This window comes from Sciurus vulgaris (assembly GCF_902686455.1).
Source record: "Sciurus vulgaris genome assembly, chromosome: 7".
Lineage (NCBI taxonomy): Eukaryota > Metazoa > Chordata > Mammalia > Rodentia > Sciuridae > Sciurus > Sciurus vulgaris.
Window position 1 is genome coordinate 123,889,269 of NC_136467.1, and position 71,861 is coordinate 123,961,129.

The following is a 71,861-nucleotide window of genomic DNA, read 5'->3' on the forward strand; positions in this document are numbered from 1 at the left end:
CTGAATACCAAGAAGCACATGCATTGGGTAAAATCCAGGCAAAGACTGACCAGGGAGAGGTAAAAAAGAACAATTCCCAAAAGTCACACACAGGCTATGAGGCATTTGAGTACTGATCAGCTAAAGTAAAAGGTTCTCACTGATCATTTAGGACTAAAATATTCCTTAGAATAGAGGTCACTCTAGACTCTTTCTGATAAAGCTTAAAACAAAGCCAAGAGTCCAACACTCTTTAAAGAAAGATAACAAAATCCAGGTATTCAACATACATAATAAGAGAGTATCATTCAGTTATGTTGCAACACAGAATCTTTTTTTATTTCTTTTTTCCCCATAGCTTTATTGAGGTAAAATTGAAGTACAATAAAGTGCACATATTTGAAGTATACATTTTGATCATTTTGACATGTTTGACATGTATGTAACCAATCAATACAACCAATATAAAAAGCATTTTCATATACTTTTTTAAAATTTTGGGATCATGGAGACTGTGTTTCCTGCATGATTTATTGCATTAGAAATCAATCACCTTATGGTATGTAGAACTTCAGTCCCACATGTCAACTACTTCAGAATTAAGTTGCACTTAAAAATCTCACAGATCAAGGAAGAAAGCACAAAAAAGTAAATAAAAAAGCTTTGAACTAAGTGATAATAAAAGCTTAAAATATCAGAATCTCTAGGATGAAATAGTACTCAGATGAACATTTATAATTTAAAGTACTTGTATCAGAAAGAAGCTAGATTAACAATCAAATTATTTTCAAACTAGGTAGTAGGAAGGAAAAAATAATAGTAGGAGTAGAAATATATGAAATAGAGAAAAACTAATACAGCTAAAAGTTAATAAAAGTCAAACAAGTCTAATCAAGAACAAAGCAAGAATACAAAAATTAATATCACTGGAAAGTGAACTAAAAAAAAACCCTGTAAAAAAAAAAAAAAAAAACCCTGTAGATGCTAAAATATATTAAGGTAGTATTAAAATTGCATGCCAACATGCGACAACTTACATAACATGGTCTATTTTAGAGAAGGATCTGTGTGCCACTAAGTAGAAAGTGTATTCAGTCACTGATGGATGAAATATTCTATATATGTCTGTAAAGTCTAAATTATCAATTGCATTTTTTAGTTCTATAGCTTAGTTCTATAGTTTTTGACTGAGGATCTATCCAGTGGTGACAGAGGCATGTTAAAGTTACCCAGTATTATTGTATAACACAGAATCTTAAAAACACCATGTCAGTTGAAAGAAGTCAGTAACAAAATAACACATATTATATTATTAAGTTCATATGAAATATTCAGAATAGGGAATTATATAGAAACAGAAAATAGATTGCTTGGGGTGAGGATGGGAGAATCGGGGGTGATGATGGGGTTTTTTGGGGGTGACAAAAATGTTCTAAAATTGAATGTGGGATGGTTGCATGTATCTGTGAATATACTAAAAATCAGTGAATTTAAATGAATGAATTGTAAGGTATGTAAATTATATCTCAATGAAACTTTTAAAAAGAAATCGTAAAGTTGCCAAGTTATAGAAACTTCAAGATTTTTACACAGGGATTGCTTGAGTTTGCTGTGATATAAATAGAGGCTATTTGATTTATTTTACTCCACTCTCACCCTTTACTAGGCTTTTAAAAAATTTCTGGTCCATACATTCATCTGATCCTTGACAAAGCTGCCAAAAACACCTTGGAGAAAAGACAGCCTTTTTTTTTTTTTTTTTTTTTTTTTTTTTTAAATTGTAAACAAATGGGATACATGTTGTTTCTCTGTTTGTACATGGCATAAAGGCATACCATTTGTGTAATCATAAATTTACATAGAGTAATGTTGTTTGATTCATTCTGTTATTTTTTCCCTTCCCTCACCCCTCCCACCCCTCTTTTCCTTCTATACAGTCCTTCCTTCCTTCATACTTACCCCCCTCCCTAACCCTAACTCTAACCCTAACACTAACCCTTCCCTCCCCCCATTATGTGTCATCATCCACTTATTAGTGATATCATTCGTCCTTTGGCTTTTTGAGATTGGCTTATCTCACTTAGCATGATATTCTCCAATTTCATCCATTTGCCTGCAAATGCCATAATTTTATCATTCTTTATGGCTGAGTAATATTCCATTGTATATATATACCACAGTTTCTTTATTCACTCATCAATTGAAGGGCATCTAGGTTGGTTCCATAGTCTGGCTATTGTGAATTGAGCAGCTATGAACATTGATGTGGCTGTATCTCTGTAGTGTGCTGATTTTAAGTCCTCTGAGTATAGGCCAAGGAGTGGAATAGCTGGGTCAAATGGAGGGTCCATTCCAAGTTTTCTAAGGAATCTCCACACTGCTTTCCAAAGTGGCTGCACTAATTTGCAGTCCCATCAGCAGTGTATGAGTGTACCTTTCTCCCCACATCCTCTCCAACACCTGTTGTTGCTCGTATTCTTGATAATCGCCATTCTAATTGAGATGGAATCTTAGGGTGGTTTTGATTTGCATTTCTCTTATTACTAGAGATGGTGAGCATTTTTCCATATGTTTGTTGATTGCTTGTAGATCTTCTTCTGTGAAGTGTCTATTCATTTCCTTAGCCCATTTGTCAACTGGATTATTTGAATTCTTGGAGTAGAGTTTTTTGAGTTCTTTATAGATTCTGGAGATTAGTGCTCTATCTGAAGTATGATTGGCAAAGATATTCTCCCACTCTGTAGGCTCTTTCTTCGCATTGCTGATAGTTTCCTTTGCTGAGAGAAAGCTTTTTAGTTTGAATCTATCCCAGTTATTGATTCTTGCTTTTATTTCTTGTGCTATGGGAGTCCTGTTGAGGAAGTCTGGTCCTAAGCCGACATGTTGAAGATCTGGACCTACTTTTTCTTCTATAATCTGCAGGGTCTCTGGTCTGATTCCGAGGTCCTTAATCCATTTTGAGTTTAGTTTCGTGCATGGTGAGAGATATGGGTTTAGTTTCATTCTGTTGCATATGGATTTCCAATTCTCCCAGCACCATTTGTTGAAGAGGCTATCTTTTCTCCATTGCATATTTTTGGCCCCTTTGTCTAGTAAAGACAGCCTTTTGAACAAATGGTGCTGGGAAAGCTGGCTATCCTTATGTTGAAGGATAAGATTGGGCCCTTGTCTCTCATCCTGCACAAAAATCTACTCAAAATGGATCAAAGACCTAGGAATTAAATCAGAAACTATGCAACTCCTGGAAGAAAATGCAGCGTCAATACTCTGGCATAGAGGCGCAGGCAACGACTTTCTCAGTAAACCCCTAAGGCTGAGGAAATAATGCCAAGAGTTAATTAATGGGATGGCAACAAATTAAAAGACTTGTGCACAGCAAAGGAGACAATTAAGAATGTGAAGAGAGAACCTACAGAATGGGAGAAAATCTTTGCTGGTCACTCTTCTGACAGAGGATTAATGTCTAGACTGTATAAAGAACTCAAAACCCAATCAACAAATGGGCTAAGGAAATGAACAGACACTTCACAGAAGAAGATGTACAAGCAATCAACAGATATAATGTTCACCATCTCTAGTAATAAGAGAAATGCAAATCAAAACCACCCTAAGATTCCATCTCAATTAGAATGGCAATTATCAAGAATACGAGCAACAACAGGTGTTGGAGAGGATGTGGGGAGAAAGGTATACTCATACATTGCTGATGGGACTGCAAATTAGTGCAGCCACTTTGGAAAGCAGTGTGGAGATTCCTTAGAAAACTTGGAATGGACCTACTATTTGACCCAGCTATCCCACTCCTCGGCCTATACCCAAAGGACTTAAAATCAGCACACTACAGAGATACAGCCACATCAATGTTCATAGCTGCTCAATTCACAATAGCCAGACTATGGAACCAACCTAGATGCCCTTCAATTGATGAGTGGATAAAGAAACTGTGGTATATATATACAATGGAATATTACTCAGCCATAAAGAATGATAAAATTATGGCATTTGCAGGCAAATGGATGAAATTGGAGAATATCATGTTAAGTGAGATAAGCCAATCTCAAAAATCCAAAAGAGGAATGATCTCACTGATAAGCGGATGATGACACTTAATGGGGGGTGGGAGGGGGACAAGAATGGAGGAAGGAGGGACTGTATAGAGGGAAAAGAGAGGTGGGAGGGGTGGGGGGGAAGGAAAAAATAATGGAATGAATCAAACATCATTACCCTATGTAAATGTATGAATATGCAAATGGTATGCTGTTACTCCATGTACAAACAGAAACAACATGTATCCCATTTGTTTACAATAAAAAAAAGAACTCAAAAAATTCAACACCAAAAACCAAATAACCCAATTAATAAATGGGCAAATGAATTAAGCAGATACTTCTCAAAATAAGAAATTCAAATGGCCAACAAATATATGAAAAAATGTTCAACACCATTAAGAACTAGGAGAAAGCAAATCAAAACTATACTGAGATTTCATATTGCACCAGTCAGAGTGGCAGTCATCAAGAATGCAAACAATAATAAATGCTGGAGAAGATATGGAGAAAAAGGAACATTCCACTCTGTCAGTGGGTTTATAAATTAGCACAGTCACTATAGAAAGCAGTATGAAGTTTCTCAAAAAATCAGATATGACCCACTCCTTGGTATTTATCCTAAAGAATTAAAGTCATTATAGTGTAGTGATACTTGTATACCCATGTTTATAGCATGCGTACAGCAGTACAATTCACTGTAGCCAGACTATGGAAGCAGTCTAGGTGCCCATCAATGGATGAACGGATAAGAAAAATGTGATATATATGCACAGTGGAGTTTTATTCAGCCATAAGGAAAAATTAAATTAGGTCATTTGCAGGAAAATGGATGGAACTTGAAAATATTATGTTAAGTGAAATAAGCGAACATTTAGAAGAAGGTCAAGGATCTTATGTTTTCTCTCACGTGTGGAAGCTAGAGAGGTAAAAGGAAAAGACAGATGAGGGAAATTTCATGAAAATTGAAGGGAAATCAATAGAATAGAGGAAAGGGACTTTGGGAGGGAGGAGGGAAGATAAGCAGAAATACTTGGAATGATATTGTTAAATTATATTGTTATATTGTGTGCACGCATGAATATGTAACAACAAATCCCATTATGTACAACTACAGTGCACACACACACACAAAATGTGGGACCTGGTGCGGTGGTGCACACCTACTGTAATCCCAGCAACTCAGGAGGCTGAGGCAGGAGGATCCGGAGTTCAAAGCCAACCTCAGCAACTTAGCGAGGCCCTGTCTCAAAATAAAAAATCAAAAGGGCTGGGAATGTAGGCTCAGTGGTTAAGTGCCTCTGGGTTCAATCCCTGGTACCTCTCCCCAAAAAAAGTGGGAAATGAAAGTTCTGATCCAGTTGCAATTGGGTATGATGGTGCACACCTGTAATTCTAGCTACTCAGTAAGCCAAGGCAGAAGGATTGCAAGCTGAAGGCCACCCTGGACAACTTAGTGAGCCCTGTCCCAAAATAAAAAATAAAAACAGCTGGGGATGTAGTTTAGTGGTAAAGCACCCTGAGATCAATTCCCAGTGTGCAAAATTTTAAAATAATAAAATAATAAAAATCTGAATTCAATGATCTCTTGCTCATCTACTTCTCAACCCAATGCTGCCAACCGGGTTGCATTTGTTGGAGTCAGAGCTCAACCTCTCTGTGATGAGCAATCAAAGCTGGCATTAGGGAAGTGTGGACATTTGTTTCCTTCAACGCAAATACTAGTCCCACGATTGCTTATTTGGCTCCAATTCCCCAAATCCTTTCCTCTGGGTGCCTTTCTTCAAGGTAGGATCATGCAGCCAACACACAGCCCTGTTCCTGGGAAAAGTGGTTGAACAGAAAAGAAAAGGCAGGACTTGGAGTAGGGGGGTTAAAGGAGGAGATGTTGAGCAGAGCCTTGTTTCCCACTTTAGACAGCTTTCTCTTCAGCCAATGGGAAGTGACAAAGCAGCATCACTTGTTTCCAGCAGATAGATATTCTGTACCTAGATGGTCATGGCCCTGGGTTTCAGTAAGCAGAAGAGAGAGGAAGGAGGATGGAAGAGTAAGCCAAACCCCTTTTGTTTTTCATGTTTACTTTTTATTTCCTCTTGCATCCATCCCTATTTATTTTCTGAACCATTTGCATGTAAACTAAAACCCCTGGTTCTTGAAGAAGAGCGATCTATTCCTGAGAGCCTCTTGGATTTGGAGAAGTGGAATCTGCAGTCATGGAGAGCTAGGGTCTTTTTCACGTGTACGTAGAGCTGGGGAAAGCTGCGCACCTGATGAGTGTTCTGGGAAGGTCCCTGAATGGGCCTGATGGGAAGGACGTGGCTTCCACAATTGGGGAAAGTGAGGGTAGAGCCAGGCTCAGAGCCGCCATGTCACACCAGGGAGCAGAGATTCCAGAAACATCACCATACACATCAGCTAAAAACAAAACACAGCAAAGTAAACCCAAAGCCACAGCCCCTGGAGGGGTGTGTGTCAGCACCTAGATTTCAATGGAAACTCAGGGAGTGAGGAGGAGTGGGAAGGAAAGCGAGGAGGGTGCTAGCCTGCGGGGCCACCAGGACAAGCACCACAGGCTGGGTGGCTTGAACAGCAGAAATGTGCTTTCTCATAGTTCTGGAGGCTACCGGTCTAAGATCCAGGTCCAGGCAAGGCGGATTTCATTCTGAGGCCCCTCCCCGGGACCTGCAGAAGGTGGCTTCCTCACTGTCCTCAAGTGGACGCCCCTCTGTGCTCTCCTGCTCTTGGTATAACTTTCTCTTGTAAGGACACCAGTCCCATTGGCTAGGGTCCCTCCTTTATGACCTCATTTAACTTTAATTACCTATTTAAAGGCCCCATCTCCAAATACAGTCATGTTGGGGGTTAAGGCTAAAACACTGTACGAATTTGGGAGGGTGTGGGGGGCACGATTGCGTTCATAGCAGAGAGAGAGCTCCTGGAATAACTGAATTTGCAAATAATAATGACTGCACTTTGCAGAAGCTTGACCTAACACTATGGTTTCCTAACCATGGAACTATTCATATTTGGGACTGAATAATTGCGTGTAGTGGGGGCTGTCCCGTGCGTTGTGGGATGTGTAGCAGTGTCCTGGCTTCTACCCAGTAGATCCCAGTAGTACTCCCTTCCTCCCAGTGTGACAACCAAAAATGTTTGCTGACATTGCCAAACATCCCCTCTCGAGAATAATCACGCCCTTAGAGATTTCGCTTTAAGCACAGGGTTTCTTTAAGCAAAAACAAAACAGAAGGACAGATTTCTCCACGGTAACTCTACAAGTTGAACCCCGTGTGAGCTTTTGGAATTGTTCTGCTTGCCTCTCCCTGGTCACCCTGCCTGGAGTCACATGATTTTATTCCACGCATGGACACCTGGCCTGTTTCTTTCTGGGACCCATTCAGGTTGTTGGTAGCAATGTTTCCTTCTCAGTTGCCAGGACTGGCCTGACCCTTAGGCAAAGAGTTTGAGATTCTCTAGGGACTTCTGAGCCTGAATGGTCTCTTGGGAGCCTGCCTGGTCCACACTGTGCTGCAAATGGTGAGAGGGAAGATATACAGCTCAATGTGATGAAAGAAATTGCTTTGCTTATGAAATCCCCTATACAGGACTCTCCTTTGAGTCTGAAGTCCAGCTCAGGGTCACACTCCTTTTGCAGAGGACTAGCAATGGATTGCCATGGAATTTAACCAGCAATCAAGCCCTCCTGGGCAGCTTTAACCTTTTCTGTGGTCTTTGATTTTTCACAAGCTTATAACTTTCTAGCTCCCCCAAACCCCAACACAGTTAGGTTGTCTTTCAGAATGAAAGCTACATAAATGAAAGAAGTTTAGAAACTCAGAAACAACAACAGAGATAATTTCCACCAAGAAAGGAGGAGAACAGTTTGCTCACAAAACTTTCCAGGGAGCAAGACACAGCCTGCTGAGAAAGTGTGGAAGTGGTTTCAGGGAGGGGCTGCTGCTTTCTGAGGTAGTTTGCATGTGACAGGAAGTCGAAAGCAGAACCTGGGCAACTTCATGAAGGAGGTTTCTAGGGGGACTACTTACTTCTCCACTGACGACTTCCTCTATTCCCTAGCGAACCAATGGGCAGTGTGGATCTGGAAATGTCATTTGTGTCCGGCAGACTGAGTTCCCAGGAAGGGTCTGCAGATGACAGACTGGGGAATCGGCTTGAGTGGAAGGAGATTGGTTTTATTCTTATAAACTGCTTATTATCATCAAGGAAGCACCACATATAGGTAAAAACCAATGTTAAATGAACAAATATTTTGCTTTTGGGAGAGATCAAACATGTAAAACATTTGTGATTCCACAATAAATCTGCACAACTAAGAATATAAATATTTTATAATAGATTAGCTACCACACAAAGCTACTGAAATATTTTTTGATTTTTAATTGTGATCAGGTGGGGAGAGCCAAAGGAGAAAAGCGATTGTATGGAGATGGAAAGAATAGCCAAGATAAATCTTAGAGAAAGAAGAGATACTTAGCAAAATGAAATTTTGGCCCTGAGGAGTGGAAATTGTTTGATTTTACTCCCTATAAATGGTTTGAAGACCAGGTCACTGGATTAAAAGGGTCTGTATTGTATCTTAGTCCATTTTCTGTTGCTGTAACAGAATACCCGAGACCTGGTAATTTATAAAGGAAAAGCTTTTTTGGCTCCTGGTTCTGGAGGCTGGAAAGTTCAAGGGCACAATGTTGGGAAGAGCCTTGTGTTGTTTCAACTCATTGCAGAAAATGGAAGGGCAAGCGTGTACACAAGGAAGAAGCCAGCAGAGGAGCAGCCTTGCTTGGAACAATCTGCTATGTTTAGTAACTAATCCAGACTATGAGAGTAAGAACTCACTCCCACAAGAGTGTCACTAATCTCTCTTAATGATATAATCACCTGTTTTTATTTTAATTTTTCCTTTTTTTCTAGAACTGGGATTGAACCCAGAGCCTCATGCTTGCTACATTCCCAGCCCTTTTTAATTTTATCTTAAGACAGGCTCTTGCTAACTGGCTGTGGCTCACTTTGATCCTCCTGCCTCAGCCCTCCAAGTAGCTGGGACTACAGGTGTGCACCATTGTGCCTGGGTGGCTTTTTTGTGATGGCTGAAATACTCAAAGAGGGGTAGAAGTCCACGTGTTTCTGTGCAGCATACGGACATGTGTTCATGAAAATATTAATTTGCTAAAGGTCTTGCTTTTTCCCTTTCACACATCTTTGAATACTGCCTTACACCTATTCACCCAGAAATAGTCATTGTCTTTAGGGAAATTGGGATTTTTATCACAGAATTCCAAGGAGAAACAGTATTCCAAAACAGAGTACCGACAGCTGTGGCAAAGTTACAGTCCTGGAAGTCAGACATTGGCAAGAGAGGGGGGTTTCTGGAATCCTAGCAGGTTTGCTTCCTCCAGCTCCTTGGTGAGGAGTCATTCGAGACTGAGGCCAGCTCCTTTCTGGGTGGCCATTCATTGGCCGTTCCTGTGTCCTGAGATCTCGAAACCCCAGAGCTTTCCTTTTCACCCCTCTTTACCTCCACATAGCGGTCGGACCCACAGGCTCCTGTGGGATGCTTTAAACCTGGTTGGGCAAAGGTGGGCATTTTCCTTTGCTATCCCAATTGCACTCTCCATTTTTGTGAGACATTTGGGGAGATTAAAAAACTACCACCACTACCAATATTCTCCTTGCAAGTCTAACATCTGACAGACTGACTCTTCCTTTAAAAGCTACCATGAAGACAAAAGGAAAACTAAATTCATTAAAAACTGTCATAAATCTCCAAAAACTATAAAACCAACATAAATATAAAATGACAGAAACTTTAAAGTGTCAAGTTTCTGATAAATTGGTAAATTGGAAAGCCGATCATCTGGTGAATTCATTTCTGATTAGTTGGTCCTTTAGTGGACTGATTTTTAGTGAGTTTATCTTTAGTAAATTAACTTCCAGGGTGACCGTGGAGAGGGGCAGTAGGGTCACTGCCCTGATTGTTGGGCAAGGATCAGGCCACAGTCCCAGCAAGACCTAAGGGCTACACAGCAAAAACCCAGCCACACAGGGGTCTACGGGCAGGGTGAAGTGGCTGGGCTTCCTGCCCTTGCAGGGAGAATTGATCACAAATTGGACCAGCCGCAGAAGCTCTGGTGATTGATCAAGAGACGGCTGAGGCCAGTGACCAGGATGGCACTGGAAAAAGAGAACCATCAGAAAAGGGGAAAAAATGCCAGCCAGAGACAGTGTCCCAGAGCCATCGCATTCTGTAAGTTTACCCTCTGTCCCATCCAGACATCATTCCAAAAGGAGAAAAAGAGAAGAAACCTGAAAGACTCTGCCTTTTCCAAGAAAAAGATAAAAATTTTTAGAAATACTTCTTTAAATGGGAAGAGCTACATCTAGACCTAAATGTATAATTTAATATTTTAAAAAATGACAAAATGATCAGTGTAGCAGTGTAGGGGTTTTCTTATCATCACTGTTGCTCTCTGTGGTGTAATGAGAATATCTATCTATCTATATATATACACACATATATGTATATAAAAATACATATATATGTGTGTATATATATATATATATATATATATATATATATATATAAAATAGGAACTTTTTCACAGATTAAATTTTAGTTTAGTTTAGTTTAGTTTTGTTCTTTTTGGTACTGGAGATTTAACCCAAGGGTGCTTTACCACTGAGTCACATCCCTAACTTTTTGTTTTTTACCTTGAGACAGGATCTTTGCTAAGTTGCTGAGGCTGACTTTGAACATGAGGTCCCCCTGCCTCAGCCTTCTGAGCTGCTGGGATTACAGGTGGGCCACCGCTCCCTGCAGTGCGCAGATGAGTTTTAATGTTCAGATTTAAGATTATCTACAAATGAATAGAAATAGTATTTTTAGCTTAGAATTTTCGGTTTCTTCCTGGGAAGAAGAGATTGGGGGTCTGGAATTTAGAGAAGTGAGAAGATGGGAAGGGAAAGTTCCACGGGAAGTGAGCTTCTCCCAGCAGCACAGCGCAAGTCCGGAGTCTGCAAAGTGATGATGACAAATAACAAAACTGCTGTCGTAAGAACTTCCTCAAAATGACCACAATGGCGGACCCGGCGTAGGAGGCTGGAGCAGGTGAGACGTCAACCACCTAGCACAGGTAAGCAGGCACGCTCTTCTCTGTCCAAAGTTCAGAAATTTTGGGGAGAGTATTGGACCACTTGACTTCCTGCAGTTATGCGGGTTGGACACTTGAGATACTTAGTTACTATGGAAAGGATGACCTTAGGAAATTGAATACATGAGAACATGTATATTTCACATATACATAACGGGCTTTGTTCCTTTCACATCATATTTAGTTCTGTGTACAGATTTCCATGATAGGTTGAAATATCCGTGATGCTAGGAACCATAATGGTTGTCTCAGAGACTAGCAGAGTCCTTACAGCAAAATAAATTAAAATAGATACATATGTGCACATACCAAATAGTTGGGTCTAAGCTGGAGGATTAAAACATTGTGTGGTAAGATCGCCCTCTAGTGGAATATCTAGGTAACAACAGGAAAGTACCCCAAAACCTGGCAAGCTGGCGAGACTTGAAGAAGGAAAAAATAGGAGTGGTCAGTTGGTAGCCAACCAGGAGCAACACTGTTCAATAGAAATACAATGGTAGCCACATAATTCCATTTCAAAATTTCTAGTAGCCCCTTTAAAAAGTAATAAGAAACAGATCAAATTAATTTAATATATATTTCAAACCCCATAGATCCAAGATACTGTCAAACATTAATCAATGTACAAATTATTAATGAGATTTTACACACACACACACACACACACACACACACACACACACACTATCTTCAAATTCCAGTGTGTTATGCTTGTTGAACAACTTGACAACCACACGGCGAGTGTTCAAGAGTCACACATGGCTGGTGGCTACTGTATTGGACAGTTTAGCCCTGGAGGGAAGGGTTCTTCTGTTCCTCTCTGCATCCCCAGTGCAAGACACAGTGACCAAGACATAGTAGGTGTTCAATAAATATTGATTCAATGACTAATACACTTCTAACATTAGCTCAACTTGTCATGCTCCAGAGAACATGATAGATCCAACTTCACCTTGAAGTCAGCATTTGAGACAATTTAGAGTAACTAGTTTGTATATTTTCAGAAAGTAGATGCATTAGTTGGCCATCTGTTGAATCTGTTTGCCCCACAATTGGAAAGTCTCTCCACAGACTCACAGGTGTTCACTTTTTATTTTTAACTGCATTAATCTATTTTGTTTATTTGATAAAAAATTATTAAATATCTTCTTAGCATTTAAGGTGGGGAGGGGGGATTGCGCAGCACATATGTAATAAACCATGGCACCTTCTCACAAGGGCTCTCTCTCGAGAAGGGAACACAGGTCATATACTAATACTCAAGAAAATACTGGAGACCTTTGCTTTCTGTTGGGATAAACTGGCATACGGTTTTTGGTTCCCAGTTCTATAAAGCAATCTCGGAGAAACCACAGAGAGAAAACAGTAGAACACCAAGGGAGACTGAGAGGTGTTTTCCACTGATGGACAGGTGGGCGGCTGTGAGTGGGTAAAGATTCACTAGAGGCCCCTCCCAGTACTGGCCTTGGCAAGCATTGCTTCTTTCAGGCTGCAAAAGCAATGACAAGATCCTGGTTGCTTGTACAGCTTGGAGGGATGGGGAGAAAAGCAGGGCTGAAATCCTTGCTGGAGGAGGGAGAGAAGGGGACAGCCAGTCACAACTGCCTGCTGTAGTCACTCACTTCTACACTGTCCCAGCTACCAGCTCTGGAGCTGTGGGGGCTAAGATCAACAACAACAGCCCCTCCCAGTGCTCCTTATCCTGAAGTACTGACCTGGACCGTCATATGGTGAAATGCCACCAAAAGGGTGGTAATCTTGGTTTTGTGCTGGCCTAGGACTCCAGCCAGGCCTTCCTTCTCTTTAAACACATGACACTGACAGAGATGGGCCCTCAGGGGTCAAAATCACAAGACCTTTAGAGAATACTAACACTGGAAAAGAAAACCACCAAACAGGCCCATGTGTCCTCAAAAGAAGTGTTAGAAAATATAGACCTGCCATTTAAAATGGGCATAAAAAAACAAGAGAAGCTATTGTAAAATGAAAAATCACAGGACAACATAGGAAGAACAACATAGAAGTTCTAGGTGTGAAAAATATAATAGTCAAAATGAAAACCACATCAGTGGAATAAGTAGTGAGAGAGAGAAACTGAAAAACAAATGTGTAAATTGGAGAACTACACCAAAGAATTGTCCCAAATAGAAGAAGGAAGAAAAAAGAAATTGAAAATAAAGAGAGGGCTGGGGTTATGGCTCAGTGGTAGAGCACTTGCCCAGGATGCATAAGGCACTGGGTTCAATTCTCAGCACCACATATAAATAAAATAAAGGTCCACTGACAACTAAAAAAATATTTAAAAAATAAAATAAAGGTCAAGAGAAATGACTGGAGACATATACAAATGTGAGTGAGTTCCAAAAACAAAGAAAAATAAATAAAAACAGAAGAAAAGAGAGAAAAGAGATCAATTTCTTGTGTTAACAGATACAGAGGACTCACCCTACACACAGAGAAGGAAAACCCCACTTTATATACAATGTAGCAAAATTTTAAATTATCAAAGACTATGAGAAAATTCTAAAAGATTGCAGCATGAAATGCAGACTTCCTAACTGCAATACTGGATGTGGAAAAAAAAAAAAAGTTGGACTGACAATACTAAAATAGTAAAGAGAGCCATATGTGGTGTGCAGGCCTGTATCCCAGCTATTCTGGAGGCTGAGGCAGGAGGATTGAAAGTTGAGTTCAGCCTGGGCAATTTAATGAGACCTTGTCTCAAAATAAAAAATTAAAAGGACTGGGGGTATAACTCAGTGGTAGAGCATCCCTGGATTAAATCCCAAGTACTATAAATGAATAAATAAGTTTAAATTTAAACATATATTTTAAATATAAGTTTAAATATAATATTTAATATATGGGGATGTAACTCACTGGTGAAGCATCCTTGAGTTCGATCCCCAGTACTAGGTGGATGGGGAGAATTAAAGGAAAAAAACTTCAAACTTAGAATTTAATATACAATTAAACTTTTAACCTAACTTGATCATTATACATTATGAACATACATTGAATTATCACACACTGTACCCAATAAATATGTACAATTATTATGTGTTAATTAAAAATTCCTTAAAATGAGAGTATAAAAATATTCTCAAGTATACAAGGTTTCATAAGTTTCCTATACAAATGCCCATATTTAAAATATGTTTGGAAGCAATATTACAATCAAAGAAAACTTTCAGGAGTAAAATTGATTAAACACTTTACTGAAGAAGAGAGAAAGTATGGAAATGAATTTGAGAACATACTAAATTTCCTATCTGGTTAGACAGAAGATTGGGAAGGTATGGATAATAGAACAGCAACAAACTAAAAAGAAAACTTAAAATACGGAAGTATCAAAGTATTAGAAACAACTCCAAAAATGTCAATAATCACAATAAATATCATTGATGTGGGCAAAGGCAGTGCCAAGAGTTCACCAGACCATTATACCAACTGATATGCATGCTTCCAGCCCCTGTGAACCTTGGTGGGGTCATCGTTCACTTCTTGCCAGAATATAACAAAATGTGAGCAGAGATAGCTTGTAACTTCTGATCCAAAGCCTCAGGAATAGCTATGCCTTCCCTGGCCCCTCTGTTCTACCTCCAAGGCTAGAAGCAAAGTTCTTACAGATCCTGGAGGTGCAAGCTGGACTAGCCTGGGTGCATGAGGCACTTAGTGGAGGGGAGCTACAGAGCTACAATCTACCCTGAAGTGCACACGGGTTAAAAGTATAAACCTCAGTTTTGTTAAACCACTGAAACTTCAGGGTTTGTTTCAGAAGCAAGTTTACTCACTTTGACTGGTATATGGGTTGATTGAATCCCCAGCACAAGACAGAGATTATCAGTGTGAATTTAATTGTTTAACTATCAGTTTGAAAATGATCTCACTGATAAGCGGATGATGACACATATAGGGGGTGGGAAGGGGGCAAGAATGGAGGAAGGAGGGACTCTATAGAGGGATAAGAGGGGTGGGGGGGTGGGGATGAGAAAAAACATAACAGAATGAATCAAAAACTATTACCCTAGGTAAATGTATGATTACACAAATGGTATGCCTCTGCTTCATGTACAAACAGAGAAACAAGATGTATCCCATTTGTTTACAATAAAAATGAATTAAAAATAAATAAATAAATAAATAAATAATGTTGTTCCCATATTTAAAAAAAATTATCAGTTTGATTACAGGTACTTGCCTGTTATCCCAGCTGCTCCAGAGACTGAGGCAGGAGGATCATGAGTTCAGAGCCAACCTCCAAAAACTTAGCAAGGCCCTAGCTAACTTAGCAAGACCCTGTCCTAAAATAAAAAACAAAAAGGGCTGGGGATGTGGCCCAGTGTTTAAGCACTGCTGGGTTCAATTCCCTGTACCAAATCACAAATAACTAAATAAAAACAAAATTTGCCTTTTTAATATTTACAAGGGCTACATTTAAAGCTTAAGTGTGCAGAAAAAATAAAAACAAAAGGATAGAAAAAGATAAAGCAAACAAAAACTAACCCAAGAAAGCTATGTAGCTATATTATTATCAGACAAGACAGATTTTAAGATAGAATGACTGACAGGACAAATTAGGAAGACTCAGTTCGCCAAGACTATAATAATTCCCCAAAGGAAGCACCTCAACACCTAATCTCATAACCTAATTTTCCTAGAGGGAAAATTTGATTTTAAAAATAGAAACAAATTGAAAAGTTAGAAATTTAAATACAGCACTCTTAGTTACTTATAAGCCTGTCCCAAGAGAAGGAAAGATATGATAGATTTGAAGGACAAAATCAACATTTGCAATAAACATGCACATGTGTAAAATTCTGCATCCTACTAATTAAAGCAGATGTGAAACCTTTAAAAAAAATGATCACATGTTCAGTTGTTGGGGGTTTTCAGCCATGTCCCACGTGGATGAGAAAAGGGTTAACTGCTGGAGGACGATGTTGGCTGTAAATCAATCAATTACCCATAAACTTATCTAATCAATAAACACACAAGAGCCAGTACTCTTATTAAATGAGAAGGAGTGTGACAGGCCTGGCCAAACCAGATCTGGCCTCTAACAAGATGGAGTAGCCCACCACTCCTTTATTTACAGTCACACAGGTAAAGCGGGGCATGACGGGGAGGGCCTCCTCCGTGATGAACAGGATGAGGTGGAGTTAGGGGAGACATTTTCTTGGGAAACTATCATATAACCAGACCCAGACAGTGAACCACTCTCACACAGGGCCACATACCCCCTGGCAATCTGGACAGTCCTCCATGGCTGCCAGTTCCTGGGAGTCAGGTCTCAGTGTCCCATGGCTCAACCAAGTCTGATTCTGTGTAGATAAGGATGGCTTCCCCACACCTAGCCATAAAGCTAGCATCAATAAACATCAAAGAAGATGCATTATAAGGACAAGGTTCTTGGATTATCCTGTGGTTAAGTTTTAAGTTAGTAACAAAAAATTACACTTAAGAAATCTCCATATATTCTGAAATAAGAACACCCAACATCCAATAGTTACTAAACAAAGCAGCCACAGTCATGAGTTTTCCATGACTTACTCATCTATTGTCCCATTGTCCCAGGGCTCCAGCTCCTGCCCTACTGGAGAGGAGACGAAGGTTTGCAGGGATCTAACTAGGATGGAACTGAAGCAGTGAGTAGATTCATTCATTCATCCACACACAAATATCTAGAGTGCCCACTGTGTGCTGGGTATTATTCCAGACACTCAGGAATGGAAACAAAAAGAACTAGGTTAGGATCCCCATAAACTGTTCCCCCCACGCCAGTCCATTAGTAGCTGTCCTTTGGTTAATTTGGAGTCAGAATCCGTGGTTTGCTTCCCTCATGAGGAATCCCTTATACCTGGAGGAAAGGGCATTGGGCAATTGGAATCAGAATGTGGGCCACAGGCTGCCTGGGAATCACCAGTGAGCACGCTGAGAACAGAGGCTATTCTCATTCACGATGGAACCCAGGAACCTGTACTTTTTTGAATAGCAGATAAACTGAAGTAAGGTGTGGATTTTAATTTTTAATTAACACTTAATAATTATACATATTTATGAGGCAAGGTCTGATATTTTGATACATGTACGTAATGCATAATGATCAAGTCAGGATGGTTAGCAATCCATCACCTCAAACATTCATCATTTCTTTGTGTTGGAAACATTCAAAATCCTCACTGCTAGCTATTTTGAAATATGTACTTAATCATTGTCAGCCATAGTTATTTATTGTGTTATAGAACATTAAAAGTTATCTCTGGAGACCGAGTGGAGCGGGTGAGCCGAGTGGTTGTGTGATCGCGTCTTGGAAACCACTTGGAAGCACTTGCAGCATGGCTGACCAACTGACTGAAGAGCAGAGTGCAGAATTCAGAGAAGCTTTTTTTTTTTTTTCTTTAATATATTTAGTTGTTAGAGGAACACAATAGCTTTATTTTGTTTATTTAGTTTTTTTTTTTTTTTTTTTTAATGTGGTGCTGGAGATCGAACCCATTGCCTTGAGTGTTCTAGATAAGCACTCTACCACTGAGCCACAATCCCAGCCCCCAGAGAAGCTTTTTCACTATTTGACAAGGACGGTGATGGAGCTATAACAACAAAGGAATTGGGAACTGTAATGAGGTCTCTTGGGCAGAATCCCACAGAACATGGATTACGGGCCATGATCGATGAAGTAGATGTTGATGGTAATGGTACAATTGACTTCCCTGAATTTCTGACAATGATGGCGAAAAACATCAAAGACACAGACAGTGAAGAAGAAATTAGAGAAGCATTCCGTGTGTCTGATAAGGATGGCAATGGCTGTGTTAGGGCAGCAGAGCTTCGCCATGTGATGACAATCCTTGGAGAGAAGTTAACAGATGAAGGGGTTGATGAAATGATCAGGGAAGCAGATACTGATGGTGATGGTTGAGTAAATCGTAAAGTTTGTGCAAGGCAAGGTGAAGACGGCAAGGTGAAAACGTTGTGCAGAATGTGTTAAATTGCTTGTATGAAATCGTTTATTTGTCTTTTCTTTGCAACTTATCTGTAAAAGGTTTCCCCCCTGATGTAAAAAAAAAAAAAAAAATGCGCGTATGGTAATTAGGACTTTATTCCCCTATGTTTTCTTCCTTGTCTTACTGTCATTGTCCTGAATCCTTATTTCAGATAATTGATCAAGTAACACATTGCATGTTGCTACTCTGGATGTATCTAAGCCCTTCTGCACAACCAAACTTTAGGTGGAGTTGGTCAAATGAGGGAACCGCTGGGTTATGCCTTTTTTAAAAGTAGTTTTCTTTAGGAATGTCAGCATGTTGTTGTTGAAGAGTGGAGTTGTAACTCTGCATGGAACGTGTCAACAATATGTACTTAAAAGTTGCACTACTGCAAAACAGGTGTATTACCCAGGTACTCGTACACATTTTCTTGTACTGCTGGTCTTGTACCACAAACATTTTCTTTTATTGTTTCTTGCTTTTTAAACTTTGTTTAACCACTTAAAGAAAATCTGCTTATGGCACAATCTGACTCAAATCCATTCCAAGTTGTATATTTGTTTTCCAATAAAAAATTAAACAATTTTTAAAAGGTTATTTCTGTTATTCAACTGTAGCCCTGAATGATTATTACAATCATCCCTCTCCTTCCCCTCCCCCACCCTTCCCAGCCTCTGGGAACATCCATTCCACTCTCTACTTCTATGAGATTAGCCCTTTTGGCTTCCACATACGAGTGAGTGAATGTGGCATTTGTGGCATTTGTTTTTCTGTGCCTGACTTATTTCACTTAACATAATATCCTCTAGGTTCATCCCTGTTGCCTCAAATGACAGGATTCCATCTTTTTATGATTGAAAAATATTCCATTGTACATATACCACATTTTTTTTTTTATCCATCCATTGTTTTATCCAGTGTTGATGGACCCTGAAGTTCATCAGTTTATTTTTAAACTCCCCAGGTGCATATGTAGCCAGGTTTGGAACTACAGACTCAGGTGATTTCTCTGATCCCTCCAGGTTAAAAATCATTTACTGCAGAATCTTTGACAGAATCTTTGGCCTTTGGAGATTTGGTTAGATTTCTTTACCTGGATAGACAGGTAGTTCTATATTTTTATTATTACACTAAGTCTTTCAAATGCCTCCCACTGGCAGAGCCCAGCTAGGAAGCAAAGGCCAGGTGGATGTGGCCCACATGGCTCAGCATCTGGGCAGTATGGAGGGTGCTAAGGGACCAGGAGAGACAAAGGGAGATCACCAGCACCCTCCGCCCTCCTCACAACAATCTGTAGATGTTTCTGGCTTTGCTTTAGATGAAGCCATTACACATTCTTTCTTGGAGGAGTTAGTGGGTCCAGGCCTCTCATCCTCTCAAGCAGAAACTTCCTCTCAACTCCCCTGTGGACCTAGCCTCTGGCACAGGGACCCTGTAACTTCCTCTACCTTCTCTCCCGGGCTTTTTACTTCTTTACCCAGCAACAGCTACATGACCTCAGATAACTGCTCTGATTGGCTGCATATAGTAAGGTTCTCCCGCTAACTAGATTCTGTTTTATTTGCCTCCATTTCGTTCTTTTATGCCCCACAGATCGAGGCTTACTTGGTTAAAGCCCCAGAGGGCAATGGCCCTCCGTGCTGGGCTGGTCCTGGGACTGCACACCCTGCTAACCCTCCTCTGTCCCCAGAAAGCAGGGGCCATCAAGGGTGAGTGCTGAGGGCCCCGGGGGACAGAGGAGATTTAGGGAGACAACATAGAGGATGAGTGTTCCTGTCATTCTCTGGTTTGTGGGCAACTTCCTCCTCCTAGAAATCCCCAACCCTCCAGCCCAAGTCCCTCTCACCTCTATGGCACCATTGTAGACCTAGAAAATGTGCAGCTCAGTCTGCTGAGCAGGGTCTCCTTTGGGCTTTTTTTCATTCAGATTCTTCCCCATTCCTTCCTCCTTTCTGAGACCCCAACCTCCACCCAACTGCTGTCCAGCACCCTGGCTCTCTACGACTTCCTAGCTTGGAACATGTCCACTCTAGGCCAGCTCTGTTGCAGCACTTAGCACTCACTGTGTCTAGACATGGCTTTCCTTTGTCTTTATTTCCTTGGCCTGGCTTTGTGTTGGGCACACAGTACTCCCTCAGTGTCCAACAAATAACTGTAGAGTTCTAAGGAATCTTACCAATTAAGGCCTGTCCCCTAATTTCCAGGAAACTGCACTTAGTTATGGGACAAGACGGGTCCTCCATGATTCTCTGAGATGGAAAAGTTGGAACCTCAACCTTGAGCTCCTGTCCAGTGCTCCTTGCAATGCCTCGTGCTCTTTATTGATCCCCCTAGTCTCTGTGTCACAGATCTTAATTCTTGCTCCTGCCAGTCAGTGCCCATTTCCCTGACCCTCACCTACACTACACCCATGTAGTGAAGGCCCCACTTCTGCTCTTGTCCTTAACCATTGCCGCCCCAACTCCATCTCACACCCAGGACCTGACAGCATAACCAGAGCAAACGACTGGCTAAGATTTAACTTTAGAAAATCTAAGCATCTCCTCTTCCTAGTCTGTTCTGCTGGAATGTACCCATGGTGTGCTGGGCATGAATATGTTGTCTCTCTTCTTTCCTTCTGCAGCCCTTCCATTCCCCAAGGGCCAGCTCACTGTCAGAATAAGACTCTGTCCCCACATGACCCAGGATGGGGCTCAGGCTGAGACTCCACATATCATGTATCATGGATGAGGCTGATACCTTTTCTCCTTTCTCCTGGCCCTGTCCTCACCCAATACAGCTGACCACATGGGCTCCTATGGACCAGCCTTCTTCCAGTCTTATGGTTCCTCAGGCCAGTTCACCCATGAATTCGATGGGGACCAACTGTTCTCTGTGGACCTGAAGAATGGGGAGGTTGCGTGGCGACTGCCTGAATTTGGCGATTTCGCACACTTTGACCCACAGAATGGACTGGCCAGCATCGCCATGATCAGAGCCCATCTGGATGTCCTGGTGGAACGTTCCAATCACACCAGAGCCACCAGTGGTATCTGCCCTGCCCCCATCCAGCGAAGCAGGAAATAGAGAAGCTTCTCCCCCTTCCCTGGCCTCCCTCACTCTGGCACAAGTTCTCAGCCAGCCCCTTCCTTTCCCTGGAAGCTCTAGGTCTTCCCAGACCCCTCAGCCAGCATTCTCCCCCTCCCCATCCTCCCCTTACCCCGGTTTTCCTCCCCTCTGGCCCAGTGGCTACCATCCCAGGGCACCCCCTGCCTGCAGATGTCTAAGTGGGAAAAAGTGTCCCTTAATCCTAGTTCTAATAAGGCCCAGCTGTAAGGGATGAGCCTTTGAGATTCAGAGCTTCGTTCCTCTTAGTGTCTCCAAGGGTGACTGTGCTCCCCAAGTCTCGAGTGGAGCTGGGCGAGCCCAACATCCTCATCTGCATCGTGGACAACATCTTCCCTCCCGTGATCAACATCACCTGGCTGCGCAATGGTCGAACCATCACTGAGGGAGCAGCCCAGACCAGCTTCTACTCCCAGCCTGACCACTTGTTCCGCAAGTTCTCTTACCTGACCTTTGTGCCTTCAGCAGATGATGTCTACGACTGCAAGGTGGAGCACTGGGGCCTGGAGGGGCCGCTCCTCACACACTGGGGTACGGAGCCTCCCTCCAGCCCCCTGCTCAGGCCTGTTTCCTTCCCTCCAGAATCACTGTGCTGTGCCCCCTGACCCTTCCTTTCTCTCCCAGAGCCCCAGGTGCCAATCCCACCACCAGATACCACAGAGACCCTGATCTGTGCCCTGGGTCTGGCCACTGGCCTGATGGGCTTCCTCATGGGCACCATCCTCATCGTCACAGGGACATGCAAGTCCAGTGCTCCCAGGTGCAGAAACATTGGAGTCTGGGGATGGGGGCAGGACAGTTAGGGGGTGGGGACAGGAAATGAGATCTCTGTTGGGAGGGAACAGAACAGCAGGAGTGGGGTGAGGGAGTTTGGGGGAGGTGGGCACCCAAATATAGGAACCTAGAATGATGAGCTTGAACAGTCTTGGTCACATGGCGTTTGCTACTTTAGGTAACAACCCTTCTGAGAGAGACAGACTGTGGGAGACGCCGTATGGATTCCTCGCAGATTTCTTACAGCTTTTGCATCCTTGGCGCCTCAGTCTACGAAGCACATTCCCCTGTGCTAACTCTGAATGGCATCAACCTCTGTCTTAGAGGTCACCTCCTTTCTGACCTCAGCACTTATGCCTGTGGGGCACAGCCAGCTCCCCTTCCTACCCCAACACAAACACATATTCTTGCTCTGCCCAAAGCCCTGACAGGCAGCACTGAATTCTCCAATGGTGTTTTCTCTGTGTTCTCTTTAGTTCTTGACCAATGCTCCCAGGGTGTGAGGGATGCTGGGATCTGAAGAGGGAGTCTGAGTGACGACATATTGGTGGGAGTCATCCTCAGTCTGGTCCAGCTGTGTCTTGCTCCCTTTGGGCATTTCACAAGGGCATCATGAAATTTGCCTCCTGAATTCAGATTTTCCTGAGAGGGATACAGAGTATCCTATGCATTGCAAGTCCCTTAAAAAGTGACAGTTCTGAAGGGCACTGGGAGAGGAAAGGTTCCTGGGGATTCTGCCTATGTGGGAGTCCTCTGTATGTAGAGGAGCACAACTATGATCTACAATGTCATGTCCTTTTTCTACATTCCCTATAATCCCAGGCATGACAAAGAAGCACATAAGACTTAGATTAGAAGGCCACTTCCCTCCATGGGGTCAGTCATATTTGGTAGTGGGGTAGCAGAGTAGATCTGCAACACATCTGGTAAGAGGGGAGGGGCACTTCCAAACCTGAGCACTTCTAAACATGTGCCTGGGAGAGGTTAGTTAACTGTGAATGAAGTTAGAAACATAAAGAGATAAATAGCCATATAAGGTAGTTTGTGTCAAGGACTAAATAAGTGACACAGATTAGTGGTTTTCAAAATAGAATGCACTTAAGAGTCTTTAAAAAGTACAGGTAGATTAGTACCTACTGGATTAGCATCTCAGGGGTGGAGGAGCAGTGATAATGACTCTTTAATTTTTAACATGCTACAGATGGTTCTCATGCAGCCATCCTGGACTGGGCTGTGGGCCGTACAGGGGACCCCTTGATAGTCCATGCTACTGGAAGTCATTGGAGGGAGATCCTGAGGTCTGAGTTGGGCCCCAGGAAGGCTTTCTGGAGAACCTGGGTCTGTTAGGGTATCATAGCTGATCAAGTGAAAAGGCAAGATAGGGGTTTGTATTGTGAATATTTGGTCCTAGAAAAGAAAGACTCTAAGTGCTGATGGGGATATGACAGAGTTCTTAAAGGAGAAGTTGGGGGAAATCAATGACCAGAAGACTCTAGTGGAAGCATCTTAGTCAAGGATTTTGTTTGCCAGTAACAGAGACCCTCTTAAAGTGACCACATGCAATTAGAGTATACTTACCTTAAGGACACAGGGGTGGCACACAGAACCCAAAGGTGGGTTTAGCCAGGTCTCATGGGAACAGAACTCAGAACCGAAAAGCCAGCAGAACCTGGAGCAGCCCATTTCATGCTCTCACTGATCCATATGTTCTGCATGTGAGTCCCATTCTCTCTGTGGGCTGATGGTCCCTTTCAGCTGACACATTCACACTATAGCTCCTGGGTTTATCAAGTCAGCCCTCACCACCCACAGAGACTGTGTCTCCCTGTCACTTTTGCAAATTCTTGGAAAAGTAAATGACTGGCCAAACTTGGGGTAGATGTACATCCCAGTCCAATGTGTTTAGAGTAGGGGACAAAATCCTGCTGTGCAAATGTGCCCGTTAAGCCCCCACCTCAGAGATGACAGGTGTCCTCAGAGAAAGATTTGGCTGGTTCTCAGAAGACACCAGATTCTCTCCCAGCATTCCCTGATCTCTGCTGATCTTTTGCTTGAAAGTTCGTGCATCGTTGGAGAGTTGTTCTCTCATATGCCCTAATGCTTAATAAAGTCATTAAAATGTCTTTTGATCAAAAGGAGTATGACTTTTTTTTTACTATACACAAATTATCAGAACAATTCAAAATAATTTTGAACAATTTAAAATTTCTAAAAACAATTTAAAGTTTTTTAGGGAGGATGTCCACAGGAGGCGAAGGGAGCCAGGTGAGGCGTGTATGTCTGGAAATCCTGTCAGAAGTCACTGTGGACCCAGCAGGGAAGCAGGGCCATTGGGCCCTTGGCCCCAAAATGTTACCTCAGGCTCTTCCATTGGGGGCCTCAGTTTCTCCAATTATACAGTTAGGCAACGAAGGGAGGCTGAAGACGCCAGGGCGCGGCCTTCCTTAGTCCCTCCCTCTCACGGATGCTGTGGACTTCCGTATATTCAGATTTCAAGAAGCTAATGATATGTTTTTCAGTGCTGATGAGGACCTGAGTGCTGACTGTGGCATTCCCACTGACCACAGACATCTGGGCACAGTGATGAATTGCCTCACTTTCTACATAATTCTTGAGGAGGACATAATGCTGTCCACAAAGCACATGAGCACAAAGAAACCCATGAGGAACAGGATGGATCTGGGGGCCCTCTGTTCTGAGGATGCTTTTATAGACATGCTGGTAACTACCTCTTAAGCCTGCAGAAGAGGTTCACCATATACCCACCCATGAGGGTCCTGAGCCTAATGAGGGAACCATCCTGGAATACCCCTATGATGACAAATAAGTGCCTGAAGAGTTGACGGAGGACTGAAACAGAACAGAACCAGGACAAAAACAGAAGGGTTGAGGTTCCATTGGTGTTCCCGCAATGCAGCTAAGGAGCGAGTACTAATGAGTATATTGGAATCTTAGAAAATGCCAAAGCAACGCAGTTGTGATAGGACAACTTATGTCTGAACTTTGCCAAGCAGGAAGTTCTGGGGATGAGGGGGACCACCCAGAGGACACCCAGTCATCAGGTGACACAAATGAAGAAGCCCCTCATCAGCCTGGACACGTAGAAAGATGAGTTGCCTGTGGTTTCATCCCCGAAACCCTGAGATCTTCAAATGTCTGTAGTTATGAGGACCTTGGTCAGCATCATCACCATGTGGGTCAGAGCCAGGAGACTGATGGGTAGGTCAGTGGGCTGCATCCTGTGCTCCAGGAAGAGCATGGGAACACGGAAGAAAAGGAGGATGTGTTGGCTGAGATCCCAAGGACAATTTCACACAAAGAGGTTCTCTTATGTTCATGGTATTGGAGTTTGTAGGTTTTATTCATCTTATGTGGGAAAGCAGTGAAAAGCAAATGCCTGAGGATAAGGACAGAAAATTCTCTATCATAAATGTTGCCATCTTCAAAATTCTCAACCAGTATCTTTGCCATCATGAAAACTTGTGGCATAACCACAAAGCACCCTGTTCCGGTCCTCCTTCTATACTCGTCTCCCTTTCATGTCCCAGAAGAATCCCCACTCTCTTCCTTCCCACATTACATTCCAATTATGGCTGAATGCTGCATCCCCTGGCAGGGCTCCTGCAGCATCTAGGCTTTCTTGTATAGTAAAAGTTGTCCCACATTGAAGAGAGAAAAAAAGTTTTTTAGGATACAGTGGTGCATGTCTGTAATCCTAGTGACTTGGGAGGCTGGGGCAGAAGGATTGCAAGTTTGAGGCCAGCATTGACAATTTAGCAACACCCTCAGTGAGGCCCTGTCTCAAAATAGAAAATAAGAAGGTCCGGGGATCTAGCTCAGTGGTCAAGCACCCTAGGTTCAATCCTCAGTACCAGAAAAAAAAAGGGTGTATGTTATTTAGTGGGGTGCAGTGATCCAGACCTGTAATTCCAGCTACTTGGAAGTCTGAGGCAGGAGGATCACAAATTCAAGGACAGCAATTTAGTGAGATCCTGTCTCTAAATATATAAAGGGGGAGCTGGGGTATGTAGCTCAGTGGTAGAACTTTCCTGGGGGTCTGGGGAGATAGCTCAGTTGGTAGAGTGCTTGCCTCTCAAGCACAAGGCCCTGGGTTCAATCCCCAGCACCACCTGGGTTCAATTCCAAGTACCACACACACAAAAAATTCCTTTTTTAGATTATATGTCTGCCCTTATGGTCACATTTTTTTCCCTTCCAGTTTCAAGGTAAATAGTTCTTTACTTAAAAAAAAATTGTTCTCATTTATAAGAACAGTCTCTTTGAGAATAGATTTCAACAGTTACCTTCTCTTCCATATAGTCAAGTTCCCCCTCTTCATGGGGGTTCCCTCCTACAAATATTAAACATGTCATCTGTCTTGTACAATGAGAAGTTGACTCCCCTCTCTGTCCTAGAACCCAGCTTCACCCAAGGCCCTCTGAGAGAGTGTTCTGCCTGGGCTTCCCCCAGATCCCCTCCTCCAAGCCTCTTCAATTTTGATTTTTAACAAAGTTATATTCTGGGTATAGTTTGAAGAGTCAAATAGTTCTACAAAATTTGCTACAAAAATCAGCCTTCAGTCCCCTCCTCTTCCTCCTCATTCTCAGAGGCAAAAGCTTTCCACTTTTGGACAGATTTTGTTGGTGCAATGGTTGAATGTGGTTTGTCCCAGGGTTCATGTTGGAATTTCAGTCTTCAGTGTGGTGATGTTGAGGCAGGGGGATCTTTAAGAGGTGGGGCCTAGTGGAAGGTCCACTGGGAACTGTCCTCAGAAGGATTAAAAAAGAGTCTTCCCAGATGCACAACTGTAATCCCAGTGGCTCCAGAGGCTGAGAAATTTCAAAGCCAGCCTCGGCAAAAGCGAGGTACTAAGCAGCTCAGTGAGACCGTCTCTCAATAAAATACAAACTAGGGCTGGGGACATGGCTCAGTGGTCGAGTGCCCCTGAGTTCAATTGCCCTAAATAAATAAATAAATAAATAAGTCCTCCTAGGACCCCTAGTTTGTTCTGTGAGGGGTTGTTATAAAGAGGGACTCCGGAACTACTCTCTGGCTTCCTGTCTGGCACTGTGACCTCTCCTTCTCCCAGGAACCCCTGTCATTGTGGTGGCTTCAGTCCTTCACCAGTGCCCAAATGGTGCTGTGATCTGACTCCATGAGAATGTTATAGGCCAGACTCTAAGGGAAATGACTAAACAGACTCCATTTTGCTCTGAGACTCCATGTTATGTAGGAAATAACCTTCTCCCATGGGAACACCCCACCTTTGTGTCCCTCATCAGTTACTTGGTGTGACATGTTTAATAATATACAATGGCAACTCCTATGTAGTAAAGAATTGCTCTCTTTTGATTCCTATGGCTCCTAAACAATGTACCATGCGAACAGTGATTGTGTGGATGTTAGTAACCATTTTAGTTTGTACCTAGGTAAGGGTCATTTTGACCCACTTCTCCCTCTGTCAATGATCTCATGATGTTAGTTTGTAATTTCCAATCATAGCAACAGACACTTATGATTGATGTGATTTTTGGTATAAGAACCCCTACAACCCTGTGGTTGGGGCGGTTCTCCCAGTAGTCATTTTTTGGGGCATTGTGTGAGACAGTTAACTGGCCAGCTTAATAAAGACTCTCAAATTTGGACTTCTCAGTGGTGATTGGTCTGTTATTAAGTTGTGCCCCATAACAGTGCCAGTGCCATGCCCTCAAACCTCTAGAACTATGAACTAAATAAACTTTTCTTTTAAAGTAGCCAGTCTCAGGTATTTCATTACAGTAATGAGAAATGGATTAATACAATTGGTATTGAGCCCCAACTCTAAATAACATGTTTAGTTGCTAAATCTTGATTTTTCAGCTTTAGTTTTTATTTCTTTGCTTTTCACTATGGAAGGAGAGAATATGGATTTCTTTTTTCATCCTCAAAGACCACCCATGCCCCCTTCTCATATTCCCTTCCTTTAATAGAATTATATTATAATTTTGGCTAGGTCAATGTTCATTATTCATATTATTATGACCATGTAAGGCAAATCACAGAGTAAACTGTGCCAGCTCTTCTTTTTCTAGATGACTTTTTGTTTTCTCTGGAGTGAACAATTGTCCAGTTTTCTCTTTGCTTAGTTTTAGCTGTACCTATCATTAATGAATGACACATTTCCTCACAATACAGGCACATTAGGTATTTTGTTAATTTTATGACAGATAAAATTTTCAGAACCTTCTTTCTGCTCCAGTCTCAATTAATTGCCAGGCACGGTGGCAACTCTCAGTGACTCGGGAGGAGTCCTCAGCAGGAGGATGGCAAGTTTGAGGTCAGCCTCGGAAACTTAGCAAGGCCATAAGCTTAGTGAAATCATGTTTCAAAAAATAAAAAATGGCTGGGGATGTGGCTCAGTGGTTCAATCCCCAGTATCCACCCACCCCCAACCCAAAGAGAATAAAAATCTCAACTAGTGATTGTTATTTACCATTGTCCTGGTTTGTCCTTCACCATTCAGGATCTACCTGTCCTTTGTGCCAGCTTTTCTGTTTCTTGTACTCAGTAATTGCCTTTTTGTGGTTTTATATTAGTGTAACACATCCTTTCTTAGCTTCCAGAGAAAGAGTATACACGAGGCAAGCTTTTATGCTTTGCATGTCAGAAATTTTATTTATTTTACTTTCACACTTGAACTGATAGCTCATATGTATAAAATTCAAGGTTGGAAATCATTTCCATCTGAACTTCCAAGGCATCCCTGTGTGGTTTCTTAGCTTCTAGCATTATTGTTGACAAGTCAACGGATATTCAGAGTCCTGGAACTCTTTATGTATCTGTTGTTTTGTTTGCCTCTCTGAAAACTCCTGGGCTATTTTCTTTCTTTCTTTTCTTCCTTCCGTTTTTTAATTATTAATTATTTTTTAAGCTGATGACTACAGACATTTATTCTCTCACAGTTCCAGAGGCTGAAAGTCCAAGACGAAGGTGTGGACAGGGCCTCTGCAGGCTCTAGGAGAGGGTCCTTCCTCGCTTCTTCCTAGCTTCTGGTGCTGTGGCTGTTCTTGACACTCCTTGTCATGTGACACTCCATTCTCTGCCTCCATCATTCCATGGCCTTCTTCTCTGCCTCTATGTATCTTTTCTCCTCTGGGTAGATACTTGGTCCTGGAAGTATCTGAAGCATCAGGGCACCTGAGCTGAAAGCATTTTCTTCTTTCTGCATTGAGGATCTGGTTTCAGAGTTTCAGTCTATGCTCTGGGCCTCAGGTGAGGCAGAACATCATGGTGGAAGGGCGTGGCAGAGAAAGGATGATTTTTTTATGACAGCCAGGAAGCAGAGAGCCCTCCTGTTTTAAATTCCTAGAAATGTTCCATTACCTATACTGTGAAGATCTTCCTTAAACTGTTCTCAGTGTGCCATTTCAATGTGATTTCTAATAGCTTCCCTGAAAACAGTCAATGATTAAGTCACACAAAACTTTCCATAGATGTCTGTCCCTTCCTGCCTTTGTGCAGACTATTTTCTATGCCGGACCTGCCTTTGTTTACCAACCAATCAAGATTCTACCTATTCTTCCCCAGGCCCAACTAAATGTCACTTCTGTGAAGCTTTCCCAGTCCCAACCCCAATATTTGGCCCATTCTCTTGCTGTGGTATGTAGCACATTCTGCCACATGTCAGAACTAATTTGTATGTGTCTGCCTTTAACACTAACTGCTCCTCAAGGACATGGAAGGCCTGTGTCTTATATTTCCAACACCTGACACTTTCTATTTAGTTCAATTTTATTTGCATCAAGTCCAGCCTGCTCACACTGCCCTGCAGCTGGTTTTAATAACAGTAGCCACCACTTACTGCACACATACAATGTGCCAGGCTTTGCAGTAAATGATTTTCATGTGTAGTGGGTTGGAAGTAAATTTCTTTACATAATTTTAAATCCAGCTCAAAACCTGCTCCCCACCTCTGCTATGAGTCTGGTTTTAAAATCTCAGTTATTTTGGGGGCTTCTCTTTCTCATGGTTCTTCAAAGGGTCTGAGGCCTTGGAGAAGCTCCTTATCTTCCTGCCTCTGTCTAGACTGGTCTTCCAGACAGAGGAGCATGCTGGACCTTAATGCGTATGATTCTTTCTGAGTGGCAGCTTGGCTGTTTCTGCAGCACGGGACTCTGGTGAGGAGTGATTCCCAGTGCCTGCAAAGTTGTACCACACAGATTCCTTTCTTCTCCCTCAGCGTCCTCCCTATCTTCCTTGGTGGCTGTGAGGAAGCAGGGCTCTCTTAGGACCAAGATCACGGTGCCCTCCTCAGTTTCAAGGGACCTCCCCTCTCTTCCTAGCCTTACTGCCTTCCAAGTCATTCCCCTCCTCTCTTCTGTTATAGCGTCTGGGACACCTGACAGATGTCAAGCATGTGTCAGGTTTTGGGAATTTCAAAGCCAGAGGAGGAAGAATTTTAGAGGTGATATCTGCTATTGCCTTATATCCCAAACCTAAATACAATATAAAAGAAAAGCATTGTTCTGACACGTGCATTATTTCCTTTCATCCTTACAATCGATCTGCAAGTTAAGTACAAATATCCCAATTTTATGGAGGAGGACACTGGGATTCAAATGACTCAACTTGCCCAAGGTTAGACAGCTGGAGCTTGACTGGGAAGCTCTGAGCCCATATTCTGACTACGGCCGCCACCGCCACTGCTCAGAAGCAAATGGAGACTAGCTTGTGAACATGGGGCAGACATGAGCATTGCTAGGAAATGTACGAGATTTTGTTCTCTTTCAGAAACTAACTTCCTTTGAAGCTTCTGCAGCAATAGACAGCTGGAAATGGGACAAGGTTGAAAAATGAACAGATTCTGATATCACTGAAAAAATTTTTACTTCTCTCACCTATGTCATTTATGTCGTTTCCCTTGTTCAGAATAAAATCTAAATCCCATACTGCCAAGCATGGTGGAGCACACTTGTAATCCCAGTAATTAGGTTGCCTGAGGCAGGAGGATTGCAAGTTCAAAGCCAGCCTCAGCAATTTATCAAGACCCTGTCTCAAAATGAAAAATAAATAAATAAAAAGGACCAGGATAGACAGAAGGATCCAAGATGGCAGACTAGAGGGAGACTGTGTTCCTTGTTGCTCCATAACTCGGATTTCAAGCAAAGGATATCTGTTTCTTGGTGAGGAAGTTTTTGCTGCTTATCGAGCCCCTGCTGTTTACCCCATTTGTCTACTGTGATCAGTCAGCCAGCATATCAACTACTTTTTGAGTGCAGATTGCTCACTGATTGGCGCCTATCATCTGCCACTTGCCTGCCTCTTCCTGCCCATTGCCTGCCTTTCACCTACCCATCACCCACTGCCCGAGGTCCATCTGCCAATCATCTGCCAATAACCAGCAGACTGACTGCAGACCGCCTACAGACCACCAATGGATTGCCAGCTGCTTGCTGTTGCCTGGAAGTCCACTGTCACAGTACCTGCAGGTTTGGTAACACGTGGCTGCCGCCATTTTGAAATAACAGCCAGGACCTGTAGGACCCCTGACTGAACTGACGGAGCCTGGTCGCCTGGACTCCTCAGCCTGACTGACTGTGCCCCACAGCCAGGACCCCTCAAAGAGACCAACCACACCCTGCCTCCAGGACCACTGGCCCACCACCCCAAGCTGAAGCTCCCCATTTGCCAACACATTTGGAAACCAGAGCAGCCATCTAGGAGTATTCTGAAAGCAGTAGCTCTCATCTTTAGGTGGGGCAAATCCCATCTTGAGATGCCTGCTGGAGACTGGAAGCTCATTGTCAGGTACCTCTCATGCATCAGGTTACCAAAGACTGGGAGGTTTAAATACTACATGACTGTTATAGTATAGATTTTTTTCTGTTTCTTTTTCTTCTTTTTGAAAAATTTTAAGTTTTTATTTCTTTACTTTTCTTGCTCTATTTTCCTTATGTTTACCTGTTTCCTCAGAGTCTGTCTCCCTTTTCTCATGCTAACAACCAACTTCTTTTGATTACACTTTCACTCTTTCTACAATCTAGAACTTCTAATACTCTCTTTTCTTATCCCATTAACAGCTACATCCTACACCCCTCCCCACCCTCTTTGTCCTCCATTAGAAACTGCAGGCCTTATTTCAAATCTATTTGTTATACTGTAGATAATAGTTGAACTCATTCTGTTTATTATGACAATATTGCTAACATACTCATAGGGGCTATTTGGTTTAGGGTTGCATATTTTCTGTACTGGGCATGGCTAATATTGATCTCCCCACTAAAGAAGAGGTTTTGAAACCTATAGGGTCACTATAAGCCTGTAGGGGGGAAACTGCAATACCCCAGATCAGCACTGCTAGAGGGGAAGATATGTGAACAACATGAAAAAACAAGGGAAGAAAATGTTCCAAACCTAGATTCTATATTAATAGAATCCAGTGACAGTATGGTAGAAGAAATATCAGAAAAGGAGTTCAGAATATACATGATTAAAATGGTTTGTGAAGCAAAAGATGAGATAAGAGAGCAAATGCAAGCAATGAATGATCACTCCAATAAGCAGTTGAAATAGCAACTGCAGGAAGCAAAAGATCATTTCAACAAAGAGAGATTCTAAAACAAACAAACAAACAAACAAACAGAAATCCTTGAAATGCAGGAAACAATAAACCAAGTTAAAAACTCAATGGAAAGCATCACCAACAGACTAGATCACTTGGAAGACAGAACCTCAGACAATGAAGACAAAATATTTAATCTTGAAAATAAAGTTGACCAAATAGAGAAGATGGTAAGAAATAATGAACAAAAACTCCAAGAACTATGGGGCATCATGAAAAGACCAGTTAAGAATTATCGGGATTGAGGAAGGCACAGAGATACAAACCAAATGAATGAACAACCAATTCAATGAAATAATATCAGAAAATTTCCCAAACCTGAAGAATGAAATGGAAAATCAAATACAAGGGGCTTACAAAAAGGACCAGGATATAACTCAGTGGTAAAATCTACCTGGGTTCAGTTCCCAGTACCAAAAGTAAAAGATAAAAAATAAAAAATAAATCCCATCCTAGCAAGGCTCTATATGAGCTGGCTCTGCACTCTTCTTCATTGAGCTCCATGTGCATTATTTTTCCCTGGATTCCTCCTGCCCAAGGCCTTAACACAGATGCTTCCAACTCATCTTCCATTCACACTCCTATGGCACCAACTCCAAGAGGCTTTCCTGACCAACTTTCCTAAATAAACCACCAGCTTCCAGTTCCTGTCTCTCAAATACTCTATCTCTGTAACAGATGCCTCTCCTTGCATAGGGTCCCTCTTCTCAGACTTCCCTCTCTCTTTAACCTCCTGGAAAGTCTTCCAGGGAAGTGATCAAGCATATAGAGGAACAGATTCACTTCCTCTTTTCTCATCAGGGCTCAGAAAATTGCTACCAAAAGTTTGTGATTTGGCTCCATCTTGTGGTTTGAATACATTGCTTGTGGAGGCTCTCACTGGAGTAAGCCTAGTCCCAAGGAGAGGGCTCCTTGGCATATCTGCACCCCTAGCCCAATAACTTCCTGCTGCCTCTTCCCTAGAGTCCTGCTCCACTACTCCTGGGACCTGATTAGTTCCTGAATGCCCTTTATTCCTTTATTCTGGCCTTTGGCATATGCATCTACTCCAGAACAAGTTCATGCTTGGAACAGGGAAGCTATTCAGTGTTTAAGGAACTGACTGACTAAAGAAAAACACAGTCACTCTAATCTTAAATGCCTTGATGACCAGTCCAAATAAAGAAAAATAAATTGAAAATTTCTGCTATTATTTACATTATTGCTTTTATTATTCCTGTTATCTTTCATTTATTGAGTGTATCTACTGCATACCTGATGTTTCCTAGATTGCTCCATGAAAACCAAGTGTTCAGAAGAGTGTTAACATTTAATTAAAAACAAATCAATACAAATAACATTTTCCTTCTAAAACATACTTTATTATATATAGTAATCTGCCTTCTGAAAATGATTTACCATTATTTATAATAGCAAAAGATTGGAAATATATCTACACAATAGAATAAGGCAAAGCTGTTAAAAAGAACAAGGAGGATCTCTTCAAACTGATTTGGAGAAGTCTCTAGGATATAGTGGAAAATGCACAATGCAAAAAAAAAAAATTGACTCTACTATGCACTACTTTGGGGGTAAGAAAGAGGGCAGATAATAGATATTTGCACAAAGCTACACTAGAAAAACAAATCAGAAATTAATAAAAATGACTATTTAATGGGAGGAAGAGGGAATAGAGGTGGGAGAATGGGTTTGATGCAATAGGTATAAAAGTGAATATTTTACTTTTGAGACATAACTGTTTTGTGAATTTTATAAAAATTAAGCTAAAATTCCTAAAATTTGAAACAAATGGAAACTATGGAAATACACTGGAAACATAATTATTTCAACTAATTGGAAGACAATACTGTGTATTCTTTTTTTTTTTTTTTTTCAGTCCTGGGGATTGAACCCAGGGCCTTGTTCTTGCATGGTAAGCACTCTACCAACTGAGCTATCTCCCCAACCCTGTATTCTATTCTTAGTGGAAAATATCCTAAGGACAAAAAGAACTGCCAAAATCCCAAACTTAATTTAGTAGTTTTATTGTTAAATTACATTGTATCATTACTTGAAACCATATTGTATATGTTACAGGATAAACCAATCAGTAATTACATTATTCTGACTAGGAACCAAGATTTTTAGTGTGTAAAAAGGAATTTAAAGCAGCTGAATGAAAACACTAATATTAAATTTGAATCAGAAATGTCAATTTTAACTAATGACTCACAAATACTTGTCTTCTAGCTCTAGAAAACAGAAGATCCTAATGACACCTCACCTCAGTACCAATGAACATCTTCAGTCACAGATTGTGGTTTCTAAATACCATTTCTCACTGAAAAGAAATACAGTTTCTTGGAGACTCTAGGTCTGCATCAAGGAAAATACAAAGAAAGTTCATGAAATAAAGCTGTGTTCAGATACTAGTAGAGTCCTGAAAAAAAAAAAACTAGAATAGATTTAAACACATTATTTAAAAATTTGTGAGTCTCTATTAATAATCAAATGAGGATAAAACACACAGGTAATAACGACGCTTTTCTGTCATCACTAGATATGGTATTCTAATTCCTAACACAGAAAATTGGTACATAATGTAAACAAGTATCTATCCTTCCATTTTAGAAGGAACTATAATTCCATTGATGAGAAAAAACTCTTCCTTTCAGACAAGTAGAATTAGAAAACCAGCACTTTGAAAGCCTAATATGATTAGTGATTCTGGAAAGTTATCATAGGTGATAAACCTATTAGGGGAAGAGAAGATGGGGAACTGGAGAGTCACATCATGCAAAAGTATCATGCAAATAGATTGCTGTTGACAAAAAGGAGAAATTACAGAGGAGAGATCTGACTGTCACCACCTCAACTCAGTGATCAAACAGCCTCACCAATTATGGGGTAATAAAATGCTTCCTGATGAAATATGGAGTATACAACATCCCCTATGAAGAATTATTACTAAAAACTTTAATCTATATAAAATTCAGTCTTTAGTTCAAAGTTCTAGCCTACAGAGAACTCACTGGATAGAGGAATAAGTCACATGAAGCCATAAAGTAACAATCACATAAATTCAAAATGTGAGATATTCTATGAGATAACTGGCCTGATTTGTTTGTTTGTTTGTTTAGGTACCAGAGATTGAACCCAGGGGTGCTTTGCTACTGAACCACATCCCCAGCCCTTTTTATTTTTTATATTGAGACAGGGTCTCACTAGGTTGCTGAGGCTGGCTTTGAGACTTGCAATCCTCCTGCCTTAACCTCCTGAGATCCTATTTTCTTTAAAAAGATGATGTAAAAAAATGGTTAAGGGTTAAGTTTGGGGGTTAAGGTTGAGACAATGTAATCAAATTTAATGGATAATTGTTGGCAAAGAAAGCAGTTATAAAACACTTTTGAGACAAATGGGAGAATTTGAATATGAATTGGGTAATCAGTGATATTAGGGAGTTGTTTCAAGTTTTGCTCAAAATGATTATGGTCCTGTGTTACGCAGCAAGACTTCTTGAACAGTTGAATCTAGGTGATGGATATTCATGTATTCTATGTAATTTTTCCCAAGTTTTCTGAGTGTTTGAAAACTTGTAATTAAAAAAAAATGTGGACCTACCCATCATCCACCACCTGAGGTCCACTTGCAGACTGCCCACAGACTGCCAGCAGATCACCAGCGGCCTGCTGTTTCCTGGAAGTCCACTATCACAGTACCCAGAGGTTTGGTTACACATGGCTGCTGCCATTTTGGGAAAACAGCCAGGACCTGCAGGATCCCCAGCCCAACCAACTGTGTCCTGCCTCCAGGATCCCTGGCTTGACCAACCATACCCCACATGGACTTGGCGCCCACACCCCGTGCTGCAGCTCCCCATTTGCCAACACGTTTGGAAGCCAGAGTGGCCGTCTTGGATTATCCTGGAAACAGAAGCTGCCCGTCTTTTTGTGGGGCCAATTCCATCCTGAAACACCTGCTGGAGACTGGAAGCTCATTGTCAGGTACCTTTCATGCATCAGGCTACTGAAGATTGGGAGGTTTGAATACTATATGACTGTTAGAGTTTTAGATTTCTTTCCTCCTCTATGAAAAATTTTAAGTTTTTACAAAATTTTTCTTACTCTCTCTATTTTCCTTTCATTTACCTGTTTCCTCAGAGTCTGTCTCCCTTTTCTCATGCTAACAACCAACTTCTTTTGATTACACTTTCACTCTTTCTACAATCTAGAACTTCTAATACTCTCTTTTCTTATCCCATTAACAGCTACATCCTACACCCCTCCCCATCCTCTTTGTTCTCCATTAGAAACTGCAGGCCTTATTTCAAATCTATTTGTTATACTGTAGATAATAGTTGAACTCATTCTGTTTATTATGACAATATTGCTAACATACTCATAGGGGCTATTTGGTTTAGGGTTGCATATTTTCTGTACTGGGCATGGCTAATATTGATCTCCCCACTAAAGAAGAGGTTTTGAAACCTATAGGGTCACTATAAGCCTGTAGGGGGGAAACTGCAATACCCCAGATCAGCACTGCTAGAGGGGAAGATATGTGAACAACATGAAAAAACAAGGGAAGAAAATGTTCCAAACCTAGATTCTATATTAATAGAATCCAGTGACAGTATGGTAGAAGAAATATCAGAAAAGGAGTTCAGAATATACATGATTAAAATGATTCGTGAAGCAAAGGATGAGATAAGAGAGCAAATGCAAGCAATGAATGACCACTCCAATAAGCAGTTGAAATAGCAACTGCAGGAAGCAAAAGATCATTTCAACAAAGAGATAGAGGTTTTCAAAAAAACAAAAAAAAAAAAAAAAACAAAAACCAAACAGAAATCCTTGAAATGAAGGAAACAATAAACCAAATAAAAAACTCAATGGAAAGCATCACCAACAGACTAGATCACTTGGAAGACAGAACCTCAGACAATGAAGACAAAATATTTAATCTTGAAAATAAAGTTGACCAAATAGAGAAGATGGTAAAGAAATCATCAACAGAATCTCCAAGAACTATGGGGCATCATGAAAAGACCAAATTTAAGAATTATTGAGATTGAGCAAGGCACAGAGATACAAACCAAAGGAATGAACAACCTGTTCAATGACATAATATCAGAAAATTTCCCAAACCTGAAGAATGAAATGGAAAAATCAACTACAAGAGGCTTACAGAACACCAAATGCACAAAATCACAACAGATCCACACCAAGGCCTATTATAATGAAAATGCCTAACATCCAAAATAAAGATAGAATTTTAAAGACTTTGAGAGAAAAGCATCAGATTACATAGAGGGGGAAACCAGATTTCTCAGCCCAGACCCTAAAAGCTAGAAGGGTCTGGAACAACATACTTCAAGCTCTGAAAGAGCATGATTGCCAACCAAGAATCTTATACCCAGCAAAACCAAACTTCAGATTTGAAAATGAAATAAAATCCTTCCATGACAAACAAAAGTTAAAAGAATTTACAAACAGAAAGCCTGTGCTACAGAGCATTCTCAGCAAAATATTCCATGAGGAGGAAATGAAAAATAATAATGTAGGTCAGCAAAGGGAAGAACTACACTAAAGGAAAAGCCAATCAAAGGAGAAACCAAGTCAAGTTAAAAATAAAAAAATAAACCATAATGACTGGGAATACAAATAATATCTCAATAATAACCCTGAATGTTAATGGCCTAAATTCATCAATCAAAATTTTTCTATGTTTTGAAAGGAAGGGTTATGATTTTGTCAATCTACATGTTAGGATGGATAGCTCTTCGTGATATGAGCTGTAAATATCTCCCTTAGTTGTCTTTTTTAAAAAAGTTTGTTTATGATGCTTCTTTCCATTAAAAATTGATTTTTATGTAACAAAAAGTACCAGTGAAATAATTTATGACTTGGGGATTTTAAGTCATGAAAGTTTAGATAGTTCTTGCTAACTCCAGATTTGTGAAGAAAAAAATTTCAAGTTTTCTTATTATTATTTAATGGTTGTATTATTTAAAAAAAATCATTGGTACATATGGACTTTATCATGGTATATGAGGTAAGGCAGGGATATTACTTTACTTATCCCTGTAACATTTATTGACTACATCTCTTTCCCACTGATTTGAGATGATGTCTTCTTTATACATTTGATTTCTGAGTGTACTTACTTTAGGACTTTCTGTTTTGCTAATAGACCAGTATGATACCCTTAAATTATGTAGGCTTTTAAAAATGCCTTAATGTGTTTTAGTGCTGGTCCCACTTCTATGTTTGTTTGTTTGTTTCACTAAATTTAGCATCGGGTGATATAGCTTAAAACTGTTAAGTTTCATTGAGGTTTTGTTAAATTTACAAATTAATTTACACAATAATATGGTCCTTCTATTTGTAGAAGGGCTATTCTTTGGCTTCAGTGGTATTTTAATTTTTATTTTTAATAGGTCTCACTTTTTTTTTTCCTGTGGTGCTGGGAATTGAACCCAGGGCCTTGTGCTTATGAGGCAAGCACTCTACCAACTGAGCTATATCCCCAGCCCTCACATTTTTATTGACATATTAATATATTTTTTGTTACATTATATATGAAATCTTTTCTTCCATTAAATCTTCCAAAAGATTATTTGGAATCAGTAAACTACTGATTTTTATATGTTGATTTTGTACTTGGTAATCTAATGGAGCTATCTTACTATTTGTAGTAGCTGTTAATAAAATATCTTGAATCTTCAAAAGAAAAAAAGAAGTAGTTATAAGTTGCACACAAATCAGCTACCAGAATATTTAGTGCAGCATATTTATATAATAATAAATTGGAAACCCAAATAGACCAATTCTAAAATTTCTAAAATACTACGAAGTCTTTATATTTTAGTGCCTGGTGTGTAATTTGTGACTCTCCTTTTACATTGTCAATACAAGTCTTGATGCTTACCTCCTCCCTCCCCAGGTTTCCTCTACCATCCTCCTCCTACAGCCTGGTCCCCATGGTCCTGGTCTCCAAGCCAAGTCTGAAGTATCTTTAGGAAAGATGGTAGGTAGGAGTAGCTGTCATTCAAGTATTATTTAGTTCAAAGTGAATAATTTCCACTTAGCCCAGTTCCTCTTCACACAGCTAAAGCCATTATTGGGGTTTCCCTCACATGTACTTGTAGAACTAGGTCATTCAATCTCTTTTTTGTGTTTTCACACTTTCTAATAGTTCTTTTTTTTGTTGTTTTTGTTTTTTTGCAGTGCTGGGAATTGAACCCAGGGCAAGCAATCTATGAACTAAGCTATATCCCTAGCCCCTCTAATAGTTCTTTAGCTAAGTTCAATTAATTGGACTTGATGAAAAAAAATTTTTTTTCATAGCATGGAACTATCTTGGACAGAAACTATATTAAAAAGATAAATGAGTGTGTGTGTGTGTGTGTGTGTGTGTGTGTGTGTGTGTGTGTGTGTGTATGTGTGTGTCTAGCCTCATTCTTAAGTTCACATTGGTGGAGTTAACAACTTTTATGCTTATATCCAGGATGCTACCAGAAATTTTGGGTATAGAATAGAAACTTTGAAATCAGACTTATCCTGTCTCACTTGCTCTATGACCTTGATCTATGCATAGTAAATTAGTTTCCTCATCACTAAAGGAGGAATCATAATACATACATGATAAGGATTGTGTGGACTAAGAGATGACTATGAAAAATACCCATCAAAATGCCTGGCAGATAACAAAGATTCAGCGTCAATTTCCTTTTCCCAGCTTTCTCTGTTTCCCAGGCTGAGGAAACAACACCCTTTCCGTTTAGTTTTCTCCCAGACTTTGAAGTTCAGGACAGATGCCTTTGATACTCTCTGCAGCAAAATCATCTGCTCTCTCCCCCACACCCCCACAGAACTGCTCTATGCATCAGCAGCTCAACCCCAAGCTCCTGCCTCAGTTGCTCATCATTCTCTCCTATCCTTAATTTTTCTCTTGGGCACTCCCTGAGCAAATCATGGTAGGTAGGGCTTTGCAGGGTCTATTTGCAAGACAAGTGATACAGAGCAGGATAACACTAGGGGTCAGGTTGAAGGGCAGGAAATGGATTCAACAGCAGCTAATTCGTGGGTGGGGTCAATGTGGATGGAAACAGGTCCAGAAAAAAATGCAGACTTTAAAGGGGAAGTGTAAGAAAGAGTTATGGCCAGTCTCAGCACCAAGTCACTGACCAGACATCAGGGAGTTGGAGGCCAAGTAAAGAGAGTTTTTTGGAAGGCAGAGTGTACAACTAACTGACACAGGAACCAGTGGGTGCAGGGGGACTCTTCAGAGCTGTGCTTGCTCAAGTTCAAGAATGTAAAATAATATATGGTGGTAACTAACCATGGATCTGGAACAACCATCATTCAACTTCCTATCACTCTCATAGAGAAGGACTTTGTGGGTCCTGATTGGTTAGTAAATTTTCAGTTTTCACTTTCCTGGAGTTACTTAGAGTTAAAAGCATATAATCAAATTTAGAAAACATGAAGAAACAGTTTTTTAAAAAACTTTAAAAATTTCATTGAGAGAAAAAGGATGGGTGAAATTAAATTTTCTCCTTTTTTGCAGTGACTCTGGTTAAGAAACAAACACTAGGCAGGAGAGAAGGTAACAATCGTTCTTTGTGGAACTCTGTGTCTCTACAACCATTCTTCATAGGGAAACAAGTTCTAATACATGTATTGCGGGGTCGGAAGAGAAGAAAATATCCAATAAACCAGAGTTACTTCTTATAGTCTCAGCAATCCCAGTCATTGACTCTGAAGTCTGACAGAACAGACTTTTAGGAACATTTTTTTTTTCACCAAAATACCTGACAAAAATGCTTATTTCCCGGGTTTCGGCACAAAAAAAAAAAAAAAAAAAAAAAGCTTATTGCTGAGATCCAAGATGGAGGATTAGAGGGAGGCTGCGTTCCTTGTTGCTCCATAACTCGGGTTTCAAGCAGAGGATATCTGTTTCTTGGTGAGGCAGTTTTTGCTGCTTATCGAGCCCCTGCTGTTTACCCCATTTGTCTACTGCGATCACCTGCAGTCAGCCAGCATATCAACTACTTTTTGAGTGCACACTGCTCACTGTCTGGTGTCTATCATCCACCATTTGCCTGCCTCCTGCTGCCGCCTGCCTTTCACCTATCCACCACCAACTGCCTGAGGTTCACCTGCCAATTATCCGACAGCAGTCAGCAGACTGACCGCAGACTGCCAGTGGAGCACCAGCTGCCTGCTGTTGCCTGGAAGTTCACTGTCACAGTACCAGCAGGTTTGGTTTTATGTGGCTGCTGCCATTTTGAGACAACAGCCAGGACTTATAGGACCCCTGGCCGGATGGACTAAGCTCTGTCTCCAGGACCCCTCAGCCCAACCGACCACTCCAGGCCTCTGGGGCCCTGAGATGGACTGTGCCCCGCCTCTGGACCCCCAGACCAACCACGCCCTGCCTCCAAGACCCCTGCCCGACCAACTGCACCCTGGCTCCAGGACCTCCAGCTGACCACACACACCCCCAGCTGCAGCTCCCCATTTGCCAATACATTTGGAAGCCAGAGTGGCCATCTTGGATAATCCTGGAAGCCTTATCTCCCATCTTTAGGTGGGGCAAATAACATCCTGAGACACCTGCTGGAGACTGGAAGCTCATTGTCAGGTATCTCTCATACATCAGGCTACTGAAGACTGGGAGGTTTGAATACTATATGACTGTTATAGTGTAGGGTTTTTTTCTCCTTATTGAAAATTTTTGTCTGTATTTCTTTACTTTTCTTGCTCTATTTTCCTTATGTTTACCTGTTTCCTCAGAGTCTGTCTCCCTTTTCTCATGCTAACAACCAACTTCTTTTGATTACACTTTCACTCTTTCTACAATCTAGAACTTCTAATACTCTCTTTTCTTATCCCATTAACAGCTACATCCTACACCCCTCCCCACCCTCTTTGTCCTCCATTAGAAACTGCAGGCCTTATTTCAAATCTATTTGTTATACTGTAGATAATAGTTGAACTCATTCTGTTTATTATGACAATATTGCTAACATACTCATAGGGGCTATTTGGTTTAGGGTTGCATATTTTCTGTACTGGGCATGGCTAATATTGATCTCCCCGCTAAAGAAGAGGTTTTGAAACCTATAGGGTCACTATAAGCCTGTAGGGGGGAAACTGCAATACCCCAGATCAGCACTGCTAGAGGGGAAGATATGTGAACAACATGAAAAAACAAGGGAAGAAAATGTTCCAAACCTAGATTCTATATTAATAGAATCCAGTGACAGTATGGTAGAAGAAATATCAGAAAAGGAGTTCAGAATATACATGATTAAAATGGTTTGTGAAGCAAAGGATGAGATAAGAGAGCAAATGCAAGCAATGAATGATCACTCCAATAAGCAGTTGAAATAGCAACTGCAGGAAGCAAAAGATCATTTCAACAAAGAGATAGAGGTTTTCAAAAAAACAAAACAAAAAAAAAAAACAAAAACCAAACAGAAATCCTTGAAATGAAGGAAACAATAAACCAAATAAAAAACTCAATGGAAAGCATCACCAACAGACTAGATCACTTGGAAGACAGAACCTCAGACAATGAAGACAAAATATTTAATCTTGAAAATAAAGTTGACCAAATAGAGAAGATGGTAAGAAATCTTCAACAGAATCTCCAAGAACTATGGGGCATCATGAAAAGACCAAATTTAAGAATTATCGGGATTGAGGAAGGCACAGAGATACAAACCAAAGGAATGAACAACCTGTTCAATGACATAATATCAGAAAATTTCCCAAACCTGAAGAATGAAATGGAGAATCAAATACAAGAGGCTTACAGAACACCAAATGCACAAAATCACAACATATCCACACCAAGGCACATTATAATGAAAATGCCTAACATACAAAATAAAGATAGGATTTTGAAGGCTGCAAGAGAAAAGCATCAGATTACATATAGGGGAAAACCAATATGGATATCAGCAGATTTCTTGGCCCAGACTCTGAAAGCTAGAAAGGGCTGGAACAATATATTTCAAGCTCTGAAAGAACATGTGGCCAACCAAGAATCCTATACCCAGCAAAACAAACCTTCAGATTTGAAAATGAAATAAAATTTTTCCATGATAAATAAAAGTTAAAAGAATTTACAAATAGAAAGCTTACACTACAGAATATTCTCAACAAAATATTCCATGAGGAGGAAATGAAAAACAACAATGTAGGTCAGCAAAGGGAGGAACTACCTTAAAGGAAAAACCACTCAAAGGAGAAACCAAGTCAAGTTAAAAACCAAAAATAAGCCTAAATGACTGGGAATACAAATCATATCTCAATAATAACCCTGAACGTTAATGGCCTAAACTCATCAATCAAAAGACATAGACTGGCAGAATGGATTGAAAAGAAAGATCCAATAATATGCTGCCTGCAAGAGACTCATCTCATAGAAAAAGACATCCACAGAATAAAGGTGAAAGGATGGGAAAAAACCTACCACGCATAGAGACTTAGTAAAAAAAGTGGGGGGTTCCCATCCTTATATCAGATAAAGCGGACTTTAAGCCAAAGTTAGTCAGAAGGAATAAAGAAGGACATTTCATACTACTTAAGGGAAACATAAATCAGGAAGACATAATGATTGTAAATATTTATGCCCCAAACAATGGTGCATCCATGTACATCAAACAAATCCTACTCAATTCCAGGAACCAAATAGACCACAACACAATAATTCTGGGCAATTAACACACTACTGTCACCACTGGATAGATCTTCTTAACAAAAACTAAACAAAGAAACCATAGAACTCAATAACACAATCAATAACTTAGACTTAACAGACATATATAGAATATTCCATCCATCAATGATTGAATTCACTTTCTTCTCAGCAGTACATGGAACCTTCTCTAGAATAGACCATATGTTATGCCACAAAGCAGCCCTTAGGAAATGCAAAAAAATAGAGATACTACCTTGTGTTCTATCAGATCATAATGGAATGAAATTAGAAATCAATGGCAAAATAAAAAACAGAAATTACCTGAACACCTGGAGACTAAATAATATGCATGAATAACAGAAAACATGAGGGAGGAGATAAAAAAAATTCTTAGAGGTACATGAGAACTATAATACAACATATCAAAATCTCTGGGACACTCTGAAAGCAGTACTAAGAGGAAAATACATTGCATGGAGCGCATTCAAGAAAAGAATAAAAAGTCAACAACTAAATGAGCTAACATAGCTCAAAGCCCTAGAAAAAGAACAGAACAACACCAAAAGTAGTAGAAGACAGGAAATAATTAAAATGAAAGCTGAAATCAATGAAATTGAAACAAAAGAAACAATTCAAAAAAATTGACAAACCAAAAAGTTGGTTCTTTGAAAAAGTAAACAAAATAGACAAACCCTTAACCACACTAACAAAGAGGAGAGAAAACTCAAATTACTAAAATTCGTGATGAAAAAGGAAATGTCATGACAGATACCACTGAAATACATAACATAGTAAGAAGTTACTTTGAAAATCTATATTCCATCAAAATAGAAAATACTGAAGACATCAACAAATTTCTAGAGACATACTAACTGAACCAGGAGGGCATACACGATTGAAACAGATCAATATCAAGCAATGAAATAGAAGAAGCCATCAAAAACCTACCAACCAAGAAAAGCCCAGAACCAGACAGATTCTTAGCCAAGTTCTACAAGATCTTCAAAGAAGAACTCATTCCAATGCTTCTCAAAGTATTCCAGGAAATAGAAAAGGAGGGAACCCTACCAAACTCATTCTATGAAGCTAATATCACCCTCATACCCAAACCAGGAAAAGACACATCAAGGAAAGAAAATTTTAAACCAATATCTTTAATGAATATAGACGCAAAAATCCTTAACAAAATCCTGGCAAACCGTATCCAAAAACATATTAAGAAGATAGTGCACCATGATCAAGTGGGGTTCATCCTGGAAATGCAAGGTTGGTTCAACATCCATAAATCAATAAATGTAATCCATAATATCAATAGATAAGAATCATATGATTATTTCAATTGACACAGAAAAAGTGTTTGACAAAATACAACACCCTTTCATGCTCAAAACACTAGAAAAAATAGGGATAGTAGGAACATTGTAAAGGCTATTTATGCTAAGTGCATGGCCAACATCATTCTTATTGGAGAAAAACTGAAAGCATTCCCTTTAAAAACTGGAACAAGACAGGGATGCCCTCTTTCACCACTTCTATTCAACATCATCCTGGAAATACTAGCCAGAGCAATTAGGCGGACTAAAGAAATTAAAGGGATATGAATAGGAAAAGAGAAACTTAAACTGTCACTATTTGCTGATGACATGATTCTCTATTTAGAGGATCCAAAAAACTCCTCCAGAAAACTTCTAGACCTCATAAATGAATTCAGCAAAATAGCAGGCTATAAAATCAACATGCTATGCCCTCAGCACTTTTTAATTTTTATTTTGAGATAAGGTCTTGCTCAGTTGCTGAGGGCCTCACTAAGTTGCCAAGGCTGGCTTTGAACTTGTGATCCTCACAGCTGGGATTACAGGCATGTGCCACTGCATGGAGCTTCCCATACATATTTTGTTCGTTGTATACCTAAGTATTTTATCTTCTTTGGAGTAATTGGATTTGGTATTGTGTGATTTTTGTCTTTTCGATTTTGCCTTTTTTGTTTTGGTGCTGAGGTTCAATCCCAGGACCTTGTACATACTAAGTATGTGCTTGCTCTACTTTATCCCCAGCCCCTGGTATTGTGTTTTAAATTTTGATCATTAATGTATAGAAATACTATTGTGTGTGTGTGTGTTCCAATAAAACTTTATTTACAAAAAAAATCAACATGCATAAATCTAAAGCATTTTTATACATAAGTGATTAAACATCTGAAAGGGAAATGAGGAAAACCACTCCATTCACAATAGCCTTAAAAAAAATAAAATACTTGAGAATCAATCTAACCAAAGAGGTGAAAGATCTCTGTGATGAAAACTACAAAACATTAAAGAAAGAAATTGAGGAAGACCTTAGAAGATGGAAAGATCTCCTGTGTTCTTGGATAGGCAGAATTAATGTTATCAAAATGGCCATACTTCCAAAGGTGCTATACAGATTTAAAGCAATTCCAATTAAAATCACTATGACATTTCTCATAGAAACAGAAAAAGCAATCATAAAATTCATCTGGAAGAACAAAAGATCAAGAATAGCCAAAGCAATCCTGGGCAGGAAGAGTGATGCAGGAGGTATCACAGTACCAGAACTTAAATTCTACTACAGAGCAATACTAACAAAAACAGCATGGCATTGGCACCAAAATAGGTAGACCAATGATATGGGATAGCAGACATGGAGACATACCACATAAGTACAGTTATCTCTTACTAGACAAATGTGTCAAAAACTTACAATGGAGAAAAGATAGTCTCTTCAACAAATGGTGCTGGGAAAACTGGAAATTCATATGCAGTAACATGAAATTAAACCCCTATCTCTCACCCTGTACAAAACTCAACTCAAAATGGATCAAGGATCTGGGAATTAGACCTGAGACCCTTCACCAAATAGAAGAAAAAGTAGGCCCAAATCTCCATCACGTTGGCTTAGGATCAAACTTCTTTAACAAGACCCCCATAGCGCAAGAAATAAAAGCAAGAATCAATAAATGGGATAGATTCAAACTAAAAAGTTTTTTCTCAGCACAGGAAATAATCAATAATGTGAAAAGAGAGCCTACAGAGTGGGAGAAAATCTTTTCCACGCACACTTCAGAGGACTCATCTCCAAAGTTTATAAAGAACTTAAAAAACTTTATACCCAAAATACAAAGAATCCAATCAATAAGTGGGCTAAGGAAATGGGTAGACTCCACAGAAGAAGATATACAGGTGATCAACAAACATATGAAAAAGCACTCATCATTCCTAGTAATTAGAGAAATGCAAATTAAAACCACCCTAAGATTTCATCTAACTCCAATTAGAATGGCTATTATCAAGAACACAAGCAATAAGTGTTGGGGTGGATGTGGGGAAAAAGGCACACTCTTACATTGATGGTGGAGTTGCAAATTGATGCAGCCACTCTGAAAAGCAGTATGGAGATTCTTCAGAAATCTTGGAATGGACCCACCATTTGAACCAGCTATCTCAATCCTCGGTTTATACCCAAAGGACTTAAAATCTGCATACTACAGTGATGCAGCCACTTCAACGTTCTTAGCAGCTCAATTCACAATAACTACATTGTGGAATCAACCTAGATGCCCTTCAATTGACAAATGGATAAAGAAACTGTGGTACATATACAAAATAGAATATTACTCAGCCATAAAGAATAAAATCATGGCATTTGCTGGTAAATAGATGAAGTTTGAAAATATCATGCTAAGTGAAATAGGCCAAGCCCAAAAAAATCAAAGGCTGAATGTTTTCTCTGATAAGTGCATGACAATATATAATGATGTGGGGTGGTAGGGGGAAGAGAATGAAGGAACTTTGGATGGTGTAGAGGAAAATGGGGTGGAACGGGGTGGAGGACAGAAAGATAGTAGAATGAAACAGTATTACCCTATGTATATGTATGATTACATGAATGGTGTGAATCTACATTGTGTACAACTATAGAAATGAAAAGTTGTACCCCATTTGTGTATAATGAATCAAAATGCAGTCTGTAAAAATAAAAGATTTTAATAAAAAAATGCTTATTGCTGAAAAAAACCAATTTTCTCCTCCAAACTCAAATCAAATATTAGCTTATCTGAGATTAGCAATGTCCTTATTGGCAAACATACATGAGAAATACTTTGTGATGCATAGTTACTTGCTATACAAAGACACACATAAGTGAAGTTTGGGGTTTGTTTGAAAGTTTGGCAAGGATGATGAGAGGAAGTGAGGTGAGGTATGACCTGCCTAGAAGTGACAGGCCTGGTACCCCAGAAAGGGAGGTCTTTACTGACATGGTGGGAAGATGTGGGTGATGGGCCCCTGAGATGTGGTATAGCTGGAAGACATGGACTGGTAAGAAAATCTGAGTCAAGCCTGACACCGGGCACAGACAGAGAAGTGATGAAAGCTGCAACAGATCTTAGTGAAAACTTCTTGGAAGTGGGATGCAAGTTGTAAAGAGAGACACAGATTTTATGGGTTGGAGTTGTTTCCAGAGGATTAGGTCAAATTGCTTAGTGTTTAAATAAGAAGAGGACCGAGGAAGACACCACAAGGGACAACATCTTATGGAAGGCTGAGGCAGAGGCTTTAGAACAGACCAAGAGGGACTGCCTGTAAAGCATGTGGTGCCAAAGAATCTAGGGGAAGAAGGTGAGCTGCCTCGAAGATAAAGGAAGACAAGTTCTGAGGGCCTGATTTTCCTCTATGACCCTTTGTATCAGCAAAGTGAAGGCTCACATTTCAAGTTGAAGGACATGAAAACGAGAGAACCTAAAGATGGACAAAAAAGGGCAAGATTCAGAAGTCATAGGCTACTTGGGCCAACAGATGGCACCAAAGACCCTCCGTGGCAGTGTTCAAGTGCCTTAGAATTGCCTTCTGCGAGCCTTGCTGGATTTTATTCTCACCTGCTAGCCAGCCAGAAGGGACTCCTTAGTGGAACTATCCGGCTTCCACTACTAGATAGCTGTACTCGGGACTAATGGGCATCGATATCTCTACATACATGACTGTATATATGTATATAACTCACACACATTCTATGTATGTATGTATGTAGAGACACATACACAAACTGCTCCTCTAGTGATTTTAAAAAACCTTCAGAGAAAAGTCCCATTTACCTCCACATAGTTTTGTAGCTTTCAAACCTATTAATGGCCCTTCTATATGACTGCCTCTCCATTTCCAAAACACTATTCTTACTTGCTGGGACTAATTGCTGCAGTTGCTTTCTAAATAATCCTCATTAATTCTATGTCAAAATGATACTGTAGTTTTTTTGTTTTTTGTTTTAGTTTGGATTCTTGCTGTCTGTCCAAGTTGTTCTCAAACTCCTGGGGGCCCAAGTGATTTTCCCACCTCAACCTCCTGAGTAGCACTACAGGCACCAATTCTAGCTATGTTGTAATTTGGGCAAGTTGCTTTATCTGTTTCATTTCTTCACCTATTGAGATTAAGAATTAGAGTTATGAAGACTGAATAGAAGTTGGTTTTGGCATGGTGCTTTGCACGTAAGTGGTCAATATGAATTTTTGAGAAATTCATTATGAATTGAACTTGATTGAAATGCACTCCTTGGACTCCCTGGCCAATTCTGCTGGCAATATTCACTCTTTCCCCGATTACAAAAACTTCCCAATACTTTGCACACTGCCCTTCTAGAACTACTTATAATTTTTATTAAAAACTGTCTAACATCGTCCCCTTCCATTCTCCCCACATATAAACTGAGGAGCTGACTCATTCAGTGAGTGGGATTTTGCAGAACTTGAACCAGGAATGATAGGAAAAAAAAGGAAATTATCATTGAGATATCACATTGGTTCTAACATTCCCACAGTCTGTCACAGATGCTCATTGCGTAGATAGACCTCCCTTTGGTTATTTTGCACAAGGCCCACAGAATAACTCCCAACTAGTTGTGGTCCTTGTCCTGGGAGTCCTTCATGCTGGCCACTCATGGAAACAAAGCCTTCTAATAAAAGGACTAGGGTCCATAAGATGGGGTGCAGTAAAGCTGCATAGTGTATTAAGACTGAGTCCCACTCTTATCTTGGAGTGAATCTGTAAATCACTGATCTGATGGTTAATTGCATTCCATTGATACTAAGCAAATTCCATGAAGCTAAGGCTGTCTTCGCATCTTCACCTATACCCCTTGTCTGTTGAAAAATTAAGAGGAAATCAAGGGGACTCAATAAAGGTGTTGACTGAATAAATAATCCCTTGACCTCCACACACTTTTCCCCACAAAAAAGGATTCCTACTGAAAATTAAACTTCAAATGGCATGGAGGGCCAGGGAAGAGAAACAGCAGAATCCAGGATTCCAAGAACAGGGAGGGAAGAGCAAAGGAAGAAATGATGCCCAAAGGACTCTACTACTGGTCCTTCTTCTGTGAAGTCTGTACTTGCCACTTTGACAACCAAGATGAAACTCAATTCCTGAAACTTAAAATGCCTAAGGGGGTCACAGCATGGAGTAGAGCTGTGTTGACCAGTTGATTCAACTAAGGAAAAAAGTCAGTCCCAAGAGATTGGCCCCCAGATGGATCTAACAAGTTTTTTCCAATCTCTATCTGGACTGGAGTTCATAGATGAGCCAATTCTCTGCTTCTTAAAGCATTTGGGATTGCCTGGATTCAAATTTTGGAGAACCAGAGCAACTCCAAATATACTTCATAAATCTTTTGGTGGCTAGAAATTATTCTTCCAAATTACAAAAAAAATTTAAAAAATCTTAAGAAGTACATACAAGAACAGAAGAGGAGCTGGGCATGGTGTTATCCCAGTGGTTCCAGGAGGATTTAAAGTTCAAATTCAGCCTCAGCAATTTAGCAAGGCCCTAAGCAGCTCACAGACCCCGTCTCCAAATAAAAAGGGCTGGGCATGTAGCTCAGTGGTAAATAAAATGTCCCTGGGTTCAATACTGGGTACAAAAACAGAGGATGTGTGTGCATACAGCTATTGATACTAGATTCTCCAAATTTATCCAATTCCAACCTTAAATTCTACCTCCTAAAATGAGACAACTCCATTCATATTTAAAAATCAAACTCAATTACCTTTTTTACTTTTGTAGTAAAGTAATTCCTACCATCCATTGTACCTTTTCAAAGGGAGCGTCTATGCTCACTCACAGGTGAACTCCATTAGCCCAAAAACTGAAAAGGTTTCCTCCCATTACTAAATCAGGCCAAGCCAAATAACATTATTTGCAGAACTGATGATTTACATGAGCTGTTGCCCAGAATTCAATTTAACTAGATTTCCCAGATGAGTTGAGAATAATTGCTACTTCCAAAGTCTTCCATCTTTTCTGGTGTCCATTCTGTACCTTGCTTTGGATGGCACCACGTATGGCACAATAAGCCATTTCCTTCATATTCCTGCAGGTTTCTAACTGCAATCCATTATACTAAACTGAAACATCTCCCATATACAACACAAACCCCATGCTGTAAAAACCATACATCCCATCCTGAACTACCTTACCCTTAGCAAGGAAAGAGGGTTTGTTTCAACTCTTTGTTTCTTGAGATACAGGGCTGTGAAATCCAAGACAGCTGGTAGCCATCTCCTACCCATTTCACATTATAGTTAAGTTTAGGAGACAAGTCACACAACTAGTACCAGAAAAAAATCTTCAAACCCCAGCAACTAGGGTTTGAATCTAGGGCCCCATACATGCTAGGCAAGTGCTATCCGGCACTGAACTACCCACAACCTAGCGCTTTTTCATTGTTTCCCAGTCTGATCCTGAACTTGTGATCCTCCTTCTGCAGGACCTCCTCCAACAGCTGGTTTTAGAGAACAAGTGTGCCCCATGCCCAGGTCAAACCTGGTTATGTACATGAATGAGCTACATTAGTTCAGGCTCATTTATAAAGGGCCAGCAGTACCATTATTAATGCAGCCAAACAGTATACTGACATAAACTACTCAAAGCAATCCAATTGCAGTATGGGTATATTCCCCTCAAAAATGACTTTATTAAAAATGTGTGGGCAGCAGGCTGGGAGTGTACTCAATAGTAGAGTACTTGCCTAGTGCTTCAAAGGCTTCAGAGCACCTAGCACTGTAAAGAATGAAACTAATCACAGTTCTTTTGAAACCTACAAAAACAAGTATTACTATGATGACTCACTCAAAACTTGAATAATATTTTCTTTATTTACAAGTTAGAATCAAGAGACAAAGACAGTCCAGGGGACCAAATGGGGAGATGACTGAAACCCCCAAAGCCCCAAATGGAGCGGAAGGAAAAAGGGAAAACAGAGTAGAAAAAAAAAAGTCAACGTAAAAAAAGAGCTCCCCCTTCTTCCCTCCCCATGGAGGCCAAGGGGACCATGGCCATATCCCCCACAGCCTCACCTAGCTTAAAATAAATTAGAACAAACAACCTCAAAACAGGGCCCTTAGAAGTGAACAGGGCAGCTATGGCCTCAGGTAACATTGTGTCCAGCGGCTTTTGCCCACTCCCACTCTGTACCCTTGCCCCATCCCCATCATTCTCAACAGGGGGCTCTATGCCCAAGAGGTTACTCCCAAAGGAGCTGGGAATTCAATCTTATTTTTGTCCGTGTCCCTCCTCAGTGAATGTTCCTGCATTCCTCCCCCTGCAGAGCCAGCTCTCCTACAGAGGGGGGAGGGGAGGTGAGATGAAAAAGTGTCACAGCAAGGGGGAATGGGGTGGGGCAGGGTGGTTCAGGGGTCCGGTCCTGCGGAGCCTTCCTGCCCCATCTGGCCTGGCCCCTTAGCCTGAGTCTGAATCACTGGTGTCTGAAGAAGAGGAAGATGAAGAGGAGGAGCTGGAATCTGAGCTGGAGCTGGAAGCACTGAGGCGTGACACTGCTACTTGCTGTGCAGAGGTTGACTCCGTTTTCTCACTCGCTGAAGAAAAAAGTTGAAAGTTAAAGATATACCTGTTTTTGTTTAAAAAATTATAAATTTGCAGCAGTCTCGTAAGAATTCTCACCTTTCTTGGGGGGCTTCTTGGTGGAATTGAGCTGCCCACTGACATCTTGTAACCTCTTTTCTAGTTCCCGCTTCTTCTCCAAAGCTAGTTCCTCCTTTGTCTTTCCCACAGGTTTCTTAATGGCTGGGGGTGAGGGAGAGATGTAATAGAATTCACTGATTGCCTTAAGCATCCTAGAGTTACTGGCCCTCTAGGCTTCCAAGTTCCATTAAAAAAAAAGTTGTAGATGGGCACAATACCTTTACTTGTTTTTATGTGGTGCTGAGGATTGAACCCAGTGCCTCACACGTGCTAGGCAAGTGCTCTACCACTAAGTCACAACCCCAGCCCTCCAAGTCCCATTCTTGAACATCAAGGAAGCAACACACATGCCATTACCTTGGAAACTATGAGTATATTATATATGCACCATTACCTCTTTCTAAGCTGTCAGAACCAAGGTGGACTTCAGGTGATACTCACTGTAGGGCTTCCGGGGTTTCTTTCGTAGGCAAGAGAGGACATAGCGCTCAAGTTCTCTAAGTGTGGATGGTTTGAGTGTTTCAAAATCAATTTCAATCTCTTCTGGGTTTGAGTCACGTAAAGAGGGCTCCCGGGCTTGGATTATATGTACAACTCGACCCAATTTCTCCCCAGGTAATTTGTTGATATCCAGGCTTAACTGTCGTTTCTCGTCATAACTCATGGGCCTACTTTCTTCTTCCTCCTCTGAATCGTAACCAGTTGGCAGGGCAGGTGGGGCTGTCTTTGTGGTCTTTTTGGGTAGCCTATAGGCAAAAAAAACCCCTATCAACTAGAGAAGAATTCACCTCTCGACAGTCCTACTACTCAACCTAGAAATTTATTTCCTGCTTAGAGGGATTTGTTCTTGTAGTAAAGCAAAAAAGGCAAGTTAAAGGTGGTTACTGGGGCACTGCGTTATGGAAGCTGAGCATTTTATGAAGCTCCTTCATCCCAAGCATTTTACATTTACTTGGGGTTTTAAGGTATGCTGGCACAAGTCCATCTTTTTGCTCCCTTAAGCACTACTAAACTAAAGCCACTATTAAAATACAACAGACCACACCAAGATGTCTAGACTCATTTATTTAGAAGAATGAGAAAGCTATGGCACAGGGGAACAAATCTAGCTAGCCACCGATTATTTTTTGTAAATTGTTTTGTCAGTCATAATTCATTGTTTTCATATAGCCTACAAACTGCTTTTGCATTACATGTCTGAGTCAGGTACCTTGAGACCCCATGTCTCTCAAAGCCTATTTATTTACCCTGATCAGTCATTAAAAAAAAATCTTTATCCAAGGGAGTTAAAGATAACAGAAACCACCAAACTAGTCTGTTTTGACCTTATTAGAACTCACTTGTTGCTGCTTCCTCCAGAAGGTCCAAAGCCAGGAGTGCCTAGCGTGGCAGCATTGCCACTCCCACTGCCACTTGCTTTTTTGGACTTTTTGGGCTGAGGAGGGCGGGGTGCCCGAGGCCCCTTGTCATCATCATCAACACCAGTTCGGCCACGATGTTTCTCTGCTTTCCTTTTCTTCTTTTTCTCCTTTTTCTCTCTCTTTCGCTTAGGCTTAGATATGGGTCCCTGGGACAGTGCGGCCAGTTGTTCATGTACTGCCCGAAGCTAGAAAGAAAAATATCAAGACATGAAGTGGGAAATATTAAGGAAAAAAAAAATTAGGACCAAGACAGGGAATGAACCAACTTTTTACCCAGTTAAAGACTGTAGAGTGACAAAGTACCTGTTCTTGTAGTTCTGCCAAACGATGAGCCCTTTCTTCCTCTGAATCTGAGCTTTCACTTTCTTCCTCTTCCTCCTCATCTTCTTCATCATCTTCCTCCTCTTCCTCAGAGGAGCTCTCACTGCTACTTTCCTCACTAGAGGACTCTGAGGATGACTTGGTGAGCCCAGGGGGCAAAGCAGTGGAAACTGGTAAAGGCCCTGGTTCCAGTGGTTCATCTGGCATCTTGGCATAGCGAAACTCAAACACGTCCTGGGGGTAGGGGGTAAAAAAAACAGACTCCAAATTATGCTGGTAGTGTCCTGGCTACATCCAGCTCTCTAGTCATAGTTTCAATTAACCAAAGAATGGGAAGATTTCACGTTGAGGACACACAACACAAATTGATACGTCTCTCCTATACCCATTTATTCTTTAAACTTCAAACTTTTAACTTACCTGCAGCTTTCGGGCCATGGCCACAACATCGTGGTCTGGGGGGTTGTACTTATAACAGTTGGAGAACATAAGCCGCACATCAGCAGCAAACTCCTGTGCATCCCGGTAATCACGATTCTCCATCTTCCGCTGCAGAAGGAGGCAGCATCAGAAGCTGCACAGGCAGAGAGACTCACCTTTCCCTGCCAACCCCAGACAACACAGGAGAGGCCCTCTCTTGAGAGCACAGTAGGGACGACCTTATGGATCTGTACCCTGGGGTTCAAGTTAGAAGTCAAAGGAATTTTGGGTAGGTAGAAGAAATATCTTTCTAGAAAAAGAAATCATTTTTAAATGATATGGGAGATGACCTGACTTCTCTGACCCAACACTCCCAATTAAGTAGTACTCAACTGTATGAGTAGGGTTGCTCTGAAAACAAAGAATACTCAATCCTTATTGTAGGAAATGCAATTTCAAACTACTTGACTTGCCCCTTTATAATTTTGTAAAACCAAGAATCAAAGACTGTTGTGTACCCGTAAGGAAACATTTTATTGATCCCTAGGTGCCAATCACTGCCTGAGCAACACATCTGCCCCATGCAGTGGGTACCTTGACAGTGCTGAGGTCCATGGGGTGCTTAATGATGTCATGGTAGTCATGCAGGCCAAGAGCAGAAGCGTCCACTGGTTTATAGAAAGGCCACGCATAGGCAGCATGCTTTTTAGAAAGCAACTCCTTTAAAATGCCATTGCAATGTTTTAACTGTTCTGATAATTTTCCTTTTTTAGAGCTCTGGTGTTGCTGCTGAGAGTCAGGCAAGTCTTTGCGTGGGGGCTTGATGGGGCGGCCACTCTCTCTACGCATAGGAGGAAGCCGTGCTGCTTTAGGCTCAAGACTCCCAGGAGGGCTGGCTGGGGAACCAGGAGCCAGGATGGCTGTAGGTGTAGGGGTGGTAGTATCTGCTTTTCGTTTAACCCCTTTCTTCTGCAAAGGAAAAAAAAACAAAAAACAAAAAACAAACAGCAGCAGCCTATTACTCCAGGTCCACTTCATTCAAAACCTTTCCCTCCCCACTGTCCAAAACAGATTCATTTATCTGTACCTTGGCAAGGGGCTGAGCTGGGGGAGCTGCAGATACAGCAAGAAGTGGGGGTCCAGCAGAATGTAGAGACTTGAGGAGGGGAGAAGAAATGACCGATGGATGGGGAATGTTGAGGACAGTGGTAGGTATCTCAGGTGGTGGAGTATACAGGGCTGTGTGTGACACTGAAGAGACAGCAGGCACCTGATGGGCACTGGTAATACTGCCCTGGAGTGCTTAAAAAAGAAAAAAAACAAAAACAAAGGAGGTTTAGTTTGTTTCTCTTTCTTCTCTTTAGGTCTCCATTTATAAAACTCTCACTCTTCCCACCTGCCAATTTGGCCCCTTTCTTATGGCTGTTCTTAGGGATGGTCACCACAAGCTCTTGTTCTTCTTGAGGCATTGATGCCACTTTCTGTAGGAAGATCTTTTCCAGTGTTTGTGCCATTAGGACTATGTCATCAGTGGGCTAAAGAAACAAAAAAAAAATTTTTAAAGATTCAAATACTAGCAAAAAATAGATGACCACATGACAAGGGCATTACCATTTTCCCTCAGGCACCTTTGTCATCAAGTGCTAAAAATTACACTAGGCCAATAATGCCTCCTCTCTTTCCTCTCAAAATACAAACTAATGAAGTACATGGTCCTTTAATGTTCACAAGCTTAAGAGAATGAGAGCTGATGAGTAAAACAGATCCTTGCTCTGCTCAGGTCTCTGGAGCTTTCTGAGAAACAGGGCCACCATCCCCAAGTATGAAATGTGTTCTACTTAAATAACCTTAAACTATAGAACTCTGAAGCCACATTACTGGTAGCATTATTTGGAATTCAGATTTTTTTAGACCATGACTAACTGGATAACATCTTCAGTAGTAAAAGATAACATTTCACAAGACATTTAGTTGTAATAAAGGCCATCTCACCATCTGCTAAATGAACACAGAAAAACTTACCTTGTTGTAAATGTAGCAGTTGGTGAACATGGTATTGAAATCCTGCATACATTCTGAGGCAGCCCAATAATAATTGTTCTCAAGTCTCCTCTTAATAGTACCCATGTCCATAGGCTGTTTTATTATTTTGTGATAATCCTAAGAAAAGAAATGGTACATCAGAGCTACTAAAAATTAAAATACCTACTCTCCCAGGGAAATTACCAACCAACACACACACACACACACACACACCCTATGTATCAAAGGAGTATAGTTCCCTAAACTGCGGCCCCAGTTAAACTAGAGGTCAAAAAAAAAAAAAAAAGGGTGGGGGTGGGGTGGGGTGGGGGTGGGGAATAGGATTCTTAACCCACTTTGGGGGCCCCTACTGCCTTTCCCTAACCACCCACCTCCCACCCATTCTAGAATCTTCCCATCCTGTGACATTACCTCTGGGGTTGGCTATCCATGGGCTGCATGAGGGAAAGGAAGAAGCTAAGAATTTTGGCCACCGTGGTCCTCTCCCAACCCGGGGTGGGAATCTGTAAAATGGAGCCAGGGCACAAAAGTTAAGGAAGGACACATAGAGGGCACAATAAGAGATGCCAAGATAGAGATAGCAAGCGGTTGGAACAATCACAAAGGACCAAGAATTCAGAACTTGGGTGGCTATCTGCCCTACAGAAAAGAATTGGGAACTCCCTAGGGGCCGCAGCACCTATACTAGGCAGCCCACCCCCCACTCACACACATTCTTGCTCATTCCCATACCTCCCCCAACTCTAATGTTCCTACTCACCGGCAGACCCAGTTTGACAGCATCTACAGGCTGCCGGAATGGCCATGCAAACTGATGTTTCCACAGAGCTTTCATCACCACCTTGTGCAGGTATTGCAGCTGGTTGGTTACCCGTCCTGGCTTTTTGGGATTGGATACTTCAGGGGGTGGTGGGTTGGCAGGAGTTAGTTGCAAAGCCGGCACTGACGCCATTGTAGGGCTCTCAAATCCCTCATACAAAAGAGAAGGCTTTCGAATCCTTTTTCCTGGAGCTGCTGCCTCTGGGCCCAGCCCCAGTAACCCTGCATTCCCGTCCCCAGGGAGCCTGCAAAGATGGGAAACAACATTAGATGTGGCGATCTCATGGAAATCAAAGTAATTTGCACTGTGTGCCCAATAAATCCAAGCTCCAGACTTAAGTGAGATGACTAAGCTTATGCAAGTGGCTCCAAATATGAACCAATATCAAAATAATCTGTAGAGCTTTTGTTGATGCCCACATCCCCCTTTTTTATTTTTAGCATAGCTAATCTAGATACCACCTTCTGGAGTCTGGCAACCAATGTTCAATTAGAAATAAGAAAGCAAGCCCCAAGATGGCACATCTGAAAACTACAGCCCTATGGGGATGACTCTTAAATAAATAGGTGGAGCTGAAGACCAAGATCCCTCCTCACTAGGGGTTTGGTGGTTGCCATGGTGGTTGAGCCTGAGGAAAGACAGTGAGAAAAGGAATAAACTAGGGAAAAAAACTTCATAAAATGCTGAGACACCTAAGAATCAATCCATCTGGGTAGAAGAAATGTTATTCTCCTCAAGCTAAGTATTTAATGCCATAATAGAAAATGCACTAGGATTTTCTATTTTAAGTCTAACTTAAAATTCAGACAAGGAAGCATTTTGTCAGACCTCACTAGAATTAACTGCCAGCCCTCCAGAATTATTTGCAAAAATCCACCTCCTCCAAAAACTCAAAACACAGTCGCATAGCCAAGGTCACAAGTCCCTTCCCCTATTGTGACAGCACCCCCCACCCCACACACACACCAGGCTAGAGAAATACGGTCTAACAGTTTCCACTGTAGCATCTACTGGCGATGAAAAGGCCAACAGTGGTTCTGATACTCCTCCGGACCAGGTGTTTCCCACTACCTAAGATTAAAGACACTACTTAGAGACCTCATTGTTTACATCCGCAGCGCTGCAAAGTCTTAGCTCCACCCTCCTGCCCTAAATCAAACACTCAACACCATCGAAAACCAGCCCCCTCCTTCCACTCACTGAGAGACAAGCAGGAATTTAATGACACCTTAGACGTTAGGATCACACAGACTGGGAGTGAGATCCTAACGTCTTCCTCTACCCTGAAGTTGGGAATCCTCGCGGCCAATTCCTGAAGCTCGGTCACCATGGCAACTACTGGCAGAGGTGACCACGAACCCCCCAAACACCATGACAAACCTAAGCTAGACACCAGGCCCAATACCCGCAGGACCTACTTGTCTACTCGCAACTACTATTCCTGTCCTTTCTGCCACCGAATTAGCTCTGCCTAACTCGGTTAAGAGCCGACTATGGCTGTAGGGTATAAATTGACAACCTGTGCTCCCCCCACACGCAACTGGGTCGCCGCCACCGTTCCAAAACCGTCGTTCAACCCCCTCCGCGAGCTCGAGTCAACAGCTGCGCCGAGGAGCAACGCGTAGCAACCGGCGCGAGTGGTTCGGTACTGCCCCCGAACACGGTGCCCTCCACCCGTGCCGCCGCCCCGCAACGTCCCCTTCCCACGCGCGGCTCGGAGACGTACTTGTGGGGAGTCACGTTTTGCAGCATCTTGACCGCGGGGAACCGGCGCTGCCTTCAGCCGCGTAAAGTCCAGGTGGCCTCGGATCCCCTCACCGCCCGGTCCAGCATAACCCGGGAAGTGGGGGGGAGGCCGTTGCCCTTGGCCCTCCAGGCGACAACCTCCCCGCTGGGCCGGCACGAGCAGTCTCCTCCGCGCGGCCTCTAGCAAGACTCCCGGCAGCTTGGCGCGCTCGGCAGGCGGCGGACAGCAAGAAAATGGCGGCGGCCTCAGCAGAGACCGGCGTACGAGGGGGGGGGACAGACTCTCCGAACGCAAAGACAGTCCCCGATCCTAGACACCGTCGTCAATACAGCCCGCTGTTGATCTGCAGGGGTCCCCTCTTCCTGTCGGGACCTTACGGGCCGGACAAGATCTCGTTTCGACCTCGGATGGAGGCGGATGAACACGAAAAGTGGTTTAGGGAGCCGCCGCCTCCATCTTTGAAATCCTCTTGAGGGCGGAGTAGAGGGGGTGGACAGACTCCGAGAATTGGGCGGGGCCCGAAAAAGGGGAGCTTCAGGGGCTTCTATGGGGTCTGTACTGTCCGCCGGGACCGGTCATAGACCGAGACGAAGGCCATTTCCAAGCGGATGGACGTGGATTGTAATGGCGGCCCCCGACGAGTCAAAGGCTCTGTATCGGTAAGCAGAATCCTCCAGGTCGTTCTAGAGGCTGCTCCACTCCAGCGCGAAATGGCGCCGCCGAGCCCCGCGCCAGCCCTTTATATATAGGCGGGGAGGAGGAGCTTCGTCGCTCATGCGCGCCACCCTGCTCCAGAGTTCCCCCACCCCCTCCGCGCGCGCTCGCTCGCTCACGCGCGTGAAGAAGCAAAGTCGAAGGGGGTGGGTCCCATCTCCGCGGGAGCGTTTTCTATTGGTCTGTCGAAGCGATGACGTCACAAACTTCATTTCCTAGTCGTCAGTCACCAGGCAGAAGAGTGCCGCATAGACTCGGAGGGAATAGGGCACCCGCCATATCTGAGCCGCTTGGTTGCGCTGTGGTTCGGCGACTCCAGGGAAGCAGGGAGGTTGGAATAGGTGCAAGGGCCATCTCCCCACGGCCACCAGCACCTTCTCCCCGCCTCCCCTTCGAACAAGTCCTCCCAAGCTCCCAAGCACGATGTAACTCCCGACTGCCAAGCTTGGGCTGCTAGTGCCATTCGTAGTTCCTCCATTAGCCGGACGGGAGGGGTCGCGTGGGCGTAGCCAGGCGCGGCTCGCCAGGGGTGTGGCTGCAGGACGCCGAGCAGGCAGCTGTTCTTGGCAGGGAGGCTGCTGCAGTGAAGAATCTGAAATGAGAAAGAAAGACGCCATCTTAGAAGACGCGGCCTGCTCTTCTGTGGCGAACAGCTAAAGGCTCCTGAATGTAACGGCGAAGGGATTTAACGTTCTATGTTCCACAACCTAAAATACGGTTTGCTAAGTCTTAAAAATCGTCCCTTCCCCTCCCCCAAAACCGATCAATCTAAAGACAAAAGGCAAAACACTCCTCTATTCATCTGCAAACACCCAAATGCTTATGAACAAGGCCACCAAACCCATAGTACGTTCCAAACGTGCATGCCCAAGCACTTCTCCCATCCCAACCCACTCGTCCCTGAGCAACACAACACCTGCCTACAAAAACCTCGACAGCCCTGAAGGGGGAACAAAATCGCAAACCCATCCAGCCTGTAACTCCCTTCTCCTCCCCGAACTTCATTCCGGCGTCTGGCTCAGAGCAGAAAAAACAAGTCCTACAAGGGGCGAACCGGGGGGAAAACCCTCCCCCTCCAGGCGAGCTCAGACCTTTCCCCATGCTTCCCGCCCCACGCCGGGGCAGACCCGCACCGCCCTCTTGGGGTCCCCTCAAACGCGGGGGCGAAAGAACGCCCCCATCCCCCCACCAGTGTCCGGAGTCCTCCCCACGGAGCTGCTCGTCCATCGGTCAGCGCCAGGGAGGAGGGCGAGCAGAGGAGGCGGCGGCTGTAGCTCAGACTAGCCCTCCCCCTCCTTCTCTCCCCTCCTCCCCTCCCCCCGGGCCGTCCGCCTCCGAGGAGGGGCAGGAGCCATTTTGGGAGCTCAGTTTCGCCCCCTCCCCCTAACTCCAAGTCCTCCTCATAATTTGATTTTCTGAATAAGCTCACAGACCATGTATGAATCAAGAGCCGGAGCCCAGGGTCAGGATCTCTAAAGCACCTCTAGAGGAGGTGCCCCTTACCGTAGAATAAAAGGGCTTCCCCCACCAGGGAATACCTGCGCTGATACCCCCCATCAACTTCCCTTCCCTCGTCACGGAGGAAGAAAATAGGTTTGTGTGTGCGTCCGGGGAAGGAAGTCAATGGGGGGTAACGAATACAGGGAACACGTCCCCTGCCCTGGAAGGGCTTGTCAGGGCCTCCTGGGCCCTGGAGCTGCCATCACGCCACCCTCCCTCCGCAGTAGCCCTTGTGCTCGAACCTCGGATACTGCACCTAACATGGCCGCCAACCTCCCGTCTTCTGGGCCACCCGAGTAGGACAGACCCCGCGGGGCAAAGTGCGCCTCGGGAAAGCAGAGTCCCCGCGCCCCACCCCCAGCCCACCTGGGATCCGGCCCTGGCCCCCCAAAGTACAGCGGCCCCGCCCGGGTGACTGCAGCAGGGAGGGCAATGACACAGCAACTTTGCAAAGACCTCCTCCCCTCCCCCTAGTGGCCCAGCCTCCCAAATCTGCTTTTCTCCGCCCGGGGCTCGGCAGGTCAGGACAGAGGCCCATCAGGGGGCCGGCCAGGGCAGAAAAAGTTGGGCGGTCGAGAGAATGCTGGGCTTTAGAAAGGGAAAGGGTGGCCAGACTTTTAACTCTCATTTCCCGGCCTTCCGGAGAATCACTGCTCCCAATCCTTCCTAATCCTCCCTTCCCCCACATGAGTCACTGGAGAGGCCACTGCTACTCAGTAATTTGGAAAAGTAACTCTTCCCCCCCTTTCCGTTCCCTCCCCCGCGGTACACAAGGAGAGAACTGTTCAGGCCTGGGGGAGGGGATGGAAGAGCCACCCTGGAGGAACCCGAGACCTTGGAAGCTGTGAAATCTTTCCAGGTCCCGAGCTTTCCAGCTGTCCAAGGCCACACTTTGTACTAGGACCCACCTTGGGCCTGGGCTGTTCCCAAGTCTGTAACCTTCCCCCGACCCCGGCCTGGAGTAGACGAAGTGCCCAATTAAGACTTAGAGGGGCAACGAAGGTGTGGGCACAGGCCCCACAGGCCGCGTCCACGTGAATGCACACAAGTTCGGCAAGTGACTAGGGGCTAAGCTCCAGCATGCCATGTGGAGCATGTCACCGCGAGCTTCCACCCTTGACACAAAGGGAGCACAGAAATGCTCCTTCCAGAGTCTCTAGGGAGAAAGGGAGCTGGCGCCTGCGAAAACCTCAGCTCGCAGCCTCAACTGACAACACTAAGCATTTACATCCACGGTTAGGAATTAAAGCCAGCACTCCCACTCGTGAGCCTACAGGGACACCCTCCCTCAGCCGCCAAGAAGGATCTCTTCTCACCTGGCTGCAGACTCCTGTACCCCCAGGGGACGAATGGAAGGGGCGCCACGCCGCCCCCTCTTCCCCTTTGCCCTCCAATTGGTATGGAGGCAGGAGGTTGGCCATTCCCTCCCCCATCACAGTGGCCTCTCCTGCTGGTCCCCCTCCACATTCCCATTGGCTGTGAAGTGTTTGGAGCACAAATCCCACTCGGGATTCTTTTTGAACCCCAAGAATTCCACACACACCCCGGCCTCTTCACCATATAGATTTAAGTCACTGGCATCTAAATGACTAACATCATCCCCGCCCAAGGGCCCCTTCTCACCTGGATCGTGGAGCCTTCCGGGGGGGCTCCAATGTTGCCCTCGGCTTGGTGCGGGGGGAGGATGTAATCCGGGGTGTCAACCCCCCCGGAAACTGAAGCAGTGTTGGGGGAGGGGGCGTAGCCCCCAGCCCCTCCCTTCCCGAGCGGGTTGGGGGTGGGGAGAGCATCGGGGCCGCGCGGCCACGTCAGCAGCACCCAGATTGGCTGATCGGTGTCACGTGCCCGCCGCTCCCCACCCCCCCCCGCCACGAGGCCCAGTTTTCCGAACGTTCCTGGGGGCCGTTTTTTGGGAGGCCATGGGGCCGCATGGCCTAGGCCTGTCTCCCGACACCCAGAACGCGCTAACTGCTGCTTCTTCGTATCCCCCGCTTCCTATCCGGCTGTCGTCGACCCTGTCCCCCCCACTCGCCTCTCTGTACGGGTTCAGCATGGCTGCCGCAGCCCCGAAACGTGCACAGCGCAGGCGCATGGGCGCGACCAGAAAGTGGAGGGGTGGGGTCAGGGAGTGCCCGAGGCTGCGAGGAGGGCAGCAGTGCGCAAGCGTCCCAGGCCAACCGCAGCTCCCGCCGCGGGCCTTGGAGCGCGCGCAGTGGGTGGGGCGGAATTCCGTGCGCGCCGACCTCTTGCCTTGTCAGCCCTTCCCCCTCTGCCAGGGCTCTACGGAAAGGCTGGGGACGGCCGGAGTCGGTTCCTTCTGGCCCAGGGTAAGGTGTAGCTTGGCACGACCTGGCCAGAGTTCATCGGAAGCACCCGGCGCCCACCTGTTGTCAGTGAAGGAGAATGGAGCCCGGCTGGAGATGTGAGGGTTTGCAGGGTGGGGCCCCTCCCTTGGCGTAGCGTGGTTGCGCCTACCGAGAGGAAGTTATCTCCTGGGTGGTGCGAGCCGCGGGGATGTGAGGTGTGCACTTTAAGTGTGGGCGTTTTATTTAACTAATTAGTTTTAAACTGTTTTACAACTTCTCATGTCCCCAGAATATACCGTAGACTTCTTTGCTTCGATGAGACCTGCAAGTTCGTGGACTCCCCTGCCTTCTATCAAGTTTGCCAGCTGATCACTCTTCCTTCCCTACCGGTCTTGTGGTCGACCATATAAGTTAAAACTCCCTATTCCTGAGCCTGGCGCGATGCCGCTTGCCTGTAATCCCAGCGGCCTGGGAGGCTGAAGCAGGAGGATCACAAGTTCAAAACCGTCTCCGTAATTTAGCGAGACCCTGTCTCAAAAGAAAATATAAAAGGAGCTGGGATGTGGCTCAGTGGTTAAGTGTCCCTGCTTCAATCACTGGTACCAACACACACAACTCATTCCGGAATCCTTGCTCTCTACTCTCAATCTTGGATCAATCTCAAAATTTTAGGGATTAGTAACAAAATAAGATGATTACGTTGCTACCAAAGCAGTGCTTTAATTTGTTTCCAGCCTTTTATGACTCTTCCAGCCTCAGACTGAAGTCTAAATTTTCACTCTACAGCCTCTTAATTTCCACAGACAGGTATCACCTCTTATAAGGCCAACTTGTAGAAGTCTGTATCCCTTTTCCATTTCATTAGTAGACCTTTTCTGTTTAAGGAAATACCTTTATATTTGACCTGTTCAACTTTCTACTACCCTGAGGCCATCCATTCTCCACCCTTCTTTAATTTATCTTTAATTTTTAATTTATCTTTCCTGGGTTACCATGCAAAAAAAAGTGTGTGTTGGGGGGGAAACAACTCTCTCAGTATTGTTCCTCCTCAGTAGACTCATTTATATCTTAGCTCCTTTGTACAACCTGAACCTGAAATTAAAATCATACCATCTGAATTTTCTATCTCCCCCTTTTCCTCCCTCCCTTCCTACTTCTTATCTCCACCCTTCAACTCACATCTGTCAGGCTTCCGCTTGAAAACTGTCTGGCAAATGACACCAAGGACCTCCTAATTGGTAAAGTCAGAGGCACTTTTCAATTTTCACCTTATTTGACCTCTCTGGAGCATTTGGCAATTATTTGGCCATGCTTCCTTCCCGACATTTTCTATATTTCTGTGACCAGTCTCACCAGTTTCTTTTCCTACTTGTCTCCTGCTTTCCTTCCTGGAATAACAGCCCCAAAATCCTCATGTATTGAATTTGCCAGGATTGCTGCTTCTACTTCTGTTCATATTATCTAGGTAATATTGCTTAATGGTTCAAAGCCCTTCAAATCTGTATCTCCAATTCAGGCAGCTCTCCTGAGCTATATTTCCTACCAAATATTCCTACTTGGATAACTTAAGTATGTTCAAAATTGTTGCAATCTGTATGTTCTCTGGATCTGCTCCTCCTGTGTTGCCCTGAGTGAGGGTAGCGATTCAGTCACAAGGCCTAGAATCTGATAGCCCCTCCTTGTTTTCTTACAACTTTATATCCATCAGATTCTTACAATTTAGCCTCTTAAATGTCCATTGAATCTCCTGAGTGATGTCCTTATCTTCAGAGTTGTACTGTCTAATATAGTAGTCACAAGCCACATGTGGCTATTTGAATTTATTATTCAGTACAGTGTTGAATTTAGTTTCTCAGTGCACTAGCCACATTTCCATTTCTCAGAGATACATATTGAGAACACACAATGTACAAGGTCTCAATGTGCTCTTGTTTCTGACAGCTTTTGGCCTTGTCTGCTGTCTCTTACTAATTTGTTGCAGCTGCATTGGACTTTCCTCTATTCTTGAAGGGATTGGTCCGTTGCCTACTTCAGGACCTCACACATGCTGTTCCCTCTGCTGAAAGACTCTGCTTCCCACTCTTCACCTGGCAATGCCTACTTTCCCTTCAGATCTCATTTCAATATCAGTGGTTTCCCCACACCATATGGGACAGTGCAAAATACAACATTTCTGTCATTGCAGAAAGGTCTTTTGGACAGTGCTACTCTTAAGTTTTTGTTGGCCTCTGGTCACAGTACTGCCAGCAGTGAGCTTTCCAAAATATAGCTCTGACCATATATTATTGTATAAACCCTATTCCTTGTTGCCTGCATGATAAAATCCAAATTCTTGTGCTTGGCAGAAAGGTCTGCCTACCCCTCTAGGCTCATGTCTAGCCACTTTCTCTTGAGCCCTATATTCTAGTCACATTGAACTGTTTCCCGGACACACCATTTTCTTTCATGCCTCAGCCCATTCTGCATGGAATAGGTGTTACCCTTGTCAATCTAAACCCAAATATGGGCTCGGGGTGTGGCCCAGTGGTAGAGCACTTGCCTAGAATGCGTAAGGCCCTGGATTCATCCCCAACACCACAAAAAGAAAAGTCAGTGCTTGCCTAATTGCTCATTCCTTAGTGTCCTTTTCTTTTATGGTAGTACCTTTTACAGTGAATGGCATTTATGTGATTACATGTTTTTCTTCAGTCCTAGACTTTGATCTGGAGAACAAGGCTATGTTTTTTTTTTCTTTCTTTCTTTTGTTCTTCCTTCCTTCCTTTCTTTCTCTTTCTTTCTTTCTTTCTTTCTTTCTTTCTTTCTTTCTTTCTTTCTTTCTTTCTTTCTTTCTTTCTTTCTTTCTTTCTTTCTTTCTATACCCACAGTTTTCATTAAAGTGCTCACAAATTGAGCAAATGTTGAAGGGAAATGCTTAAGTGAGTGTGTGACTTAGGTAAAATTACAGTGTATTTGTATTTGGGGCACCATGTATAGTATTGGGTAATAATCCTAGCAGTACTGCTTTCAGGTATACATATGTGACATTGGGATCATGTGAGGGAAGAGAAACAGAACAGCACAAGTTATTTTCACAAAGCAATGCAGTCCAATCCTGGCCATAATATAAGCTACAAGAAGTAGAGTAGGAGAAAACTAGAAGGTAAATTTATTTATAGAGGCCATATTATTGAGAGTTTCCAATGCTGTTTCACCTGGGAGCCAGTGAAAGTTTTTGAGCAATAACTTCATCATAATTACATCATTAGATAGGGACTTTGTCTTCCAGTGGCTAGCACTATCCATGTTAGTAAACATTAAATAAAACTGTCAGAAATTGGAAGGAGATGCATCTGGTGATAGCTCACATTTATTGAGTACTTAAAATGTGGCTCAGACATTGTTATAATTGTTTTTCACATATTATCTTTTTTCATTTTATTACCCTATAAAGCAGATACTATTTTTTATCACCCCCATTTATCAAATGAAGCAATTAAAGCAAGAGATTTTAAATCATTTACCCAAGGTCACGAAGGTAACTAGCAAAGCTGGGATTTGAACCCAGGCAGTGAGCTTTTCCATGTCCTCCAGCTTTTCACAATTTATGATTGCCAAATAAACTTTTCCTCCTCTAAAATTGTTCTTGTCATTTTTTTTTTAATCACAGAGGTGAAAAAGCTCTCTAAAATACTCTTCCCTTGGTTCTGGTTCCTGTTCTTGTTCCCTGTATAAGGATCTCAATACTAATCCTTGACTCTAACCTAAATTGTTTTATACTTTCTTCGTTATAAATCTTATAATCTTACCTTTATGTTGGTTCAAACACCACCTCAAAGATGACTCTCAAATATCTCTCTAATCTTTATTTCTCCAACTTCAATCCTGGCTCTGAATCTCCCTGCTGTTCCTTGTAATTTGAATAACACACTATTCAGAGGCAGACTGCCTGGGTCCTCCAGCCACACACTACTGGTCTATAGTTACCACCACATTAATCCATTGAAATGGATTAATGCACTGATTAGGTTAAGGCTCTTGTTACTCAATCATTTCACCTCTAAACTTTCTTGCATTGTCTCACACATGAGCTTTTGGGGACCATCATATGTAAACCATAATAGCATCCAACCAGGAGGAAAAACATCAACATGGCATAAGTAAACCAGAACAAGAGAGAGTTCCAGTGAAGTTCAGGTTTTTATCGAATGAAAGACTGAATCCAAAATTCTTTAACTTTTTTGTGCCATGGACTTGTTTTTGACATTTTGGGGAAGACGTTGGACCTTATCTGGCAATATTTATAACTGTATAAAATAAAATATAATTACCAAATTATTTAAAGAAATTGTGATAATCTAGTAGTATGTTTCTGCATTGATACAATATAGTGTTCCTTTAATAATATAATACGATTTATTGGCAGGTTAAACAACTAACTTCCAGAATTATGAAGTAGGGATATTTTGAGAGATCTGTAATCACTGTAATGTAATATGAAAATGTTAATTGATGGTAATTTCTATTGATAACTGTTACAGGTACTACTCATACTAAAAAGTTTTATTTTGTATATATATTCATAAAATAAAATTTCAATTAGAATTTATTGAAAATAAAAATGACTTTTAAAAGTTCCATACAAGTTCATGGACCTCTAAATTCTGTGGCAGTAGACTACAAGTTAAAAACCCCTGTTCTGATTGAATAAGGAAGTAAGACCCTTCATCATTAGGTATGAGGGAATGAAGAAGAAGGAAGAATTCACTGGGTTGGTGCTATGGTTTGAAGGTCCCCACCAAAATACCTGTTGAAGTTGAATCCCCATTGTGAGGTATTGGAGGTGACCTGTGAAGGTTCTGTCCTCAGGAATAGATTGATTCATGGACTAATAGACAATCATGGGAGCATTGTTATATAAGAAATCTCTTTCTGGTTAACTTGCTATGTTTCACCATGTGGTACCCACCACTATGTCACCACCCAGCAAAGGGCCCTTGCCAGATGCTGAGCAGATGCTGATACCATGTTCATGGACTTCCCAATCTCCAGAACAATGAATAAAGCAAATCTCTATAAATTAACCAGTTTTGGGTGTCCAGTTGTAGCAACAGAAAACATATTAAGACAGGATGAAGTCCAGAAAACTCAGACCAAGTGATTTAGACTGAATATAGTAGAAAGGAGAGAGTTAAGTTTTTAAAGAAAGGAACTGAGCCAGGCATGGTGGTGCCTGCCTGTAATTCCAGCCGCTTGAGTGGCTGAGGTGGGAGGATCACGAGTTCAAAGCCAGCCTCAGCAAAAGCAAGGCACTAAACAACTCAATGAGACCCTGTCTCTAAATAAAATACAAAGTAGGGCTGGGGATGTGTCTTGGTGGTCCATTGCCCCTGAGTTCAATCCCTGGTACAAAACAAAACAAAACAAAACAAAACAGGAGGAGGAGGAAACTGAGAGCTACCTCTGTAGAAAGATTTGTTATAGGAAGATTTATTTGTAGGATTTATTTACTTATTTGGTAAATATGGAATGACTTTGAAGAAGCTGGAGGTAAGTCATTTCAGAACCTAGCACAATTCAACAATTCACACATGGAATGAGAAGAAATAAAGTAGGCACAGTATCAAAACTAATTGCATTTAGAAGAGAGCCCACACTTCTCACTGTGGTGCCCAAGGTCTTAATGTGCTCTTGTTTCTGACAGCCTTTGGCCTTGTCTTCTATCTTTTCTTACTAATTATGTTTGCAGCCACATTGGTCTTCCCTCGTTTTCTTGGAGGAATTGGTCCATTGCCTGTTTCAGGACCTCACACATGCTGTTCCCTCTGCTGGAAGATTCTGCTTTACACTCTTCACCTGGCTAATGCTTGCTTACCCTTCAGATCTCATTTCAGTATCAGTGGTTTCCCCATTCCAGTTATTTGCTCTTACAGATCTCAGTACCCTTTCTTTATGCCTTTCACAATTTATTTTTATAAATGTGTATGTTTACTTGTTTAATATCTTTATTTACATTAGACAAAGTCTGATGCTGACAGGTGACTGATATACAACATACCATTGGGTACATAGGAAGTGGACAATAAATACCTGCTAAATAAATAAATAAACCTTTTTGAGCCACAGTTTTCTTGTTTATATAATGAGGATAATAAATTCCAGCCTTGTAGAGTAGTGGTGAGGACTGCTACATCATAATAATGTACCTAAAAAGAATGGATGAATATGGATATGGAAAGATAACACTGAGTTTGGAATAAGAGGAAATGTGGGAGCTGGGTGGCTAGGCTTGCCCTCTGAAGTAGGAGGTGCCGGAGAGTGGGAAGAGTATAGTATTTGATAAGGAGTTTGGTAAGGACCTGGAGTGGAATAGGAAGGGAGGTGGGTGCATAGCAAATGCAATGGAAGTGAAGGTGTTGGTAGGGTGGCCAGTAGTCATGTCTGAGGAGATTTACAGTTGAGATACCTGTCTTAGAAGGGATGCCCCATTGCCATCTAATACTTGAAGATTCTTCTAGTCTCAGCTTCAACATCTCCATAGCTGGTAGTTATTCATCAAATGAAGTTTCGCTTATTGGTGGATGCTGTGGTTTGAAAGTGGTTTGTTTCCTTGAACTCATGTGAGGGCTTAATCCCCAAAGTCATATGGTAATGGTATTAAGAGGGTGGAAACAATCTTATTATGTTGTTTAGAGGTAGAGCCTTTGGGAAGTGATTGTGATTGGATGAGAACATTAAGGTGGAGCCCCCACAAATAAATCTTGGTGGCTTTATAAGAAGAGGGAGAGAGAACCAGGAGAGGTACAGACAGACACATGTGCTCCCTCTCTCTTGCCATGTGATACCATGTGCCATCTTGGGAATTTGCCAGGGAAAAGGTATCTGCCACAAAGTGATGCAGCCAAGGGAGATCCTCACCAGAGCCTACATCATGCTGTTTAGACTTTCAGCCTTCCAAACTATGAGCTAAATAAACCTCTTATTTTAGTAAAGCTAACCTACATCTGCATTTTTGTTGTTGTTGTTATTGTAGTAAAAACCTGACTAATACAGTGGACCTTCTTGGTCAACTTACACTAGCAATAGAAAGAGCAGAACACCAACAGTAGTGGTGAGATGACCATGAAGCAGTTTTAAAAATAGAAGAGAATAATACAATATAAATGATAATGGTAACCACAGGGTTTGGTGGAAACATATTAATCTCATCTGTGGGTTTCAAGAAGTGTTATGGGGCGCAACTTAAGAACAGACCA

At 42.3% G+C, this 71,861-nt stretch overlaps 2 protein-coding genes across 6 annotated transcripts; one reads left to right on the forward strand and one right to left on the reverse strand.

Annotated features, from left to right (window-relative positions):
* The first annotated feature begins 10,960 nt into the window (after positions 1–10,960).
* Positions 10,961–24,179, forward strand: LOC306666045 (HLA class II histocompatibility antigen, DO alpha chain). 2 transcript variants are annotated; one of them, XM_079147856.1, is made up of 7 exons: positions 10,961–11,173; positions 12,196–12,270; positions 19,774–19,889; positions 20,960–21,208; positions 21,535–21,816; positions 21,910–22,045; positions 22,238–24,179. In XM_079147856.1, the coding sequence occupies exons 3-7, from the start codon at positions 19,808–19,810 to the stop codon at positions 22,239–22,241; spliced, it is 753 nt and encodes a 250-aa protein (XP_079003982.1). In that variant the 5' UTR covers positions 10,961–11,173; positions 12,196–12,270; positions 19,774–19,807; the 3' UTR covers positions 22,242–24,179. The 2 variants fall into 2 exon arrangements, with proteins under 2 accessions (XP_079003982.1, XP_079003981.1); XM_079147855.1 differs by lacking the exons at positions 10,961–11,173; positions 12,196–12,270 and having other exon boundaries at positions 19,741–19,889.
* A 28,313-nt stretch (positions 24,180–52,492) lies between these two features.
* Positions 52,493–64,087, reverse strand: BRD2 (bromodomain containing 2). Of its 4 annotated transcripts, none has more exons than XM_079147821.1 (13): positions 63,947–64,087; positions 60,089–61,415; positions 58,303–58,606; positions 57,522–57,659; positions 56,896–57,034; positions 56,587–56,801; positions 56,094–56,468; positions 55,500–55,628; positions 55,062–55,313; positions 54,678–54,943; positions 53,779–54,083; positions 53,317–53,439; positions 52,493–53,231 (listed from the first exon to the last, which is right to left on the reverse strand). In XM_079147821.1, exons 2-13 carry the CDS (start codon positions 60,112–60,114, stop codon positions 53,095–53,097), a joined length of 2,409 nt encoding a protein of 802 aa, XP_079003947.1. In that variant the 5' UTR covers positions 60,115–61,415; positions 63,947–64,087; the 3' UTR covers positions 52,493–53,094. The 4 variants fall into 4 exon arrangements, with proteins under 4 accessions (XP_079003947.1, XP_079003949.1, XP_079003948.1 ...); XM_079147823.1 differs by lacking the exon at positions 63,947–64,087 and adding an exon at positions 62,690–62,708; XM_079147822.1 differs by lacking the exon at positions 63,947–64,087 and adding an exon at positions 62,013–62,112.
* Positions 64,088–71,861: the final 7,774 nt, after the last annotated feature.

Bases quoted from the DNA above. Each gene is read 5' to 3' on its own strand.
- BRD2 (XM_079147821.1), bottom strand. From the start codon at position 60,114: ATGCTGCAAAACGTGACTCCCCACAA. The intron at 58,607-60,088 runs GTACGTCTCCGA...CCATCTTTGCAG, and splicing joins CAAAACGTGACTCCCCACAA to GCTCCCTGGGGACGGGAATG. The intron at 54,084-54,677 runs GTGAGTTCTAAT...TTTTGCCTATAG, and splicing joins TCTGGAGGAAGCAGCAACAA to GCTACCCAAAAAGACCACAA.
- LOC306666045 (XM_079147855.1), top strand. From the start codon at position 19,763: ATGCCCCACAGATCGAGGCTTACTTGGTTAAAGCCCCAGAGGGCAATG. The intron at 19,890-20,959 runs GTGAGTGCTGAG...CACCCAATACAG, and splicing joins GAAAGCAGGGGCCATCAAGG to CTGACCACATGGGCTCCTAT. The intron at 21,817-21,909 runs GTACGGAGCCTC...TTTCTCTCCCAG, and splicing joins GCCGCTCCTCACACACTGGG to AGCCCCAGGTGCCAATCCCA.